At 38.5% G+C, this 72,089-nt stretch overlaps 1 protein-coding gene and 1 non-coding gene across 2 annotated transcripts; one reads left to right on the top strand and one right to left on the bottom strand.

Annotated features, from left to right (window-relative positions):
- Positions 1-438: 438 nt before the first annotated feature.
- Positions 439-35,910, top strand: LOC131908791 (aldehyde dehydrogenase, cytosolic 1). The gene is made up of 13 exons (XM_059259820.1): positions 439-570; positions 4,794-4,898; positions 10,632-10,772; positions 12,640-12,769; positions 15,130-15,191; positions 17,001-17,129; positions 18,239-18,352; positions 19,976-20,078; positions 22,365-22,549; positions 27,362-27,526; positions 29,712-29,869; positions 32,769-32,843; positions 35,170-35,910. The coding sequence occupies exons 1-13, from the start codon at positions 505-507 to the stop codon at positions 35,240-35,242; spliced, it is 1,506 nt and encodes a 501-aa protein (XP_059115803.1). The 5' UTR covers positions 439-504; the 3' UTR covers positions 35,243-35,910.
- On the bottom strand, positions 8,929-9,035 carry LOC131902845 (U6 spliceosomal RNA). Its single transcript, XR_009377130.1, has one exon. It is a non-coding gene; the product is annotated as a U6 spliceosomal RNA (small nuclear RNA).
- Positions 35,911-72,089: the final 36,179 nt, after the last annotated feature.

Raw genomic sequence — 72,089 nt, forward strand, 5'->3', positions numbered from 1 at the left:
TAGATTTGTATTCTGGCAGCTTTAACCTGAAGATTCATGGTCTTCTCCCTCTAGCTCCTATCGAGAACAAGAGCCTTTTCTTTTTCACTTCACTAATTCCCTGATTCCCAGTCTATCAGAGAACAGAAAGTTACATGAGAACATAAAAAGTCATGAAAGACCCAGAAAACAATAACTGGCTTCCAGTGTCAGGAGCAGCTGCACACACACCCTCAGCACAGGGTTGGCTTCCTAAACTAATTCATCTCTAAATAGTGAGCAATCTCCAGATGGAAGTTCAGGGCTGAGGTGCAGGTTCCTTAAGGATTTACATTTAAAGGCAAAGGCTCCCAACCTTAGGTGTTAGAAGAGAGTAGTGTCCTTTCTGCCCTGCTCTGAGACTGCCCATCCAATCATATCCCAATATGCAAATGACCCTTCCTGCGTGCACATAAAAAGGATCAAGTGCTCTATCAGAACCAAATTGCTGAGCCTGTCACCTGTGTTCCAGGAGCCAAACCAGCAATGTCTTCCCCTGCACAACCTCAAGTCCCTGCCCCGCTGGCCAACTTGAAGATCCAATATACCAAGGTAAGACACTTGCAAGTGGGGCTTTCCCTGGGGGCCTGGTTAAAGCATGGGTCGATTGCAGTTTCTGTTAGAGCTGTTTGCTAACATAAAAATATAATGCTTGCTGTTAGTGGCCTGATTCAGTGATGAATTCTAAACCAAAGCAGACAACCTCTCACGAGTTTATATCTTGACACATGTCCAAGGGAAAGAGATTTTCTTCTGTGCAAACAGTTCTTGTGCCAGAGTGCAGTGAACCAGAGTGAGCAGCAGTTCTATTAACCCTGTGCAGTGAGCTCTCATGGTAAGGCAGACAAACAGTGGAACTTACTGGAAGAAGCCAGACATGTGGAAAGGTGTCTCCCTCTCTCAAAATAGCACACTAAAGTAGGATAACATAACTATATGTTTGTTGCCATTGTGGAGGTTGGAGGACCTACACCTGAACATTGAATGGAGCCTGCTGCCCAAACCCCCAAATGGACTTGAATTATTTTTCTTATTTTGAGATAGGCACAGTACTTGTTTATTTCTCCAGGCAAGTTTGCTGTTGTTGGTGAAAACATGCCATTGCTAGCTGCTAAATATTTAGAGGCACAAGAGGAAGAGGCTGACCCAGGCTTTGGAATCTGCAGCCAGGGAGAGCAATTGATCAGGCTGGGCTTGTCCTGAGGGACTCTTGTAATTGTATCTACTAAGAAGTTTCATGCCTGTTTCTTCAGCAGATCTTAAGATTCCAAAATTAAGAAATAAATATAACACACACACACACACACACACACACACACACACACACACACACACCTCCCCCCCAACACACATCCAAGTTATTAGAAAAGTCACTTAAAATTAGCTGAGTTTCAGTATAATGAAAAAAACAAAGTGAGAGATGAACTGTTCAACTCTGGGGAGAATCATGCTGACTTCTAAACTAAACAATGAAATCCAAGAATGTTAAAGTTAATGAGAAGAGCCTGATGCCCTCTCTCATGTATTTCTTTTTCCTTTTGAGCAAATGGATGTGGTGTGGAATCCCTGAAAGCTTTTGCATTTTCCAAAGCACCTGAAGTGGCAAAGCTGCCTGGTTTAGGGGCTCTTTGCTTAGGACAAGTTCTGCAGAGAGAGTGAGCCTTGGCTGTGGCCCACAAGCAGCTAGAAGTGCCCTCAGGCATGATTTCACAAGGTTTTGATGGAGAGAAAATGCTTTCAATTTAGATTTAGATTTTGACAAGTCAGAATATGCAAACTATGATGTGTCCACACTCTCCAACAGTTCACAGATGTCTAAGGTGTGTGCACACCATAGACATCCTCCATACACTTTCTCATTTGCAAGAAATTGCTATCACAATCTACAGACCAGGTAGTTCAAGAAGACGGGAATTGTTGACACTGCTTATATAGTTAGATTTGAATCACGAAAGAGTTTGATTTGCATGATTCCAATTGGAAATGTAATTTGGGCATCAAGATCCCCCTCTTTCTTTTCTTAATTTGTCATTTATGAATTTTGCTAAGACTTTGTGTGTGTGTGTGTGTGTGTGTGTGTGTGTGTGTGTGTGTGAAGGAAGATTTAAAGTGAACTGTCTTTCCTCTGAGTTATTTCATTTAGCACTTATTAATTTAAAATGAGGTGAAAGTACTAGAAAATTGAGGTATTCCTTAAAGTCCCAAGTACAAGCACAGGACCAGTAGTTCCTTAACACAGTTGTTTCCAGATTGAAACTTCCTCACTACAAATACATTACATAAGGACATTTGAGGAAGAATGATGGGCTTAAGTATTTAAGAGCCAAGAATGCATTTGTTTGGTGTTCAAATACTTCTCTAGTTAATAATAAACAATGCCACTCAGTGAATTTTGATTTTTCCGTGCATCTTCTACGTAATTCTGGTATACTCAGTAAGCATTATACCTTTGATGTGCTGGTTACAGCATTTCACACATGGGAGAATACCAGTTATGTATTCAATTAAATCTCAATGGGGAGCTTTCTCTATGCCTGTGAATGTTCCTTTTACTGTGTCCCCTAGAGAATTATATTTGATTTTCACTCTTAAGAGGGGTTGAAACAATGGCTGTTAACTCATCTCCTGGTTACAAAGCATGAAAGGGAGGGGTTAGAAATATTTGTCAAGTGGCTTTGCCTGAGCAGTGTCTCAATTTCTATATTATTTTCCTCACTATTTTAATTTTCTTCTTTATTACTGCAAGAGGCATATGCTATTGATATCAGGGAAATTCCAGGTCATCTCTTGGGGTTCTCAGTCTCATTAGTGGAATAATTTATGAATAGAACCAAATGAAATCTGGAGGACTATTATTGGAACTTAGAAGGAAAACCCCAGGGCAAGTCAGATGTAAAACCTCAGCAGCTGCCCACAGGAGGAGACTGGAAAAGGAAGGGAATATTCCTGTCACTCAAACTGGCCTTGAAGTGGAACTCATGGCTGACTAGGAGCCACGTGGAGGGCAGGGAAGTTTTTAGGAAGAACTAAGGGAAGTCCAAAATTTTGGCAGAAAAGACAAAACTATTAAGAAAACCATTCTCAGAAGAGTGATAGAAAGAGGAAAAGGGAAAGTTATTCTTTTCTGAATAATTCAGAAAAGCGATCAGACATATCGTCTGCAGTAGGAGTGGCCCTTCTATGAAGGGCAAGTACAGTATCTTATCAAAGGACTAATTATTCTACTTATCTCTTTAGTTTGACTTAAGGTAAGCCCTGCTTCCTAGGAGTGGTCCCTTGCCCACAGTGATTGAACCAGTCCAACTGTAATGTAAACTCTCACACCCAGGTCAGAGATTCTGTTCTCTTGACCAGGAGATTTTTTTCTTCTCTAACAGTGTTTGGGACACAAGAAAAGGAACAAACAAGCAGATTAATAACAAAAAGAGAAAGAAAAACAAGTGTAGTCAGAGAGTTGCATAATCTTAACTTTCAAAGTGTTTTGGTTTTTTTCCCTCATTCTCTAGTTCAGTTCTATTTGATGGGGATAGATCAAATGAAGTTTAGCATTTAAGACTTTTTTTTTTTTTTAAAAAAAGGAAATACAAAATCTTTTGTATTGAGAGCCTCTGTAACTTTATAAATCCAAGTGCACCCATCACATTCCTGTCTCTATAACTCCTTAGGAGCTGTGAGTAAATGCCCCTGGTGCCCTTCTTCTCTGCTACTGAGCTTTTGCATGAAGAGCTCCTCTGAAAGTTACAGGGCCACTGCTCAAACTCTATCATCTCTACCAGCCTCTTCTCTCTTACAATTACAGTGGGATTATGAGGAGTCCCATTTCCTGAGGAGGTGTAAGCAGACAGAGCATTTCATTGTTAAGTGGCACTTGAAGCCCGCTCTGGTTCATGGGGAATGATCAACATTAGTTATCTTGCCCGGTGTATTTTTTTCTGAATAGTTTTCAACTTCTAAAATATTTTTACCTGATATTCCCAAGATCTGTTTCCCACCATGTCATTCTCCTCTCATTTTCTCCTAATTTTCTGTCAGTCTTTCCTGTACATTCATGTCCTGTCTGGACTTCACCAGAGAGAAGTTCTGAGGGTTTTCCATGGATCTTGGGGGTGAAGGATTTTGTTTCAAGGGATTTGGGGTCTTACTTCTCCCTTTTCATTTCACATACTTTAAACACTTTTGACTAGGAAGAACTGTCTGTAACTCCAGTTCTAAGGCAGCCAAGGCCCTCTGTCTTCAGGCACCTGCATGTATGTGCTACACAGAAACTTACATAGGCAAACACATATGTGCAAATAAAAATGCTCATATCTTTAAAGAATTTAAGTTAACAAGTGGCAATACTTTCCATGCACAAAAATATTTCATTAGCTAAAAATATTTTTGTGCAGACAGGAAATTAACAGCAATGCTTCTGTTAGCTTTCTCATAATGGTCATGTTACAAGGCTAAGGAGGAAGGAATGGAGTCAAATGCACATAAAAATAGTTTCTTAATGAAACTCGAATTCAGGGTGCCAATATTGAAATTCAGACATTTTCCAGTGATCTAAGGGTGCCTCTTCTAATTACTATGTCCTAATGACACACATCTGAATTCCAAATTGTCTAACCTCTATATTTCTTTAGGAGTTAAATGACACACATGTGAACGTTTTTTAGACAGGGAAAGACACATAATATTCAGGCAACATTTAATACCTCAACTCTAGTTCATCAAGCCCTCTAATTTACTACATTTTAAAATGCATTTTCTTTGCCATTGCTGTATCTCCACAGATCTTCATAAACAATGAATGGCATGACTCAGTGAGTGGCAAGAAATTTCCTGTCCTTAACCCGGCGACGGAGGAGGTCATCTGCCATGTGGAAGAAGGGGACAAGGTAAGTTTTCCCACACCCATAGGTCCAGTTCATGCCAGGAGCCTTTGCTTCTCACTGTTCTGGGCTCAAAGTTTACTGCAAGTTCAATGAAAGACATGGACACATGATAGCTCAGGCAGATGGGGAAAAGTTCTGTTGTCCTTGGCATAAGAAAATTGGCCACATGTACATCTGGTAGACAATAAATGACCATGATACACAAGAACTTAAAAAAGAACATAAAATCAAGAGAACAAGAAACAATAAAAAACACAGGCTATAGATCTGATGTTAGTATTTCCAATGTTACCTGGGAATTTAGAGTAGGGAGGTAGGGTCCAAAACTTCAATGGTCTGAGGCTACTGTAGCATAGTGAAGCACGAACTATTAAATAATTTGTCTCATTTCTTAAGGGTTAGCATTAATATTTAATATGGGGCATGCCATTTTAATATAGTCACATAGTTAGGGAGCATGTCAGCTAGTCATGCCTTCTCCTTGATGACAGGAACAACACTCAAAACGAAGACTATGAATCTATAGATGTCAGTTAACAAAAATCATGTTGTTGCTGCTTTAACACTGAAGCCTTGAACATGTCTCCTAGGAGACATCTTGCTCTGACACTGGGGTTGGTCTCATCAGGAAAACAAAACTCTCTGCCTGCGTTCAGTAGAAACCTTGGCAGGTCAGGCAGGCTGAGGACTTTGCTGGGGGAATCAGTGAGGTTTACCTTCTTCCTCATGCACAGAAGGGAAAGCTGGTGACCATGCCAGCAGCCTTGCCAGGGAGCACTGATTTGCTCTGTCCTTAGTGACAACTGCCGCTCCTTTAGAAAGATCAGGGAGAAGAATTCACACCCAGGCAAGCTGCAAGCCAAGTTGCTGTGCCAACCTGGTTGGCAGGACAAATGAGTCCTCTAAGGCAGTGGTTCTCAACCTATGGATAGTGATGCCTTTGTTGAGGGGGTGGTCAAACACCTCTTTCATAGGGGTCACCTAAGACCATCAGAAAACACAGATATTTACATTATGATTCGTAACAACAATAAAGTGATAGTTGTGAAGTAGCAACAAAAACACTCCTATGGTGGGAGTCACTACAGAGGAGGAACTGTTTTAAAGGGTCACAGCATTAGGAAGGTTGAGAACCTCTGCTGTGAGGAAATTGTTAGTGACATTATCTGTGATAAGCAAGAGCTTATCACAGTCCTGTATAAGCTCTTCACAACCACAGTCCTGTATCTGTATCCTTTTTTGGAGTTATTAAACTCCAAAATTGTCTCTTTAGAATTGTTGATGTTCAAACAATTTGTGAGCAATCTAATGAAGAGTGACTAGTGTTGCTTAGAGAAAAGCTCTAACCTGGTAAAGTTCACAGCAGAATCTGATATGCTGGACTTCCTCATCTGGTCAAAGGCTAAGGGTTTTGAAGATTCCATTCACAAGCACAATGGGGATGCGATTGGGCCATATCTCACCTTTCATGGTATCACAAAGGTGGGGCAGGAACTAGAGCAAGTACATTTTTTTCACTTCAGTGGCTCTGACTTCAAAACTGTAATATTTTATTTTCCCTAGGCCACACGATTTGATGACAGTAAATCACAGTTAACCTAGTCACTGTTTTCTGTTTAACTCCAAATTATCTTGGAAATGCGAGCCCCTGAATAAAAATTGACAATTCAGGAAGCTTGAAGTTTAAAAGAAAATACTATCAAAAACATTTTTGAGACTTGTAATGTTGGATAATGCAAAAATGTTGTCACATAATGGAAAATACTTACTTAAAGTATGATTTTTTTGTATAAATATCAACAAGAATAAGTCATAGGAGGCTTATGTGTCATATCCAAAATGTAGACGAATGTATTTATGTCTTTCCATAATGTCTTACTACATTGAATAGCAATAATTTCCCAAGATTTAGCCATTTAAATGATAGCAATTTGGTAGAAAAGCCACTCACCTTAGTCATCTGCTTGTGGAGAATGCCAATTCTTTATTACAGTATTAATCACTAACATTAATTCTCACACCACACATCACAAAGTAAGTGTATTTGTAACACTGTGTATGCATATATGGGTTACTCAGTGAATACAAGTTAAAGAGTCTGCAGCAGAGTTAAAGAGGTTTCAGAAGAGGGTTAGAAAGAATCTCTAGTGGTAAAGAACCCTTGTTTGGGCAGAGCTGCTAGGGGAGGGCTGGGGTCATTTGGGAGAGAGAAGCTGCCAAGCTCAACTGCAAGATCAAAAGCCAAACTGGGTCTAGAACAGAAAATGACAGTTCAGACAGGTGAACATGTATACAGACTGGCTGTCCAGTAGGCTGCTTCAATAGCAGGGACCCAGCTGAGTCAAAGAGTCCTTGGCACCTGATACACACACACCAGGTATCAGACAATACCTTGTTCAGAGGCCATGCCTTACAGTGTTAGGTGTCCATCACTTTATGGGATCCAGGCAAGGGAGTTGCACCCTTTCCTGGGTGTCTGATAAGTACTTTCTCTGCTTTCCTTGATTTGATTTTAATCTGCTTACTTGTCCACACACTTTCACTTCTCCCTAGTAGACTTACAGGATGGCCCACTTTCTATCCCTGGGAGGAAGTCATTCAATCAGACTGTGCTAGGTAGGTGGTACATGATAGAGTTCCTGGGTCCACCTAGGGGGTACAATCATCTTTCTCCCTCCAAATGGAGTCAAAAGCTACTCATCAAATGGAGTCTCACAGGGTAATGAACAGACTGAAAAATCACTGTTCTATACAATATGGAGTAACTCAACAAATACCAGTGACTATTTAACAAAGTGCTATTGAGCATCCTTGCTGAGAAAATTGAATGTGGAGATCAGATGTAGCATAAAATGTTGGTTCTAATTCTTCTGTGTTTCACTAGCATAAAGTAAGATCTCTTTGTTTATCACTAAAACAGGGTTCATGATTCTTAAGTACAATAGTAACTTGTGGTGATAAAGAACTTGTCTTCCTTTTTGTAACTTAACCAGTCCTTGATTATTATCTGCCATTGAGCTGGGTATCTGGTGACTATTGAGATAGATTATTATATTAAAACAGGCCTTGAAAAATGTGTAAGATTTTGGAAGTAAATGGGCTTGCTGGTAGGACATTCTCTATGCAAAAAGAATTTCAGGAGCAAAAATGAGAAGGGCTGGCTCAGCTGGAGCAGGGAAAATGTCAACAGGAAGTTGGTGGCAAGTGAAGTCTGTCCAGAAAATGTTAGACCTGAAAGCCAAAGATCTTTGATCTTTGCTCTTAGGATTGTAGATGAAGCCAGCAGTTGCAAACATGCAAAGGAATGTGATAAAATAAATTATGTGAAGTTAACCTGGTAGCTTTAAAGAGAAAGTGGGAAATGGAGATAATGAATGGGAGGCTGTTTACAATGTACTACAGTAAAAGCCTATGTAGTAGAGGGTAGAGAAGCTGAAAGGATGTGCTAGAATGGACTAGGATGCTGTGTAATCATTTTCATATTGAGTTGTCTTCTAGGACATTACAGTTCTAGTAACTGTCTACAGTTAACCCCATCTTGTGAGCGTTAGGCATATCTGCCACATAGAGTGTGAGATAGCTGTGAGTTTAAAGATAAAGAAAATGAACTTCAAACAAGTTGTGGCACAACTTCAGTTTAGAATAGAGTGATCCATCCGCACCCTCAGATTCTACACTGGTGAATTCAACCCTGAGATCTGAAATGTGTAGCTGCTAACATAGATGATGTGATGAGGCCTGTCACAGCTGTGTACACACCTAGTGGGCATTTGTACTCAGCATCAGAAGTGCAGTTATTGAAAGGATGTCTGATGGGTAATATGTAAATACTACATCATATGTTTAGCATTCATGACTTTAAATTATCTTTCACTGAATTGGGGAACAGTTCTTCTGGGATACTAAGGGAAACGTGTTTACTTAGATTTTCCATTCCCCAAATTCCCTCAGCTTATGCTTTCTTTATTGCTTCTGTTTCCATTTTCTAGTCTTGAACACTTTCCTTCACCTGTTTGTTTTTTCTTAGCTTTCTAAAAATATGGAATGTTTTATGAATTTGTGTGTCATCCTTGCACAGAAGCCATGCTAGTCTTCTCTGTATCATTCCGATTTTAGTGTATGTGCTGCTGAAGTTAGCACACGGCCTGTGTTTATAATACGATAGTGTGATGTTCAGTTGTATGTTCCTCCTCTAACTAATATTTCAGAACAAACTCTACCCCACTGTCCTATTGTTAGCCAACTGATAGCATGCCATACAGTGGTTGGATATTTGGGTGCTTCAAAACTAAAAAGGAGAACTCAGAATCCATTTTTTTTCCAAATTAAAAATTCACATCTTTAGTCTATTTCTAGTCCTGTAAGATTAAATATCTGGTCTGAGAAAAGGAGAGTCATAACCCAAATGACAAAACCACAAAAACAAATTTACTCATAACAGTTTTCTGTAAGCAGGGTTTTGTTGTTTGATTTTTTTTTTTTTTTTTTTGGCATGCATGGTTACATGATGTCTCAAAGTCATTTCTCTTCATCCCTCGGAGAGATCAGAAAGCTCTTATTAAGCAAAGGCCAATGACAGAACACTGAGTAGAGGGATCCACACAGAGCTGTGTCTCACTAGTTTAAAACGTGTGGTTTAAAAACACAGTATTCTCATTCTCAAGGTTCATTCAACAAGCTGAAGCCCACTGTCCTTTTCATTATCCTGATTTATGGAGTTCCATGAATTAGTGAGTCCTGTAGATGAATAGTTGTGGAATAGTCCCTACATACATACTATTTGCAGTTGATTTGATGAAATTTAAAAAGCACATGGAGTAGAAATGGAAGGAGCAGTGATGCTTTCAGCAGGTGAACTGGAAGAGACTAGAAGTATGAGTAGGGATCTACAGAGGAATGGAGTGACCCTGGCAAAGTTTGGAAGGGAAGTGGCTTAGGAAATTTAAAGGAGTAAATTAAAGGAAAAATGCAGTGGTGATCAAAGTACATGAGCAAAAACAAGAAAGCTAACAATGTGGGTGTGACTTTACTATTCTATTTTGTTTCAATTAATGAGGTTATAAGTAGTATATTATTAATTAAAAAAACTTTCTTCTCTACTTATTTAGGGACTAGGATGCCTATGTATGCTAGGGACTTATCATCCACACAGGGCTTCAGTTTAAATATGAAACATTGAACACTAGCAGATAAATTTACTCAGTTGTCACCCAGGTGGTAGCACTGTTATGATTGGCTATGAAAGATTATGGATATGAGGGTCTAAGTGGCAGATGTAGAGCGATGAGCAGGACACATGACTTACAGCTACTCTATTTGTCCTGAGATAGCCTTTCTCTTTTTGCTTTAATTTCTTCATCTGTAAAGTGAGGAATAGGTTTTTCTTATAGCATTTTCTGAATCAAATGAAATAAAGCGTGTAAATTAACTAGAAACTTATTTCAAATAAAATAAACACTGTGTTCTACAATGAGATAAAGTAACAACTATTAAAACAGCACTTCTGTTCTAGGACTTTAACTATTTGATAAGAATTTGGAGCTTATTTGAAACATTACTCAAGAGAAACAATTCCAGCATATTGTGGTGCCGAGTGTGTGGAATGTTCTGGACTTTGGGCTAATGGAGACCTAGATTCCGTTTGTGAGGACTGTGTCCTAGTTTATAAGGGTGCGATGTTGTTTTTGCTCATCTAGTGTTTTGACCATCCTGAATTGAATGCTGTGTGATTTCCAGGCAGATGTTGACAAGGCAGTCACGGCTGCAAGACAGGCTTTCCAGATTGGCTCCCCATGGCGCACCATGGATGCTTCAGAGAGGGGGCGACTGCTGAACAAGCTGGCTGACTTAATAGAAAGAGATCGCCTGCTGCTGGCTGTGAGTATTAACCCAAACCAATGAGAGACAGTGGGGAAACTCCTGAGAGCACTCACTGCTCCATGTGGCTGGTCGGTTTGGTTTAGAGCCAGATCAACAAACTACCACCCACCTGCCTTTTCTCTAGAACTTCTCAAGAGTCCAGAATCTAGTTTTGCTATTGTCATTAAAGCTCTTTATGCTCTCAGGGCTTATATTTTCTAATTTCAATAGTTAAATAAGTCAGTATAAAACATGGATGGAGGGTACATTTCCTTGTCTTTTCAGTTTTGAATTTTAGTAAAGCCAACTGAAAACAAAGCAGTATATAACTTACAACTGAGAAAAAGTGTTATTAGCTTTAGAATCTTAGGTGAAAATAAGATTCAAACTTTCACTTTATTAAAAAATCTGCAATTCAGCGATTATTGAGAATCATCCATTCCTTAAGGATTCTGCATTGTTCAAAACATGCCAAAATAGAATTCATAGCTCTGAAATAAATGTATACTAACTGAAATGTTCTATTGAAAGTCATCAGCATTTCCCAAAGCTTAGCTCTTTTCATTTGTCTTAATGAAAAGCGCTAACTTCCTCGGTCAGCATGAGAGCCATAGGGAGAGAAGAATAGATATAAAGTCACATGTGAGTTAATTTAAGATAGTGGGCAATATCAAATATCATCTTGCCAGGTGACCACCCAGTGGATTATATGATTCCAAAGCATCCTTTAAAGTCTTCATGAAAAGGGGAGGAGAAGATACTGACTGCTAAGATAGGAAAATGTGGAGTTTCATAATTTTTTATTTTTCCTTTTATGGAAAATAGATTCTTTTTCTCATACAATGTATCCTAATTATATTTCCCTTCCTTCTACTCCTCCCAGTTCCTTGCCCCCCTCCCCTGCATATGGATCTACTCCATTTTGGTCTGTCATTAGAAAAGAACAGGTTTCTAAGAGATAACAACCAAATATGATAAAATAAAATATAATTAGATAAAGTAAAAGCCATCATATTGAAGTTGAACACAGCAAACAATCAGAAGAAAAGTAGCCTCAAGAGTGGGCACAAGAGTGAGAGACCCACTTGTTCTCATGGTTAGGTGGTCTCATAAAAACACTACGCTAAAACCTTTAATATATCTGCAGAGGATCTGGTGCAGACCTGTGGAGGCCCTGTGCTTGCTGCTTCAGTCTCTGTGAGTTCATGTGTACCTTGCTTAGTTGATTCAGAGGACCTTGTTCTCCTGGTGTCCTCCATCTTCTCTGGCTCCTATACTCTTTCTGCCTTCTCTTCCATGGTGTTCACTGAGCTCTGAGAGGAGGGATTATTGAAATTATTATGACAATATTTCCCAAACAGGGGGTTTATAGTTAAAATCTCTACTTTGGCAAATCCCTGTTGAAAGATGCAGTTGTTACAATTATGTGAACATACAATTAGAATTGTATGAGCAGATTGTTTATACATGAGAGGAATATGAGTATTATTGTGACATTGTGAATAGTTGCAAACACTATATTGTTGCTACAGTCGGACGGACGAACTGTGGAAACTTGTTGGAACTCTGATAGGACATGGAAACTAAGAATCATTTTTGTAGCTGTGTGCTTACAAAACCAGCTCTTAGACACTGCTTAGCCAGAGGTACTTAGGGTCTGACAGAAAGATTAGCAAGGTTAGGCAATTAGAATCTCACTGCCTCTCCCACCAGGATCTTGTTATGTGACCACAGACAAGTCATTTGATACTTCCTTAAAAGGAACATTAGATTTAAGAATCCTTATATTTCTCTAGTACATAAGTACTGAAAACATTGACTGTATATTCTTGATCTAATTTTTATTGCTGAAAGTTTAGACTTTGATATTACTATCTTATTTCAGACAATGGAGTCAATGAATGCTGGGAAAGTCTTTCCCCACGCATACATGATGGATTTAGACATCAGCATAAAGTCATTAAAGTACTGTGCAGGCTGGGCTGACAAGATCCATGGCCAAACAATACCAAGTGGTAAGTACATTTGGGAAATTGCCAATGTAATGGTAGAGGTGAGGCCATTAGTGCAGAGCTGCATACTTTCAAATTCTCCCTGATAGATGTGCCCATCAATTAGGTAAATAATTATTTTCCTCCTCACATTGACCCAATACAGTCTGATGCTGGAAGTTCTATTAAGAGTCAACATTGTGGACAGTTTAGACAGAATTAAAGTAAGAATATTCTCACAGACTCAACTACTAATTTGAGTGAGATATCTCAGGGTTCACACTTTTCAAAGCTGGCCACAGAAATTATTTATTTGAGCTCCATTCCCATAATGCCATTCATATCTCTTCTGTGATATTATTACCTAAGACTTTGCATATCCAGAATGAGCCACCTGTGCCAGTCTCTGCCCATTCAAGCCCAGTATGCTTAGCTCAATGTACTTCAACAACCCAATTCACACTAATGCTTTCCAAAAGTATCAAAGCAAGATGAAGCTGATTACCAACCAAGTTAAGAATCTTTGTATGGAAATTTTGTGTGTTACTTAGTGAGGAAATGTGACGGTATTTTATCTGTGTACCCTAATAAAACTTATCTGGGGTCAGAGAACAGAACAACCACTAGATTAGACATAGAGGCCAGACAGTAGTAGAACACACCTTTTAATCCCAGCACTTGAGATCTCATGTCTTGCTTGGGAAAGACACACGCCTTTTATCTCAGGAAGTGATGGCAAGAAGCAGAAAGGTATATAAGGCATGAGGACCAAGAACTAGAGGCTTTTTAGGCTTTTAAAGCTTTTATCAGCAATTAAGCTGAGATCCATTTGGATGAGGACTCAGAGACTTCCAGTTTGAGGAAACAGGATCGGCTGAGAAGTTGGTAAGGTAAGATTAGCTGTGGCTTATTTTGTTTCTCTGATCTTTCAGCATTCACCCCAATACCTGGCTCCTGGGTTTGTTTTTATTAATAAGAACATTTAAGATTCATGCTATAGTGAGGTATGCAAGTAGCATAACAGACACATGACGAGTATTTCATGTGAGAAATGAATCAGTTGGGAAAGAGTAGGAGGCAGTTTCACATCTCTAACTGTAATGACTTTAGTAACTCAAATAATTCACTTCAATTCTGTCTATGATGTGTGCTTTCAATATAACTGGAAGACACAATATAAGAGGTACTAGGCAGGAAGTTAGAAAATGAGAACAAGACAACAAAGGTACTATGAAGGGGGCTATTCTGTGCCTCTTAACTCTACTCTTAGGAAACATAGAGGAATCCATTCAAAGTATCTGTAGATCTTGACAGGAAAATTGGTTGTGTGTTAGTAGTAGGTTCCTGTGGCAGCCGGAACAAAACATACATCAACAAAACTCCAAATGGGACCACATCAAAGTGAGTATTTGCTGTGATAAAACACCATGATCAAAAGCAGAATTTTGCAGAATTCCTTGTAAAGGAAAGGGTCTCTTTCACTTGTATTTCTACACTATATTCCATCTCTGAGGGAAGTAAGGGCAAAAATTTAGTGAAGAACCTTGGAGACAGTAGCTGAAGCAGAGGCCATGAAGAAATATGACTTACTGTAGGCTTACTTTTTATGGCTTGCTCAGCCTGATTTCTTATAAAATCTAGGATCATCTGCCCAGGGATGACACTGTTCACAGTGGGCTGGGCAATCCAGTGTCAATCATTAGTTGAGAAAATGCTGCATAGACTTGTCTACAGAACAATCTGACGGCAGCATTTTCTCTATTAAGATTTCCTTTTCCAAAATACATTTAGGTTTGTGTTGATAGTGAGGCACGAGAGTTAGTCAAATCAAGACAGAAAAGAATCACATTTCACTTCAGATATTTTGTTCATGGAATAAGAGATTGCATTTATTTTTGGAAGGAAAAAGGAAGTCTCAAAGCTAGAATAAGTCTAGAGAAAGACTTCTTATTTGTTGGAGATGTTTTACTATTTAAAATCATTTGCCTTCTTAAAAGTTGTTGCTCCTGGGAGATTTGAGATGCTGGGAACATTCGCACATGGGTCCACCCTTATCCAGAGAAATTCTCACTTCCAGGCTCCTTTCTGCACCACTCTGTAAATGATGGTGATGTGGAAGGGAGCCATCTTGGAATATGAGGAATGGTGTCAACTTCTTGTCAAATCTTTCCCCATCTCATCACTTATTTTCATATACATTGGTCTTTGGATTCAGATTGTTGTTTGAGGCTCCATCATTTATGTTGTTAATTTTATAGATAGGATATTTTGCTTCCCTTTTGCTATTCACTGTGGGGCTCCTCTCATACCAATCTCACATCTCCCTGCCATGCATGCCCACCACATTTTAACTTAATGGATGGTGTGTCTGCTCTGTTTTTCAGATGGAGATATTTTCACTTATACAAGACGTGAACCTATTGGGGTGTGTGGCCAAATCATACCTGTAAGTTCTCCTTCATGATTCCCAAAGGGGGGGAAAAGCTGTAATTCCATTTGATCTGAATCCCATTACCACACGCGTGAAGCTTATGTGGTGGTTATGTGTGAAGTAAATTCAGTAAGCATGTCTTCCTGAAGCACATATTCCTGTAATTGAGCTTCTTGGATATGAGCTAGCTGGTCCAGAACCCCCTCAATACATTGTTGTACCCCTTGAGAGTATTTTAATGTTGCCTAGTGAGCCCTAAGTGTTTATTGCATGGGTTGTTTTGGAAATTGTGCTGTGTTCTTTTTTTTTTTTTTTTAATGAGCTGTGATTTATAAGTATATGACAAAAGTTTGTCATGGCTCATCTGTGTTGGGATCTTTCAGTGGGACACAGCAGGGCTCACTGCTCCCAATACTTCTGTCTCCTTCTTGAGACTCCCCACCATGGACAGTAGCAACAGCAAGATTGATCAAATCCTGGAAAATATCTTTTGATTTAAACGGAAGTAATAATTTCCATGACAAATGGAAAAGTGTGTGGCCTGTATTGTACCTTTAAATAGCAAGTTTGGGTACTCAAAATTCTTCTGCCTAAAAATCATGTTCGAAATGTAACCAGATTTCCTCGAAGGTTAACAGAGGACACTGGCCACATACAGCTGACATAATTTAAAAGGCTAAATGAAAACACAGTGAGGTATCCTGAAGTTTTCAGAATGACAATGACTCTCATTTAGTAAGACTGAACATACCAATGTATGTAATGGAACTCTTCAGTACATCAAAGGCTTAAAAAATACTCAAACACACCTACATCCCTCTAACAGCTAGCACTGTTGGATAAGTATCAACATTAACTTCTCCTGTTTTGTTCTGTTGTTCTGAGGATTAAACCCTGGGTTTTACACATGCTAGACAAGTGTGTGCTATGCCATAGCCATCAGTTGCTTAATTCATCCTGAGGACATTCATCTAAAGTAGAGAGGACTGTTTTCACCACTCATGGGTGGTGAATGCATAAGTAAAGAAATGGTCATACATTTGACTTCTTATAGCTGGCTTGCTGGGATCAGAACTCAAGCACTCATCCTGTGAATGTGACATTTCTTTGCCTCTAACAATGTTGTTTGTCCTTGGCTGAGCCTAGCTCCCTGGTGTGGAGAACACATTCAATGTGTTTAAATCCCTGAGATTACTCTCCAGCACACATGGACACACAATCTCCTGAATATAAATTTTTCCAAATTATAATATTGGATAAAATACAATCAGTGCCTTCCAGGGAGAAAGAGGAAGAGGATTTTACATTTTTTAAATGCAAATAAATTACAATGTGCTTAACTGTATATGAAACCATCCAGTAGCATTTTTCTTGTAAAATAAGAATTCAAGGGCTGGAGAGATAGCTCAGAGGTTAAGAGCACTGCTTGTTCTTCCAAAGGTCCTGAGTTCAATTCCCAGCAACCACATGGTGGTTCACAACCATCTGTAATGAGATCTGGTGCCCTCTTCTGGCCTGCAGGGATATGTGCAGACAGAACACTGTATACATAATAAATAAATTTAAAAAAAAAAAAAAAAAAAAAGAATTCAAAATAGTAGGACTTGATTGAATTTGGTAGCTCTTTCCTTTTCCCTTCTCCTATATAGTTTGTTTTGAGCTTTTTATCATTTACTAGTTTCTTTTGTGAAATTAAGTAAAATAAACTAGATAATTACACACTACTTCTAAAATGTTAGTCAACTCTCATCAGAGTAGCAGGTATCATTAACAAATATGGTTTTGAGTGATGCAAAGAGTCCAGTGTTCAATTTTGCTCTCTAGTGGAATGGTCCGTTGCTTGTGTTCACTTTGAAGATCGGCCCTGCCCTTTGCTGTGGGAACACTGTGATTGTCAAGCCAGCAGAGCAAACTCCTCTCACTGCTCTTCACATGGCGTCTTTAATAAAAGAGGTGAGTCTCCAGAGTCTAAACATGCAGGGTCCCTCGTTTACCTTACAGGCCTCATTCACACTACTGTGAACTTCATTGTTCACACATGGCTCCTGCCCAGTCATGCAGATGAAAGAAGCAGGACTACAGGCTGGGACTTCTGTCAGCCAGCACAATCTTCTCTCCACCTAAATAATGACAGAGGCTTATAGCAAGTTACTTTGTAACTCGTTACTTATTGAGCTATATCTTCACCATCCAGTTTATAACTGGCCTGGTTGCGTCTGTGAACATTTTGCAGTTATTTTAGTTTTATTATCTCTAGAAGTTGGAGGCTTCTATATGCTAATATGCCTGCTGTGCCAATATGTTTTTAGTTTTGCTGGTGGTGACAATGAATTCTACCTTTTGTTTTAGGTAATTTAATATACACTCTTATATCCTATCAATTTGAGTTCCTTTTATAAAATTTGACACAGCTAATTATTGGAGTGATGATCAGTTGTCACAATTTTGTTATCAACTTGACATACCTAAAAAGAGTGTGCCTCATCTGAGAAATTTCCTTCATCAGATTGGCCTGTGCCTATGCCTGTGGGGTATTTTCTTGATTACTGATTGATGTAGTAAAACTCAGCCCACTGTGGGCAGTGCTATCCCTAGGCAGGTGGTCCTCGCTAAAAAAAAATAAATAAATAAAGGTAGATGAGCTAACTAAAGAAATTAAGGGAGTATGTAGCATTTCTCCATGGTCTGTGCTTTAGTTCCTAGCTCCAGGTTCCTCCTTGGCTTCCCTCAACAATAGTTGTAACCTATAAACCAAATAAACTTCTTCCTTCCCAAGTTTGTTTTGGTCAATGTTTTATCATAGCAAATGAGAAGCAACTAATGCACAGTAGAGACAGATTTGTACTTAGAACATAGTGTTCTAAGGGGTTACCACTTTTAGAGAGATTTTCATGTGGATAAGAAATTAAAAACAGCAATGAATAAAGGACAAATACACTTAGATGAGTTTTCCTGATAAAAGAACTTCCAAGTTGAGCACAATGAAACAGCAGCTGTCTCCCACTCGGGTCTTTTATGAATTGAATTCTTGATCTATTAACTGCTTGCTTCTTACCTTGTAGGCAGGATTTCCTCCTGGCGTGGTGAATATTGTCCCTGGTTATGGGCCAACCGCAGGGGCAGCCATCTCCTCACACATGGACATTGACAAAGTATCCTTCACGGGATCAACAGAGGTAGTCCCATTTTCTGAATGTCTCATCTCTAACAAGCAGAAACATGCTCTGTGAAGCTGTCTTGTCAGCCAAAACTTTCTTTAAAAAAGTTGTTTTGGTAGTTTGTTACTTACTCTAGACTCCAAATATGTTTATCAAGCACAAGTGGATGATTTTTGGATAGAAGAAAATACTTTTTACTAATTCAGAAAGAGTATAGTAAACAATTTTTAGTGTCATCATTACCATTTCTTAGGAGAAATAAAGCCTTTGAGACTGTCAGATGATTAGGAATGTGTGTGGTAGGAAATACAAATTAGGCCACAGTGAGAAATGAGGAAGACACTGTGAAAGAATAAGTGGGTATAAGTTAATTTTTAGCCAGGGTTTCCCTAAGCATACCTACTTACTATTTATTTATTTCTGTTGATCTAATTTCAGAGTTAAATTTATTCATAAAATATTTAAAAGATTGGAAGTCTAGGCAACTTAATTCTCTACTGTCTAAATGCACAATAGCAGTTCAGTCTTCACATAGACCTAAACAATTACCTTGTTTTTCTGATTAAGTAGAAAACTTTCATTACATTCCAGCATGTGGAGTAGGAAAAAAAAGCCTGACAATGAGAGAGAGAGAGAGAGAGAGAGAGAGAGAGAGAGAGAGAGAGAGACTCAATAATAATTTAAACAGAATTCAAAAGTCAAAACCAACAATGATCATAGATAATATTCTAGTATTCTAGACAGGAAAGGATCCACAGAGAAATAAAATAAAACAAAAGCAATGTATTTTTCTTCAAAGAAGCAACTAGAATTAGAGAAGAAATGATAATGGTGGGACTCCAGCTAAGTGTGGTAGGAACAAACAGCTCAGAGCCAGTTTCTTTTTTTCTGTGCAAAGTAACATGTGTTTGAAAAGGGGAAGAGTGGTAAGGTAGGTAGATGGAGAGAGAGAGAAAGAAAGAAATAGAGGGAAGTGATTAAGAGTGAGACCACTGTGATAAATCGGCAGGGAAACAGGCAGTGACTGCGTAGTTAGGAGATTTACACAGATATACATGACGCCATTTGAGGCTGACTCAGGAACATCTTTATGAGATTTAGGAGATCAGGGAAAAAGAATCAGACTCATGTCCATCTCATCAGAACTAGCTTCAAGGAAGATGTTTGCTAAGAGCTGATCCCAAATAAAGGACCAACCTGGAGGCAGTCTGGCCTGGGAGGGTATAGAAAGAGAGGAAGAGAGTTGAGATTTAGATGAAGGAGAGAATACTAGTTTGTCTGGACAGAGTTGTCTGAATGTCACCAGAGGGGTGAAAAGTCAATACCTGAGGTGCTTGGGGAGTATTTCTGATCAAATACAAAGAGGAAGTTGTGATGAAAATGAAAAATAACTCTTACCTGTCCACCCATTAAAGTCATCTCTGATATTTGTCCACGAGCATTTTCTGACTTGCCTCACATTTGCAGTCTTGATGGCAGAGACTTTTACACCTGAAGGTGTCAGATCTTGAGCAACACCATTTCATGGTTCTTCTAAATAAAACTAAATGTGGTGCAAATGTCCTATAAGTGGAAAGTATTAAATGAACCTATCTACATGAGAACAAACTCGTCTTCTTCCTCTGTGATGTTTGATTCCAGGTTGGCAAATTAATCAAAGAAGCTGCAGGGAAAAGCAATCTGAAGAGAGTCACCCTGGAGCTTGGGGGAAAGAGTCCTTGCATAGTGTTTGCGGATGCTGACTGTGAGTATAAGTCCCCCGTTAGCATCTCATCTTCTTCCTCCTGATGCCTGATAATGTCACAGTCACCTGGAGTCTCAAAAGTGACTTTGTCTCAAGATGTAAGGAATTAGAGTCCATGGTGATTCTGGAAAGCATTTAAATTGTTCCTATAGCATATAGCCCATAAATTAAACAAAGATAAGATTTTGTCTTGGGTTGGAATAGCTTGCTACTTCCCAGTGTCAATCTGAGGTAGTACAAATGGACTGTGTCGAGGATCTGTGATGTGGTTTTGGTAATTCCATACATTCAATTGTGTTGAGGACATGTGATACTTGAGACATTTGTGACCAAAAGGAGCCTGCTGCCAGCAAGTTCTCCTTCACTCTGGACTATTCATCTGGAGAGGTCCAGAAGAAACTTGGACCTATCAAATATCTCTCTCTCTCTCTCTCTCTCTCTCTCTCTCTCTCTCTCTCTCTCTCTCTCTCTCTCTCTCTCTCTCCCCTCCTCCCCCTCTCTCATATTAAGGGTAGTTAAATTTATTGTTTTATGTGACCTTATCCATAATGATTCAGATCATTCTGATTTTATTGCCAAACGAAATCCTCATGTTACTTCCTAAACAGTAGCAATTTAGCTGAAATTTGTGAAATTTGTGATAAAAATTTCTTTAACTTGTCCTTCAGTGGCTTCATACTTACAACGAGGCTATAAGCAAAAAGTCCATAGAAGTTGCTGTTGTAACTATTGGGATCTTTACTAGAAATATTAGAACTGACCACTTGGTTAGCAAAATTCCTAGTTTGTCACTCTGTAAACTCTTCTCACTACACTTTCAATACCTAGTCTTAGCTCACAGATTCATACCTGAGTTCTACAATCATAAACTGAGCATTCTTCACTTATAAAATTAACACACACACATACACACACGCACACACTCATGTCTTTTTGTTTAGAATCAACAATATTCTAATAAAAAATCTAGGCACATTGGACCATCTAAACTAAGCAAAGAGGTTTTTTTTTTCCCTTTGTGTACATTGGTGTTTTGCCAACATGCATGTCTCTGTGTGAGAGTTCCAGATCCCTTGGGATTAGAGTTACATAGTCAATATCAAGCTGCCATGTGATTGCTGGGAATTGAACCCAGGTCCTCTTGAAAAGCAGTGCTCTTAACCAATGAGCCATCTCACCAGCCCTAAGCAAAGAGTTTGTATGTTTGCATGACTTAGGCTTTAGTTAGATTTTGGAATGTTTTTCCTGGAGTAGAGTGGGAGGGTGAATTGTTCTGATGTAGTGATTTTTAGTTGTTTGGGTCTCATTTTCAGAAAGCTAACATTTTTTTATTGACCAAAGTATACAATAATGTTTTGAAATTATTAAAGGCAATGGGATTTTTTAAAAAAACATTTTTATTTATTTATTTATTTATTTATTTATTTATTTATTTATTTATTTATTTTTCTATTATCAGCTTCATACAGTATAAATTTTTATCCTAATAATGAAATATTTCATTGAGGCTTGCCCAGTAATTGAGTAAACCCAAAACTTATTATAAACCTCAGTCATCCTAGGGTTCCCCCTTCTATATAGCCTCCCTGCTTCTGTGGGTTGCAGTCTAACTGTCCTTTGCTTTATATCTAGTATCCACTTATGAGTGAGTACATACCATGTTTGTCCTTCTGGGTTTGGGTTACCTCACTCAGGATGATATTCTCTAGTTCCATCCATTTGCCTGCAAATTTCATGCTGTCATTGTTTTTCTCTGCTGAGTAGTACTCCATTGTGTATGTGTACCACATTTTCTTAATCCATTCTTTAGTTGAAGGGCATCTAGGTTGTTTCCAGGTTCTGGCTATTACAAATAGTGCTGCTATGAACATAGATGAGCATGTATCTTTGTGGTATGATTGAGGCAATGGGCAATTCAGATTTCTCTTGTCAGCTACTTCAAACCCGACACCTAAAAGAAATACAATTGCCTGAAGAACTATAAAATGGAAGTAGTGATAAAGTTATTTGCAGTGATATTTGATCTTCTAATCAATCTACATACCTCAGAAGTCATAAGAGACACCATCTTTTCAGAGTTCTCTTGTCATTATTATTTCCATGGTAAGTAAAGGATCAACAAGTCTAATTTGTTACCTGGCTTCTAAGCAGTGGAATACATTGAGTCTATGTCTCATCAGATGATCGATCATTTTTCCTGTCACCATATTGCATCTGAGAAATATATGTGTGTTGGTGTATGCTCTACAAAATGTTCCTTCTCCCTTGTGAGTGTTTCCTTTGCAGTGGACAGTGCTGTTGAGTTTGCACACCAAGGAGTGTTCTTCCACCAGGGTCAGATTTGTGTAGCAGCATCCAGGCTTTTCGTTGAGGAGTCCATTTATGATGAGTTTGTGAAAAGGAGTGTTGAGCGGGCTAAGAAATACGTTCTTGGAAATCCTCTGAACTCAGGAATAAATCAAGGTCCTCAGGTGAGTAACATTAGGAAGGCAAGCATTTTGGATGTAAAACTAATCTTTTTAGGCCTAATTTTGGTTAAGCAAGATTAACTTCTTATTCATGCTTGTTGGTAGCTGATATTATCTTGGTCTAGTGATTTAATGAATCTACCTTCAAACAGCAAAGACATCATTTTGTATTATGCTGGCCATTTTTTTCTTTCTAAATATAAACTAGGAGCCATGGTGGGAATGATGCATGGAAAGAAGGGCCAGGGAGATGGATCAACATATAAAACATTTGTCACACAACCCTAAAAACCAGATTTCTGATTCCAGCACCCACATAAAAGCAGATGTGTGTAGGAGCCCATTAGTAATTTCAGTGTTAAGAAGGGTGAGCTATTAGACTGGAGCTATGAGTTTAGTGAGAAAGCCTCCCTCAGTAGAAAAATTGAAAATGAAAAAAAAAAAAGAAAAATTGAAAACCATTGAGGAAGACACACAATATCAACCTTTGGCATCCACACACATGTGCATACATGTACATGTACCTGTATACACTCCCTCATGCAAGTGCACATATAGGTACATGCATTTGTTCTTACCTCAATCCACATGCATGCAAACATACACACCTGCACACTACACTCACGTAGACATTCCCAAAAAAGAAAAAAGAAAAATGCCATCATTTCTTGCATTCTTTAATTGATAAAACTCTTAATTCCTACATATAATTTTTTAGTCTTGAAGTTTGTAACCTATCTGTAAATTCTCCCTCATGATCAATCCTTCATCTCAGCTGCCATTCTATAAGTGGTGAAGCACTCCCCAACCTTCAGCAGGATCCTCAGTTTCTCTAATGTAACAATACCATAAGTGTTCTTGAAGGACCCGGTTTCTGTGCTTCAAAGAAGCTTCTCATTTCAGTTATCTAAAGCCAGGCAATCCCTGGGGGTCTGGGTTTCTTCTGTGTAGTTAGATCCACTGTAAATATGAATGTCTTTGTCTCTCTCACCCGATGGTAATCTTTTGCTCTTGCACAAGTTTTGTTCATGGTCCATTGGTCAAGCTCTTGGACCTTCTGCATTCAATCCTCACTCTGGATCCTTCTTTAAAACAGTGATCCTCAACCTGAGGCAGTTGTGCCCAACCCTCACAATAGAGGACACTAACCTTAGCTGGGCACAGATTAAATTGTCACAACAAGGTGAAGAGGATCTGCTCACATCTGGTGAGCAGAGGAAGGGGCACTGCTGCATATCCAACATAGAACAGGAAAACATCACAACAATGAGCTACCTGTCCCCAAGAGCCAGTAGAGCTGTTCCTGAAAGCTGTGCTCTAGGGACTGGACATTGACCTTGGAGCTGTTATTCTTTCATATTAACTATGATACACTGTTTCTTACTATTGAGTTGGAACCAAACTTCATTCTTGAATTATTTAATAAGTATAGCTTAAAATTCAATTAACAAAAACTTAGAGTACATTGCTACCAGCTATACCCTGAGAAAGAAGTCTGGCAAAGCAATAATCACAAGGGAGACATGGTCACTGGTTTCCCTGGATTTAATTAGCTTGCAAAGAGGTCTTGGAATTATCTACTTATCACAAATATAAAAATAGAAAAACTTTAGGACAAAAACAATGCTGAGTAGTGAAACCCCAAAGCCATAAAGTAACTATGAAGTGAAGGAATTATAGTTTTGCTTCAATATCATTGTACTTTTTAATCATTGAGTTCAGAGATTATGTAGAAGTAGTAGATGACTTTTATCACACTTGGTAATTTTTCAAATTTCTATTTTTGTGTGTCATTGTCCAGAAAAAAATGTATAATTCTGAATGGTTTTGTTGTTACTGTTTCTGATTCTAAGAATCTATTGGTTTGTATGCATAAGCATAAAATATGTTTATTATTAGATATATGAATGAGAACATAGAAGATCGGGAGAGTAGATGAGTGGAAGACAGATAGATGCTAGACTGATGATAGGTAGGTGCATAATAGGAGGACAGTAAGAAAAAAGAGAAGCTATGGGTAGATGTAATACATAATACTGAACAAGGGCCAATATTTTCCTTCACCAGCAGAGAAATCAATATCCACAGAAAACTAAGTTTCAGTATTTTATAAAAACTAAGTTTCAATATTTTATAACTTATAAAAGGAGTACATTAAAATAGACTTAATTATTGAATCATAGAAGTTGAAATCACACAATCCCATTTTCTAGCTGATTAGCACCAGGCTTCACTCTTTGCGTAGTTGCTGTGGCAGGTAGCATGGTGTAAGTAGAACGGAGAGGCATGCTGAGAATTTGACCAATACAAGGAGGAAGTCCCAGGTGTCTTGATACTTCTCTCTGTCTTCCCTTCTCTCTCTGTCTGTCTGTCTATCTATCTGTAGTAAGAAAGAGCTTATGAAAAGAGACATTGACTAAGTACTTGCCTAGTATCTCATCCACTGCTCATTGAATCACCAAATCTTTTAAACAGAGTTTGGGAATTCATTCTGTATCACAACCAAGTAGGTATGGAGAAAACAAAGGTCGTATATATTTGTATAGGAAAAATAATTTTTACAATTTTGAGAGTTCTTTTTTTAAGATTACCAACTTAATGCATTTGAGTTTTAATATAGTTATAATAGGTATGCTACTTATTTTATATTTCATATTTGTGTTCACATAGGGATGGTTCATTTATAAAGTATTTTCTACTTGGCTTCACTCATATATATGCATATATGCATATATATACATATGCATATATACATATATATACATACATATGCTCAGAATGATCAGTATTTTAGTTTGAAAAGAAATTAGACCCTTCCTTTACTCAATTTTCTTGCCAATAATGAGGATATAGTAATATCAATCTCGAGGATTCACTACACACTGAAATGAGACAAACTGTGTGGTACATTTCTGCTTCTCCCTTTTCCATCTAGTCCCTTCTTTCCCTCAAGTCAATGACATCTTCTTTAATTATTGCTGCACATATATCTATAATTATGTATAAATATAGCCTGCTGAGTGCATTTGGTGTGGCTTGTATGTTGATGGTTTACTGCTTGGGATTGGGTAACCTGTCAGGGGGTTTCTCTTTGGCAAAATTGATTCCCTCTGTCATCAGCTATTTATTTCCTGATTCTTCCTCTGGTGAAGAGTCTTGTGAGATTTTCCCCATCCATGTTGGCTTGTTAACTGCTTTCATCATTGTATGCGTCTTCTTAAGGTGAACATATTTTTGAGATATGGGTCATATATATGGCTTCCCTGTTATATGTAGAAGACACTCTCTCACAGCAAACATGCTGGTTCTCTGGCTCTTATAAACTTTCTGGCCCCTATTTCACAATGTTCCCTGAGACATGGTGTAGGGGTTGTGTTGTATGTATGTTTCTTCTCTTAATTGTTATATTGTGCTTATGTAGCTATTTTAAAATTTTATGTACAATTAATAAATACAGGTTAGTAGTTAGTCATCTATAATAATTAAGCTTGTAGTCATATTAGGTATGTTTTCAAGCTTAAACAGATATATTTTAGGTAGATGGATATGTTTCAAATGCTTCAGAGACCTACAGAATATGGCATTTAAGATGTTTAATAGTCTAAGACTTTCATGACAGTGAGACATGTCTGCTCCAGGCAGCATCAATCTACTTCATAAAATGATGATGGGTATCAAAGAACATCCATATGGAATTTGCTTTTATTGTAGCAAAGCTAGCCATTTAGACAAGAAACTGCTTTTGCCTTGATTGCTGAGAGTATGCAGTACAAACTGGACAAACAGGTCACAAGAGGAAAGACTGCCAAACTTTGCCAAAACAAGGTCGGAGAGTTCCTCAAAATTCCTGCTTCTTAGAAAAGCCTGCCAGATATTCTAGGCCTGTAGGCCAAAGATGGATGCCTCAATATTGCAGAGGAAATTTGGGTGACTGTCCAGGAAACCAAATGTCTCTGTTGTTGCTATAGTTTTAGAAGTTGCTTGCTATGCACTGTCTGTTTACTTGGGTAATACTATTTCTTCTGGGGTCTTTGATGGAGTTGAAGAGTAGATAGCTATAGTTACAGTTTTCCTTAGTTATGATAAAAGGTAAATTAGGTATAGAGCTTTGGATTCATCAAGACACAATAGATAACAGAGTGATTTCTCTGAATTTACAAAATGCAAAGGGACCGAATATTGTAAATGTAATTCTTACTTAATAACTGTTTTTATTGTATATAGTCTTACTATGTTAATGTTAAAACACTTCCTTTTTATTTAGGCAGAAAAGGGGAAATGTTGGGGAATATTACATTAACTAGGCAAAGTTGTGTTACATTTGTTCATGCAGTGTTTATTTAATGATGTAAAGTTTTATTGCTGTTTTACCTTGCCTGCCTAAAGCACCTGATTAGTCTAATAAAAAGCTGAATGGCCAATAGTTAGTCAGTAGAGTAACATACCCACTGGAATTGAGTCAAAGTCATGTTTCCCATTTCACTCCTTTTATTCACTCAAAACTATGACTCCAGAAATATGTGTTTAATCATTAACATTTTTTCTTCCAAAGTGAATAAACAGCAGTTGTATGATAACTTCATATATTCCTATGTCACCAATTTCTGTGCTTATCTAACCACACTAAATTTAAATACTTTTAAGGTTTCTTGCCTCAAAATACATGGGAAAGAAATCATACTGAAGAATGAGATGGGCATCTGTCACCTGTTTTGAAACATCAGATTTAATATGAATATCCTGGCATTTTGAAGCCCTCATTTACAATATGTTATCTTTATCGTCACTCTTTTTCTTGTGATTTCTTTCAACTAGATTGACAGGGAACAACATGATAAAATACTTGGTCTCATTGAGAGTGGGAAGAAAGAAGGAGCCAAACTGGAGTGTGGTGGTGGACGCTGGGGGAACAAAGGCTTCTTCGTTCAGCCCACAGTCTTCTCCAATGTTACTGATGAGATGCGCATTGCCAAAGAGGAGGTAATGTTTCCCTGTGGTTCTGTTTCTGGGCTTGCCATGTTCTTCTGTGTTTAACTTTTGTGTCCTCCTAAAACTCTCAGCTCCTTGAACAGCATTCCTCTGAAATGGTTGTTGATAAAATCTTAAGTAATTTTTGATCATGACTAATTAATCAGTGAGGAATCCAATGGGCCTACAAATAGTTTGTATCAAACACAGAACAAAGTCCACAGTGGCTTTAATAGGTGTGCCATTCACAGCCTTAAAGGAATGGGAAAGGACCCTGTCATCTGTAAAAATAAGAATAAATGTGCACATATTGTGTTACATATGCCAGGCACTGAATAACATGCGTTGAATGATCTCAGTTATGAAAAGAACATAAAAAAGTCAGCCTCACAGAGACAGAGTGGACTGTCTGTAAGGGAAGTGAGGATGAGTCCTGGGGAGTGCAATCTAAGTAGCATCAATTGGTACCCAGATATTCAATGTATAATTAAGAGAAACAAGTTTGTGATGCAAGTGGTAGCTAATATACTTCTCGAGTCAGAGGACTTTGAATATGCAGAGATATGAGCACTTGCTTGGACAGTGAAAGTGTCATGTGCTACACTACAATAAGAAGATATAATGACTCAAAGGCACTGAATCATAATTTAAACACTCAATATATCTATACTTATGTCCCTGACAAAGCATCTGAGAGGTTGTTTTCTTTACCTCCATAATATAATCAAATAAAGAAAAAAAGATAATATTCAACTTCATGAGAAGAGGGAATAAATATAAGGAACAGAAATAAAAATCAAATGTATGTGGATCATCCAACATACTTAGGTTGTCTGTATTCACTCCTCAACTGCATTTGAATTTCTATGCTTATTGTTCAGTTCTTCTTTGTCCAGATCTATTGTTCTTGTAGATTTTGATAAACATGTATACAAAGGACAATAGAGCAGAAAGTAATCTCCATTCAAGGAAGCATTTATTGTGTCCTATAATGCCCTCACTGGGATTTTTTATCTGCTACCTCAGAACTGGAACCTGGGAGCCTATTCTGTGTCAGCTAAATTGCTGCAACTCTTAGTGAACCCCCTGCCTTTCTGAGCCACCCGCTTTCTGCTTACACTGTTCACACTGTTATGCCTCCCAGTTACAGGGTCATGACAGAATTTAGAACCCCAGGGTCTGCCTCCAGACTTCAGGGAGTGGACACTAACTGCCCCATGACACTCAAATTGACTTGGAACCAGAAAACCATTTAAAGCTTGAGGGTTTTTGCCAACCCATGTTCACATTTCCCAGGAAATTGTCCTAGCATTCAGAAAAGCCTTTTATTTATTCTTGATACATAACTTACCAAAATATAGTAGTTTAATATCTATGAGAAAATCCAGGTATTTCCTATTACCCAGGGGGCGGGTGACATACAGACTGGGTTCTGTGTAGGTTTTACTGACTAGATTCCAGTAGAAATGAATGGCTGACTCAAACTAAATTAGACAAGTTGTTACTCTTGTTCCCTGTCCTGTGACTCTAGCCACTGCCAGAGGCCTCAGATTTTGGTTAGTATAGGATGGTTCTGGAGTTAGGCTCCCAGTAATAAGTATTTATTTTTTATTTTTTATTTTTTATTTATATGATTGGGTGACTAGTAGAATCTGGATAAAAAATTTGTCCTGTTTTAGCTATTTTTTATAATTATAAAAGTATCCAAATGTAACCAAATGCATGATATTTAAAACAATGATACACTGATGTTTAAAGCATAAACACTGTTCTCAATCATTGTTCGTTTGATACTCTTAGAGCAAAGGACTGCTTTCTTGCTCTTTCTTGCTTTTCAAGTTATGCAGTAACTTGAAAAATGAAAAAAACTAGACTTAGAGTTTAAGATGTTTGCAAGGAAATCATGCACTTAATGATTTGATGTTTGGTCCTTACATTTTGGGTAGTTCTGTTACAAAGTAAGAATAAATGCTGCCATGATGATTGGTGTCTGCATCATAGAGAATGTCACACATGATCACAACATGTTTCCATGTTCATTGGCATTGGCCACCTGTTTCAATCTTTACATGCAGGTCTGAAGCAAGAGATAAGACCTTAGTCCATGGAGAGAGGTTTCTACGGAAGCATTTGTAGTGTATTTAAAGCATATGTAGTTTATGTACTGTTAACCTATTTTTGTGCCATTCTTGTGTAGATATTTGGACCAGTGCAACAAATCATGAAGTTTAAATCTATAGATGATGTGATCAAGAGAGCAAACAATACTACCTATGGCCTAGCAGCAGGAGTCTTCACGAAAGACCTGGATAAGGCCATAACTGTGTCTTCTGCTCTGCAGGCTGGGGTAGTGTGGTAAGTGCATCTGAAGTAAGGGGTGCCCTTCCTGTATCAGCCACATGGGCAGGCTGAGTTGACTTCCTCCAGACTTGAATATTCACTTGAAATTTTCTGATCTGTTTGCAAAATAATTTCTGTATATAACAAAAACAAATTATCCTCTTCCACCTTTTCAAGTTACTTGTGTAGAACATTGAGCATTTTATGGCTGTTTGATTTATACAATATATGTGTTGTTAGATAATTTCAGCACACTTGGGCTCTCTGTTATAAACAAGTGAGATGAAAGAAAAACTCTGTTATAATCAACTATATATTAGATAATGTGTATTGGTGCCTTATATCCATTAGATGCTATTGCTGTTTCTATCATTTGCCATATTTGAAATTGACCCTAAGGTGTTCCATTAGCTGAGCACATGGCCTAGTCATGAGCTCTATCCTATTCTGCTTTATACTTTTTAATATGAGACAGGAACTCGGTTTCTGAATTTGGCCTTGAACTCACTCTGTGGCCCACACTAGCCTTGGACTTCTCATCCTCTTGCAACATGCTCCTGAGTGGCTGGGATCACAGGTCTACATCCTATACATGGTGATATTTAATTATTTTTTAAAAATTAATTTATGCATATGGGTTTGCATGTATGTCAGTCCACCATGTGAGTGCCTGATGCACGAAGAAACCAGAAGAAAGTATCAGCTCTGCTGAAATTAGATTCTAGGCAGTTGTAAGCCACAGGATGTGGGTGCTGGGAAGCAACTCAAGTCCTCTGTAAAAGCAGCAAGGACTATGAACTCTGAGCCACCTCTCTAACCCTTTCCATAACTTTTCACTTAGTCTGTTCTTTGATTTTCGTAATTTAGCTTTAATACAAATTCTCAGGCTATTCCTCTCTAACTGAGGCTCTGCCCAGCCAGCTCCATTCCCTGGACTGTCTCCTCAGCAGCCTTTTTCTCATCAATCCTCCTTTCCCCCAGTCCTGGCAATGGCACAAGCTATTTTCATTCTCTCACCTAGTCCAGTTAAAGAAATTTAGGCACTGAAAAGCACCCTAAGGGACACAACCAGGCAGTTCTTGACCCTCTTGATCATTTGATATACCTTTTCCTCCCATGAAAGTGAGAGTCTTCAGCTAGTTACCATTGGTTCAAAGTTGCAATGTATTTCTTGGACTCATCATTTTACTTTCCCAACAACTACTACTTGATATCCCAAACCTTGTCTTGGATAAAAACCAGGAGCTTGCTGAGATTTAGAAACTTATTGAGACCTTACAGTGTATGCGTTTAGCTAGCTTGACACTAAAATGACAAACTCAAAATGCTTTGAAATATGCCAATGTAATGTTAAACTGTTTGTATTTTGGAGCATTTCAAATTTTGTATTTTCAAATATGGATTTTCTACCAGTAAAACCTATGTGGATAGTCAATAGACTGAAAAACCCCCAAACTGAAAGACTGCTAGTCCCCTGCATTTCACATAAAGAATACATAGATTGTATTATTGAGAGCTTAAATACATATAACACGGGGCTGGGGAAATGACTCAGCAAGGAGAGTGATTGGTGTGCAAACATAAGAGATTGAATTTCATTCTGGCTTCTATGTGAAAGCCAGATATGCTGGCCTGTGCTTGTGGCCAGAGGCAGAACCATCCCTAGATTTTACTGGCTAGGAAATTTAGCTAAATTGGTGAGCCTTAGGCTCTGTGGAGATGTAGTTCCAAAGGGTAAGATGGAGAGCAACTGAAAAATAAGATAAAAAGAAAATAATGTTTATCTCTTCTCTGGCTTCCTTTGTATCTTTCCTATGCATGCACACACACACACATATTAGATGAATGAAAAAATTATATAAGCAACCAAATGAGGGATGAGATTGAGAAAAAATCTCAATCATAATATGTCTCTGAGATTTACTCTGGGCATAGGTCTGTTATTCAATGAAACATTTTAAAACTGCTGTAAAATCTTAATAGCATTAAACACAAGTGCTCAAAGGCCTGATGTTAGTTTTTTATAGTGGCATTTCCCCTCAAGTCTCTTAAAAGAAATTAAAGTCTCATCTAATTAGTATAACTAATGATGAACACAGATTTTTTCTATGATAAAAGTATTAGTAAGTTCAATGTTACTAACTCACAAATGTTCATATTCTACATTTACTAAAGACTTACTGTGTCCATGTATTTTTATAAATCATTTGTCAGAGGTCAACAGCTGCTCTATAAAATATAGAACATTATTCTCTGCATTAGCATTACAATAATTGCGCATGCCCTGCAGAACTGCACTCCAGTCAGCACTCTCCCATTGCCTTGATCTACTACTGGGTTTCTCTTTAGTTCTGCTCATACTCTTTACTGTATTTTTCTGTAGAAACATCTTCCAAATATTTCTGAAAGCTGATTACCAGATTGATAATTGGGCCCAATTCCTGCTACCACTTCTGTTTAAACCATCTATTGACCAATGAGTGAAGCAAGTACTGACACATACAATAATTGCTAAAGAGAGTTGATTTTGGACTGCTACGTGTGCAAACTTCAAGACCACCAAAAGCTTCATGCATATAAGGCATTAAAGAACGCCATTCCAACCCAGCCTCAGCTGCTTCTTTTGATGGCACCTTTATGGCACATTGGTTCTTCCTTCTGTTATGATTCAAGCTAACCATATATATATACATATATATATTCATATTCATATTCATAGTTGTATCATTTATTTCTAGGTAATACATGGATGATTTGCATATTCTAAATTAAAGTGCTGCTTTTTATCTCAGTGATCATATTAGATTGAAACAAAGGAGTTATTTAAAAGATTTCTGAGTTTTTAAATTTCCTGCTTAGAAATGATGGGGTGAGTTAAGTATGATCTATAGTAACCACCTCTTCTTTGTTTTAGGGTGAACTGCTATTTGGCTATGGCCATCCAGTGCCCCTTTGGTGGATTCAAGATGTCTGGAAATGGGAGAGAACTGTAAGTTAAACTTTATATTACAATAAATACATGTTTTGTGATAAGGATTGCCACTCCCAGGAAACTGTTCTATTTTCACTACTTTGGGGGTAAACTCCACCTACTTTTAGCGCCAAATAGTTTTTAAATGTTGGAAGTACTTCCTTAGTACAGAGAAGCAATTGTAGATAGGATGTACTTTATTAAGCTCCTACTACCCAAACAGGGCCATGCTAAGTACCCCACCCTGGTAAACAAATTGTTGCCTATTTATAGGATTGCCTATGGTATATGTGAATAGAAGCTATTTGGGAAATATTTTCAGAAAGCAGGTAAAAGGGTAAACTGGTGACATTGAGATGCATGTAATTAAATATTGAAACATTCTAGATATTTGAATATACTTTTTAAATTATAGTTGTCTTATCTCACTCAAACTGATATGCTTCTGGTGAAGTCTACCTAATAACTATGATGCATCTGTAAAGGAAGGCATTTGCTGGAAAATGTCCACAAAGAATTACTGAGATGATTACCTCTAATGACTCTTTCCAAGAGTTATGAGTTATATATATTCAAAGGCAGAAAAGCAGAATTAACAAATTTGGAATCAGGGTTCCCAAAGAAGCCCAAATAGTGAACTCAGATGAATTTTTATTTCTTGACTGTGTTTGTCAAGTCAGGTTAGCAAACTTTTCCTGAACCTTCATTAAGGCTCATTTCTTGGCACTAAGCAGACATAGCTTAGTCTCATATTGTTTTATGCGTTGTGTAGAATGTCATGGGAAGCAAGAGTGCTATGTGCAGGTTTACTAGAGCTCATCAAGATTCACTGAATCGGAGTCAACATTTGGTGAAGGGCCCAGGGTATTTGTATACAGAATATTTAGAACTGAGAAACAGTAATATATAGATTTTTCTTCGCTAAGAAGAAATGTAAAGGGATAGATGCTCTTGTGGTCTGTGTTAAAATAATATATGTAGTTTTCTTAGGAAGATGATTTAGGTCAGCCTTGATGTGACAATACACATCGAACTCTCCAGAGAGTGTCCAGTTCCGTAGTAACTCTAAATTCAAAGGGGAAGCAACTTGGTTAAAATTATGGGCTAATTTGTCTGACTCTTTGATAGGAACTACTTATTTAAACAGTACATTTTAATGGACTTTAGAGAGCTGGGTCAAGCCCTTTATATATGTTGAAAAACATGCTTTTGAGGTTTTCAAGGGCTAGTTTCAGAAGTTTAAATTATTCACAAAACAATCAATCCTATGGGATTATTGATTGCTCAGGAGAAGAAGACATTGTCTACATTTCTAACTGAATCAGGAGCAGTGCTGGTAGAGAAGTACCAAAATCCAGCTCCTTTGCAAACCTGTGTGTGTATAGGTTTTATGATCCTGGGAATAGTCCTATAATGTGATCTTCTTATCCAAACAATGCAGAACAGAACTGAGTGCAGTCATTCTAAATTAAATCATCCACCAGGTGGAAGGAAATCATAGTTTCCAAAACTGGCCTCAGGTAGAACCCTAATATGTCACCATGGTATCTACAGATGAACTCAGTTCAGCTTCTGGTTACTTGGAGTTGACTTGAAAACTTTTATTGTATTGTAGGATGTTGAATATTAGAGAAGGCCAACATCCACTAAAATCTGAAAAGCCTGAATCAGGCCAATCTTTAGTTTCTTTCCTCCTTAAAAGGAATACAAGCAATCCAAAAATAAAATAAAACAAAACCAAAATAAATAAACAAAGGAACAAAAATACCACCTACAAAGATTAGGTATTTATTTTGTCCAGAGTCAAAAGACCCTGTTAAAACTCCAGCTTCAGAAGAACAGAGCGCCCTGAATGAAAGTGGATCTTGGTCATTCTTTAGCTGCTCACCACTTCTGCGACAATGCAGATGATGAATTCAGGCTCTAGTGCAGATGGTGGATGGTCTGCTGATCTTCAGTGACCGTACAGTACAACATGAGCTATACAAGTCTTACTTATTGATCTTATAAAAATCTGACCAGGTTGAATTATGATTCCAGTAACTAGTCATATGGTCAAGTATAGTAATGTAAACAAAGGATATTGTCTGTGAAAGTAAACAGTGCAGAATTATTTAAAATAAAAGACCTTTTAGAATATTGATCTCCATTGACGAGTTTATATTTGGTCATGAAGATTATGGTCAGGTAGCAACTCTATGAACTACTATGTATTCAGTAAATATTTTCCATTGTCCCTACTCAGATAAGCAAGAAAAAATTTTCACCAAATTTCCAGGGATTATATTTGACTTACACTGCAGTATGCAATCGTGTTTATATGCAATTTTTCTTCCTTCTCTAGGGGTGAGCAAGGTATTTATGAATACACTGAGCTCAAGACAGTTGCAATAAAAATCTCTCAGAAGAACTCATAAAGAAAACAGCAGAGTGAAGAGAACCCCTTCAGCAATGACTACACATCTCCTGTAGTCACCAGTATAGTGGTGTTTTTTTTAACTCTTTTATTGATTTTTTTTTTTTTTTTTGTTTTATGAGACAGGGTTTCTCTGTGTAGTTTTGGTTCTTACCGTGGGTGTCGATCTGTAGACCAGGCTGGCCTCAAACTCACAAAGATCTGCCTGGCTCTGCCTCCCGAGTGCTGGGATTAAAGGCATGCGCCACCACCACCAGGCCTTCTATTAATGTCTTAAACATAAGCGATTCATCAGTACTAATGTCACACATAGAAAATCTGTAGCTTAATCTGAAAGAAACATTAGCCTCCTAATATGTGACCCCAATTCATATCCTAGATTGAAAGGGTAGATTTAGGTACAAGCTCTCTGTGACTGTCTTGATCACGTGCTTTCCATTGTAGCTACTTGTTTAGAATATTTACTTGGTAAAGAGGACCAATCATGATTTAGTCTCTGTCCCTCAGTGACCCCTTGCATTACTCAATGTAATGACTGCAGAGTAAGTTGCTCTGTGGTTATCCCTTCTGAGTGTTGTGATATATTTCCTAGAATGTCATGCCTACTTGTCAAATGAAATGCCTAATGGAAATTAGAAAGTAAAGCTTAAGAAAGGCACTCTCACATGATTTTGTTCAACTTGAATTTTTAAAATATATATTTATTCTTTGAAAATTTCATATATATGTGTGTGTGTGTGTGTGTGTGTGGTCATATTTAAACCCATTCTCCCCTATGACTCCTCCCAGATCTTCATCCATGTACATCCTCCTCCCAATTTCAGACACTTTTAAATTTATTGTGACTCACTGAATCCAGTTACTGCTGCCCACATACACATGAGTGTGGAGCCATTGGTGGCACATGGTCAGTCTATGAGGAGCCATACTTCTGGAGAAAACTGATTTTCCTTCCACCAGCAGCCATCAACTGCTAATAGCTCCTCTTAGGAAGGTGACTTCTGTGCTCCTGCATCATACTGTAATGTTAACTGGCTTTTACTTGTCTAGGTCTTGTGTAGTTAACCACAACCACCATGAGTTCACGAGTACAATAAACCTGTCATGTCCAGGAGGCACTATTTTGTAGCAGTCTTCCCTGATCTCTGGCCCTTAACATTTTTACCCTTCTTCCATGATGTTCCCTAGGCCTTGGAGAGATGAGTGGCAATATGAAAGTCCCGTTTATTCCTGAACATTTCACAGACGTATTTTCTGCATTTTAGCCAGGTGTGAATCTCTGTGTTAATTATCCTCTAAAAAAGCAACTTCTCTAAAGAAGACTGAGACATGCAATAATCTATGTCCAAAGTTTTAAATATGTGGAGGAAATTTGATACACTCTATACTTTTAGTTTGTTCTTGGAGCTCATGTGATTCACACCAATATATATAGCACTTTCCGTTACTTCAAAAGCAAGACAGTAGGAAGAAGCCTTCTTATTTTTTTTTATTGTTTTATGTTGGAATGAAACTCAGATAGCTGCTCAGTTTATTCAGGAATACAGTGGACATCCCCTCCCCCTTTTTAAAAAAGGTCACACAAACGGGTGACCTTAACCATAGAATATAATGTGATTTGATAAATGAAGTGAAAGTGTCTTCCTCTTCTTCCGCAAAACATTCCGACCCCCATATGAGGTGAACAAGTACTTAAAGTAGCCTAGGTATAAAGTCATGTTACACTTAGACTTGGTTTCTAAAAGAGAAGAGAAATGGTTCAGCAGTCATTCATATAGAGCTTCTTGATCTGCTAGCATGACTTTTCAATTACAAATGAGAAATTGGAAAGAAAAGAAACACTGAACTTCAGGGTAACATTGAAAGTAATCTGTTCCTAAGGTCCATAAAACTTATAGAAGGATCTCACTCCCCATTACCATTCTACCCTAATGTTCACCCATGGATAGACTAACATTGTCATAATGTCCTATTTGAAGTTTATAAGAAGGATTTCTCCAATTTGATTTAGCACAACTATATCACACTACAGATGAGTGTTAGTATTGGTTCCACCCTGATACTAATAGGAAGAAAGAAGGAAAATTAAGTTACAATGAGCTTAATATTGATTATAAATTGACTTGGAATTGATTGGATCATGGAAGTACATTCAAAATGACCTTATAGATCAGAACACACCAGCATGTTCTACCTCCTTTTCACTTCTGAAATACAGAAAGCAGGTGCTCAGCCACTAGAAACACAGTGGAACTCTCTCTACCTCCCTGTGCAGGTCCACATCCTTGGTGTAATATTAATCCTGAAATGAGCCAGATTCTTTTCCACTCTTCCCACCATGAGTCTCCTCTTCTTTCATATATTTTAAATGTGGATAATTCCCCAGGAATCATAGAGCTAAGTAGTTGGACAAAAGCTGCTACCTGGCACTGACTTGGCTGATTATATGAATAAGAGATTTGTTCAATAGTCCTGACACTTAGATTAAAAAATTAGTAAAACAAAAATATACTTCCATCCTACAGCAGAACATGAGAGTGTTGTTTTAGCTACTGTCCTCCTTGCAGCAACAAAATAATTAACAATATGTGATATAAAATATGAAAGGTATATTATAGCTTATAGTTCCCAGGGGAAATACGCCAATATGGTGGAAAAGATTTGGGAAGAGTATTGGGAATCTGGCTCTAGAATTGAGTCCATGGTTAGGAGTTGGAGAGCAAATAGGAATTTCCTGTGGGTATAAAACTTGAGTACTCCATGGCAATCCATTTCCCAAAGGAGGCTCCATTTCCTAAAGGTTGCACGAATGCAAAACATCACTGGCAGCTTGGGATCCAGGGTTCAAACCCATGAATGGTGGTGGATATTTCACATTCAAACCATATATGTGAATTCTGGAGCCAAATATTAGTGACAATGATTAAGGAATATAGATTAGATTAACATAAAATCTGTGTTCCAAAATAACAGATTAACTTTAAGAGAACTAAGAACATTAGGAAGAAGGCATCTAAGGAAGTACCAGCTTGGATCTTTAACCTGTGATGAAGAAGATTTGGGGGAAGCTTTGATGAAGACATCCCATTTAGGGCTGGGTGTTCCAAGGTCTCTCACTTTCTGACCTGGCTGTGGATCTCTGTTTGCTATCATCTGTTACAGGAAGAAGCTTCTCTGATGATGGATATCCCCTCAAAAATTTATCAGTCACATAATAATGCTCCTAGCAAAAACAACTTAGATGAAGTGCCAGATAATGAATTCAAAAGAATGATTATAAATATGGTCAAATAATTCTGCTAAACTCATTGCTTGGGTGTTGTTTCTGTGTCTTGGGAAAATCTGCTACATTATCTCCCAGTCCCAGTCCAGGATGGGTTGGGTGCTGGTTTCTGTAAGGGATGTTCTTCTCTTGTCGACTCCAGACTCCTCTTCTGCATCAGTTTTCTGGCAGAGCTACTTGCTGTCTGTGAAACAGGGCAGCTTAGGAAAAGTTTGCTGAGCCACAGTTGATGTGACCCTGTCTGTCTAGCAGCAAGGGGTGGCTGTGTGGTGCCTAAAACAAGGGTTAGAACTCCTGCCTAGTTTCCACAGTCTCAGGATCCATTGTTAGGATGGTGCTACAGCAGTCACTGCAGACCTCTCTGTGAAATCACCACAGGCACAGCCTTTGCAGATTTCATGGTGTACATCTTCCCAGTTAGCTTGCTAGAGTTGGCCAGATTCAGCAGCTTTATTAATTGAAGTCACAGCAATAAATTCAGTAGGATGGGGCTTGATGAGACTTGCTGGAATGGTTTCTGGAGACTAGGGAAGCAGCTGATGCAATTATATATTTCCCTAACTATAATCAGCCACTTCTTTCAGTGTGGCTTCCAGGCCCATCTTATCCAGGAATTCTAAGGGAAAATTGATTCTCCCTTCCTACCATGTAGAATCTCTTCAGGCTTGGTGGCAAGCACCTTTACCTCCTGAGCTGTCCAGCGGGTCACAACATGAATTTTAAAGTGTAAGTCTGAGTTATAGTGATAAAATATCCAATCACTAGAAAGAAGAGCTAAATTGAGTAAATAAAGGTGTTGTCTATTCATCCTCAGTCCAGCAAAGAAACATCCTGCCAGAATGATATCTGAAGTCAGTAGCATGTATTTGAGTCAGATGGGATCAGTACTTGATAAGCACGTATTGAGTTACTGTGCAGTTCTGGTCGTAAGTGTTATACCATTATAGCACTTCAAGATGGTTTAATCTACTGGAGAACGATTACACAATGCTTGCACATAAAAATAAAGGGAGGAAAAACGTAGTAGGAATGAGACATCTACATCCTTGGGTAGAGTAATGTGTAAAGGGCTATACATTTGTGGGAAATGAGAATGAATTATTGCAGAAAATCTGACTGTACAGGAACCCTAACAGTGAGCTAATTTTCAGAGCATAAAGAGAAAAAGAACACTGTCTTTTCTCAGGATGATTCATTGAAATAAATCCAGAGGCATTCTTCACACTGTGTTCTCCAGGAATTTGAAGTTACACAGTGAAAACATTGTAGGGTATGGAAAGTCTCATGACCTGCTTCGTTTTGGTTTATAATGACATTTTCCTAAATTTTGTTTAATAATGAGCTTGCCTTTCTTCTTGCCTCATTTAACACACGTGCACATTTAGGAAGCCATGTTGGAAGGTACTGTTCTTTTAGTGGCAGCTCTTGTGCTTCAGGGAGTGCTCTGAAGATCAGAGGAGCTTCTGAGGTGATGTCCTCTGTGTGACACTCACAGCCCTCGCTCCCATTTTGCCTTGCAACAAGGACCTTCTTGTTCTGACCTGGGCTCCCACGTGGAAAACAAGTTGGGCTCAAGTAAAAACAAGAGAATATTTGTGCATGGGTGTACTTATTCTAAAATATTCTTACTTCAATGACTTAAAATTTATGATTAGAAATCTTCAGATAAGCAGTTGACCAACTCAGATTTTGTAATAAAATAGTTTATCATTTCCAAATAGTAGACACTGGGTGACAGTGATATTGCAGCATTCTAACAGATACCCTAATCAAGTGTAGCAGTGTGAGAATGAAGTCAGCGGCTCCTGAACTCCAACTTCAAGTTTTGTTAAGCTCACATAAACTTAGAAGATTTGTAATATGGCTGCCTTTTTACATTTTGGAACATAATTACTGCCATTTTGAAAGCTGGAGAAATGGAAGTCTGTGGAAAACCTGAAAGGTATTTTATTATTGAGAATAAAAAATACTCATATATAGAGGAGAATTAAATTTTCTTAAACCCAAAGAGTGCCTATATTTTTATGAGATGTGTTTGAACCATGTATAAATATGTCAGCCAGCAGACACGTGAATACTATGGCAATGCACCACATAAGAACATTTCTCAGAAATCACAGGAAAGGCTGAGCACAGAATAAGACAAAAGCCAGAAGTGGTTTAATTATTTGAAAATGAAATCTTCCTTGTATAAACAAGACATTACAGGATTAAACAAAAATTTTCTGCTTTACATTGTCTGGTCCAGAGTCACTAGACAGTATTTTGTATATCATTAATTACATGAGAGCCACACCAACAATAATGATTAAAACTTGGGAATGTTATAGAATTTACTGTTAGCCTATGTGTGGGGAACTTTACAAGTGATTTATTTTTGCAATTATTAAGTATGATTTCATTGTCCACAATGTCTATAGAACAAAAGAATTTTCATTTTCACAAATGGAAAGCTCAGTGATAGAAACTGGAATTTTCTCTTCAAGTAATAGCAGTTTCAGATCTCAAACACAGATCATCAAATGCCTAGTCTAGTGAGATATTTTTGTCTTATTTTCTCTGTTACTTTTTAAAGTCTTGATAATTTAGTTACTAAAAAAATTCATTAAATTTACTGAATGGTCAATGAAGAGTTGAAATGTTGTGGAGGGAATACAGAGACATGTAGAGGACACTCTAGATGTGAATTCCTTGTCCTATGTCAACCGATGGTAGGTGACAGTCAGATGTTATTTGCTTCACATAAAAATGAAAGATCTTGCATGTGCAATGCTTCAATCTATTGGAAAATATGAGAAATACATACAAAATTATATAGTCATAGAATAGAACACATAGTGTCTATGATTAATAGTAACAAATTTTGCATTTTTTAATTGGAAAAAAATGGTTTCATCCTGATCTCATGGAAAGCAACCACAGCTCCCTCGTACAGTGAGTATAAACCAAGCATGTGAAGGTAGCAGACTCTAGCTTGGAAATGAGAAATAAAATTGGAAAGGTGCATTTTATATGGTAAACATCCTATATATTCAGCATTTATTGAGAGGTGGAAAGTTTAAGAAATTATATTATTTGTATTCAAAGTCAACTTATGATATCTTAAGCAATTAGACAAAAAGGAACCTAAAATAGTTTGGTAACGCGTTGACATTGAACTTTACATGTATTTCTCTTGAATAACACAGTGGAAACCATATGACTTTTGCTCAGTTTCTCCCTATTGTAACAGCTTGCAAAACTCTGGCAGAATTTCACAAGTGAAACACTGAAGTCCTTACAGCCCAGGAGCAGAACAGCCCCAGTATCACATGGGTCCTGGTGTTGGCATTCAGGGTTATACCCATGTCTCTCACCTTTGCTTCTAGACTGTGCCTTGAGAAAGGTAAGTAGGTTCTTATGCATTCATGTTCCGTGACAAACCATTAGGATTTTTTTTCTATTTTTGCCCATACTTTTCAGGAGGTCACTCTGTAACCCAGAAGGCCTTTGAATTTGCAATCCTCTTGCTTCATCCTTCCACTGGGCTGGGATGACAGTTCTCACCCAGGGCTGAAATAGGCTCAGCATATAGTTCAGGTTTATAACACATTCTGTTAAGCTTTCATATGGCAGAACTATTACCTTTTTCTCATCTTTTTTTCTTTGAATTGAAGTCTAGATAAGAGTTCTACTTCTCTGGAAATCAATATGGTAGTTTCTTAGAAAATAGAGAATCAATATACCTCAAGACCCAGCTATAACACTCCTGGCATATGCTCCATCCTATTACAAGGACATTTACCCAACTATGTTCATAGCAGCTTTATTCACTTATTGTGAATAAACTGAAAACAACCTAGATATTCCTCAATAGAAGAATGTTTAAACAAAATGTGGTACATTTACACAATGGAGTATTACTAAGCTGTAAAAAAAAAACAAAACAACAACAACAACAAAAATCAGGGCTGGAGAGATGGCTCAGCGGTTAAGAGCACTGGCTTCTCTTCCAGAGGTCCTGAGTTCAATTCCCAGCAACCACATGGTGGCTCACAAACATGTGTAATGAGATCTGGTGCCCTCTTCTGGCCTGCAGGTATATGCTCAGGCAGAACACTGTATACATAAAAAAAAAAATAACCTTTAAAAACAAACAAACAAGCAATGACATCATGAAATCTGAAGGCAAATGGATGGAACTAGAAAAAAAATCATCCTGAGTGAAGTAGTCCAGACCCAGAAAGACAAATGTGGCATGTACTCACTTACAAGTGGATATTAGCTGTAAAGTAAAAGGTAATCATGCTACACAGCCCACAGACCCAGAGAGGCTAAGTGACAAGAAGAGCTTAAGGGGGAACATAAAGATCTCCTTGGGAAGGGCAAATCGAATAGATTTTGCTGATGGACTATAGGTGGGTAGGGTTGGGAACAAGGGAGATCATGTGGGGGTGGGGAGTGAGACAATGCTAGGAGAAACATCTGGATTGGGGGGCATTTGGGGGTGAGGTGGAAACCTAGTGCCGTGGAAACTCCATAGAATCTGTGAGACTAACCCTAGCAAATGCTACTAGTCATGGGGGACATGGAGCCTGAACTGCCTATCTTCTGTGATTAGGCAAGGCTTCAAGTGTAGGGATTGCAAACACCAACCTAGCCACAAAACCTTTGACCTACAGATTGTCCTGCCTGCAGAGTGTTCTGAGACCAGCAACTGATGGGAGCAGATGCAGAGTCCCACAGCAAATGTGAGGCAGAGTTCAGGAAGTCCTGCGGAGGATGGAGAGGAAGGATCGGTGGAACCAGAGGGGTCAGGGACACCATGAGAACACAGCCCACAGAATCAACTGACTGTGACTCATAGGTGCGTGCAGAAATCAGGGAGCTTGTAGGGGTCTGACATAGGTTCTCTGCATGTATGTTATGGCTGAGTAGCTTGGTGTTCTTGTAGGATTCCTAACAGTGGGAATGGGGGCTGTATTTGAATCTTTGGTCTACTTGTGGGACTCTTTCCTCATAGTGGGTTGCCTTGTTTGGCCTTGATGTGATGATATGTGCATGGTCTTATTGTAGCTTGTTATGCCGTGTTTGGTTGATGTCCCTGGGGGGGGTCTGTTCTTTTCTGAGGGGAGATGGAGGGGGATTGATCATAGTAGAGGGGAGATGGAGGAGAGAGAGGAAGGAGAAACTAATGTAAATATGAAATAATGTAATATATATGTATATATATAAGAATAAAAAAGAATTCTTAATGTTTAAGAGATGTAATGATTTGTTCAAGTTCAGAAAGAAATGTAATAACAGTCAAAGGTTATGCTGAAGTCCAATTACATTGTCTCAGGCTGTCATGTAAGGAAATGAACAAGTGTAAAGTGACAGGAAGAAAGTAGACTACAGGAAAGAAAATGGAAGGCAATGCTAAGAGACAGTTGGAAGGTGACATTTCATGGAGGGTTTCATTAGAAAGTAATTTAGCTAATGCCACACTCCACCCTGTATGAAGGCTATAGCCCTTCCTTTCCAAAGGATTGCCTGTTTTCATATACTCTACTTACCATTCACACATTCATGTTTTGACCTTATAATGACTATTCTGACACCCTAATGCCTAGTTCTCTTCCCCTTTTAATACCAAGCACACTGTAGAGCAGGGTGAGAACAGACTGCATAAAATTCAAATGTATATATTGGAGAGAACAACCTGTGTTACTCTGTCTTCCTTCTTTGTGCCTGGGCTGACAATCTAATCCCAGGTACCTTAGCATCTATCAGATGGACAAAGACATCAAAGTATACATGCATGGCGAAGGTGTAGAATACCTCAAGGATTTCTGAATCTCTAGACAAATATTGGAAGTAAAAGAATCATTATTAGAGAGCTTCCAAGTCTCCCTACACACAGTTCTGAACACCCTGGAGGTAAGAGCTACAACAGATGATCAGTGAACCTTTAGTTGAGAGGCATGTCCTATCCTGCTCCCGGTCGAAAGGGCTGGGCAGATGAAAATGTTTAGTTGTAACCTGCCTGTGCAGTGACTGCAAGTTCTGAAAAACACAACAAAACAAAAGCAGCCCTGCTTTATCACTATGATGAGCTACCAGGGTGTCAACATTCTCAGACCTCAGAGTGCCACAACAGACAGACAGTGATGGTGGAATTTGATAAGAGACAACAGGATATTCTCTGCAATGAGGCACTGTCACTTTTTCTTTCTCTTTTCGTTTTTTTTCTTGTCATTTTGACCCATATAGGTCGACGATGAAATTTAAATGAGTGCTTTAATGGGCCTTTGAAACTCCCCTGGAATCTTCTCTGATCTATAAGGCGTTTCCGAAACAACACAGGATGAGCAGCTCTGACATGATGGTGCACAACAGCTCCCAAGGAAGCACCCCATCACGCCTGCCAGTCATTCATTTCAATTCAGTTCCCAGGGCGTGTTGATTGCAGCCGATGGTTTGCCATAGAACTAATTGGGAAGTTAGAGTAAACTGACCACAAACTCAAACTCCTCCCATTAGAAATTCACAAAGCCTTCCCTGTAGGCTTGAGTTTATGAATGGAAACATTCATAAGACATTTCATGGACCTTCAGGCCCAAACTATCAGTCCATAGCTGTTAGAGGTTAATTGTGATGGGTGCGGTTATTTAGTGATTTCAAGGTGAAGTGAATGACTAGCATGCAGGATTATTTGCTGTAAGATCACAGACTAAGACATTTCCTGACTACCTGTCACTTTTGACTGGAAGTGAGCTGAGAGCACTGATGCACACGTGGTTGTTAGTTGCCTTGTTCTGTCAACTTTGAGCTTTGAGTTTGAAGAGCTAGCTTTTCTCCAGTCTTACTCTGTAAGTCCTCCTGTATTATGCTCAGGGTACAACTATATTAAATGGAAGGAATTCTGTTCTAACTATGCATGACAGTTACTATCTACTAATTTCATTCACAGAAACTAAGGGTTCTTTATGCAGGTAATATTTCATATAATATTAAGATGTCAAGGAATATTTATTACACAGGGGTAAATCTTCTTCAAGGCCACTACTTGTCATGATCAAATGGGAGCTTCTGTAATAATAATAATAATAATAATAATAAAAACTGATTAACTGATAGAATCAACACTGATGTTTTCTTCTTTTTCCTTTCTTTGCTAACCCACATCTTTACCACCGACCAGTTGGCTGAGCAGAGTTTTCATTCTTAGTCTGGGGTGGAAGGTTAAAAAGTAGTTTGTGGTTGTAAAACTTCTTGAGGGTTGGTATTGTTGTGGTCTGGCCTTGAGCACTTAGAGTTCTCTTGAGGGTGTTTTTTTCTTTGTTCTTCAGATATTTCCAGTGTCGAGGTTCTTCTACCATCCTATCCACTCTGTCACAGGAACAATTCTTTTATTTCAGGACTTTTGTCCTATTACAGCTATAAAACAAGCTGCTCTTCTTCTTTGATCAAATGGATCTAGGATAACTATGCTAATGAGCACCGTTATATGTATTTTCCACATCCAGTACCTTAATGAACAGAACTGTGTTCCCAAACACTTAAAGAGGGAAAGAACTACAGATATGGATAAGAGATACATGACTTGCTTAATATGTGTTCAGTCCCCATTTAAAATGGATTGAATCAAATTAAAATGTAAAATGAAGCCAAATAAGTAGGTTTTAATGTAGTACAATAGGTGACTATTTAAACAAAAGAAAAATTCATGTACAAAGGAAAAAAGACCTTGCGGCAAGCTTTAAAAATTAATATTCTTGGTCTACAAGCTGATAAGAGAGCTCTATAAACCTGATCGAAATTGTCCATTTACCTCTAACCTCTAGAACTTGGAGAAAATACATTTTCACGTTTAGGGCACAGCAGTCTGCAGGATTTTGCTATGACAGCCTAGACAATAACACATGGCCCATGTCAGGCATCCCTGCCCCTTGCTTACTTATAGCCTTTACAGTGCAACCGTCACATAGCAGCAGGACCCTTTGTTTTTACCTCTAGGGACCCTGGCCAGCATTTCTCCTGTTCTCTTGATGTCTCTCTCAGGGCAGAAGCAGATGCTAGACAACTCAGGGGAAACCTATTGCAGGAAACACTAGTCAAGTTTTCTCAGTGATTCCTTCCAGGACTCCTTCAAACTCTCTCAATAAATACATGTCTCAAAAAATTCCTTCCAATTACTCCAACTTCATACCACCCAAATCGACCTTCTTGGTGGGTGATTTACAGCACTTCATTGTTGCTTCCAATATTTTTTTTTTGCAAGTGCTATATATGATTTAGCATATCTTTTGTATTTCAGCAGCTATTGAATGTCAGAAGCCCAGTTGAAAGTCTTCACCAGTTATACCTGAGTAGACTTTTCCTTTACACTAAAGTGAAGAGTTTTGGATTAATTCCATCGGCAAAAGAAATCTCAAAACAGCCTTGTATAGACTCTGTTGTGTGATTATTAGTGGTAACTCTAATGAAGATTTACAATGAAAAGGAGCAAACTGAGCAGGGTAAATTGAAAAAAAATGTAAATTTTGAGGAGAAAAAGAGCACCAGGAAGTGGAATGGAGCTACATCCTGTATTCAAGGAGATAAAAGGATTAACAAATTGAGTAAAAGGAGTGGTAAACTCAGGTCAAGATCCCACCCAGCTTGTGAAAAGGAATTAAAGAAAAGCCTAGAGCTGGCTGTGGTGGTACACACCTTTAATCACAGCACTCAGAAGGCAGAGGCTTGTGGAACTCTGAGTTTGGGGCATCCATGTCTACAGAGCAAGTTCAAGAACAGCCAAGGTTAAGCAGTGAAGAAAACTATGGAAAACAGAAAGCTGCTGAAGATGTAATTGAATGGGGGAGGGTGATGTTCCAGCCTCAGTAAGCAGCAGAACTTGTCAACTTCAGCCATGTGTTTCTGGCTTTAGAGTTAAGTATAAAAGAAACAGGTTATGGAATTTGCCTCCATGCCTAAGGAAAGCAGCTGAGGCCAGGTGTTAGGGGTGTCCCCAAATTGCTGCCTAGTAGAGAGGCCATTGTGTGAAGCTGTGAAGTTGAAGCCTGGATTGCCGTAGAGAACCCAAGATGTTAGAGATGCCAGAGTACTGGGATACCTGCCAAGGAGAACGCTAACAGGAAGTGGAACCAGCCCAAGAGAAGCAAGTATGTTTCAGTCAACAAAGCCAAAGAGAGCTGGAGATCTGAAGAACATTTTGATATCAGACATGGAGATGCAGAGTTTAGAGTTTGCCCAGGTAGTTTTTGGTGTTGCTTTGGTCCAGTGTTTCTTCCCTATGCTCCCTTCCCTACATTTTGATATGGCAATGTATATCCTGTGCCATTATGTGTTGGAAGACACTTTGACACCTCATGAATTCAGTTATTGTTACCACTTTCTGAGGTACATAATTACCTCAACTACTGGTGAGAGACAGTGTTGGTGGTGTTTATGTAAAGTTACTGCCTTTGGCAAACTTGGATTCAAACTCACATTGCTCCCCTAGAGATGACATCTCACAGCTCTTCTCACACTCTGTTCCCTCACCCCATGTGTTCTGTCTTCTGAGTATCTCATTGACCTTACTGGATTCCTCAGGACAGATGAGATGCATTGCCATCAGTGGTAACTCCAACTTGCAGAGGCTTCACAAATGAAAGCTCAGTTTTCTTTGGTGTAAAATAACACATGAATATTAAAGCCACCCTATCATAGAGGCATATGATTGGGAAGTACCCTCCAAGGTAGGCACTTGAAAGAGAGAAGTACCAGAGAGAGAAGAGATTTTACCCATCCAGAAAAAAAAAAACCATTACCTATACAATATTTTTTAGAGCCTCAAGACACCTTATCAGCTTTATAATCCCACTACCATGACACAAAATTCACTGTATGTCAAAGCCATATACTCAGCTGTTTTTTGAACAATATTTTCTATCCTTGATCACTATAGCAATCATATCCCCAAAGACACAGAAATGGCAATGAAACTGTGAAAACTCTTATTGATTCCAACTGGAGCTTCTGATTCAATTTTTCTGATTGTGAGTACATGGTTTCTTTTTTAATGTATAACTACAATTAGCCTAAGAGATATTTATATGTTTCTGTTGCCTCAATGTCAACATGACACCCTCTTCTATAAATAACCAACCTCATGCCCAGTATCCACATATTAAAATAAGATTCTCTAAATATACCAAAGCAATTTTGAAACACTTAGAATAAAGAACATTCTAAATTCACATTAATCATCAAAGAGACTAATGATGGACCAAAGATAAAAAAATTGAGTGGCTTACTTATTGATTCAATGGATGAAGTCTTCCAGAAAGAAAATGAGAAGAACTGGAATTTGTCCTTCCCATACTTTCGGTGAAAAAGGAACAGGAGATACTGCTCTGAGCTCCGTTTTTTACAGGAACCATGGAAATTCTATTGAAATATACACCCTTGACTTCAAGGTCTTTCTATAGGCAATGACTGTTCTGTTTATTGAACAACAGGTTGAAGAGTGTGGTTCTGTATATCCATCCCAATTTCTAATCATTCTGATCAAATTGCAGTGGAGTGGGAAAAAAATCTTTAACATTGTGAAGGAAACAGAAGTTCAAGGAGGGATCAATATTTCTTCAAGATCATCAGTCTATTAATTATGAAGATATCATCCAAAAGTGTGTGCACATCCTCTCCTGTATCCTTTGAAATAATATATACAAAATATAGGTCCAGAAAAAAGTGTACCTTTAAACTTTTTTTCATGACCCTTTTCTATCTGGCCCAGCCAATATGTGCTCAAAATAAAGAGAATGGGAAAAGCAGCTGTGTCTTTTCTGTCCTTTCTTCAGAGTTCTGAATTAGAACGAAACCAGATATCATATTTTCTCTGCCTTGTGTGCTTTTACCCTTCAGTTCATTCATTCCTTTATCCATTGATGCATTTGCTTATTCATTTATTATCACAATCCTTATTCTTCCTGTTTGTCTTACTTCTGATATTCTGGTTGTCCCCTCATTACCTCCACAGGAACTATAATTCCAAAGTAAATTTCTGTCCAGCCTCCTGAACAGTAATGAACAGAATAGGCCCACTCTGCCACACCCAGAGTCCCAGTAACTCAGAGTTTTAAAATAGGACAATTGCAAGAAAATAACTGTCAATGAGACCTTGTGAAGATGTCTACATTATGGTTTTGGTTTGTGGTACATTATAGCCTGAGAGGACACAGCTCACTCACATCTGTGTGAGAAAATGCATAAAGAAATAGAAGCATTTCATTTTATTTTAGTTGAAAGTTTAAAGATGGGAAAGTAGACTTACATTTTGATGCTGTGTTCACCAATTCTCTCTGTGTGACTTGTAATGTGGCATCCAAAGCACGAGTGAAGAAGGTTTGACAGAATGGTGAAGAAACACCTATATCATGGCAAGTTTGGGCCAGTCCAGGTTTGGGAAAACACTGAGGAATTCTGTGCTTTCAGAGGAGGGATAGATTGTGTAAATGGATGTTTCCTGTCCCAATCCTGGTCCCAAATAATCACACAGAGGCTTATATTAATTGTAATGCCCATCTGGTAGCTCAGGCTTATTACTAACTAGCTCGTGCATTTAAATTAACCCATTTCTATTAATCTATGTTTTGTCACATGGGTTGTAGCTTTAGCTGTCCTCTAGCATGTCTTGTTCCTCCAGCAGCTGGCTGGCATCTCTCCTCACTCTAATCTCCTTCTTTCCATCATTTTCATTTTGGCTTTCCCACCTAACTTCCTGCTCAGCTACTAACCTGTTAGCTTTTTACTCACCAATGAGAGCAATACATATTCACAGTGTACAGAACGATCATCCCAGTAATCACAACAATAGTGCTCTTCTTGACTCTAAGGAAACAAACTAACAAGTCAGCATATGAATTTTTGACTAGGGATAAGAGATAAGAAAAATTCAGAGCAATACAAATATCTAAGAGTATCTCTGAAGGACCACCAGAGTCTTGGGGAATGAAAGTAGAAATGAATACTCCCTTTTCTCCTCCTTAGCTTCACTAACTGGGACCTTGGCAACAAAGGACAGAGTAGCAACTATTTAGAATTTGCAGTCACTTGAATATCATGTGACTGAAGCCTTCTATGGAAATGGAGACTATTATAGAGTTAAATCTCAGTGTTTTTATACTGGAGAAGGGTGAGGGGCAGCTGACACAGATCTGGAAAGTAAGGATGGCTCCATTGAGAGGGCTGCTTCTTGTTCTTGAGGCCTTTGTGACTGCTGAAACTTCTAGAAGAGAAGAACACAATTCTACACCGTACAGTGGGAGACCAATGAGAGAGAAGGGGAAGGAGTCAGAAAATGGAAGCCTAGGGATCCTATGAAACATCTGACCCAGAGAGGCCTGGCTGACTCCCTGTTCTGGGGACCCTCTCATTCCAAAGGAGCTGTTTGTCTGCTCTAAGAAAGTCTACCATTTTTGCATTCCTGGTTCTCTCTCCTTAGCTGCTGCTTCTGAGTTCCCTGGATCTGTGGCTTTCACGGTCTCTATATCAGGTGCTTTCACTTTCTTGGTGCCCACTGTTTCCTTGTCATTGCTGTCTGATCTTGGTCTTTTCCCAGATTTCTAATTCTTTGTTCACACCAGGGAATGAACTTGTTAGGTCCTCCCAACAACCATCCCTTACCCTAAGACCTCTCCCAACCACCAACTTTGATGAAGAATGGAGAGTTGTGGAGCATATTAGAAAAAAAACTGGAATAAAGACTACATGGAGGGAAACCTAAGACCAGCTCCCTTAGATTCTCTTAGTTTTTTTTTTTTTTTTTTGGTCTGGAAGAGAATGTCCCTTTCCCCCATGAGTAAACAAGTTCTAATGTGTTCTGTATAAGGGAAAGCTGGAGGTCAGGAGGTAGCCCTACACATACTCAATTTTTTTTTTAATCTCTTAAGCCTCTTGAGAGAATGATGTGAGGAACATGAAACAGGTGTCAACATACCTGCTGTATGGATGCCTCATTCCAAAATGACTTGCATCTCAGGTCTTCTCAGACATCTGCAAAACTGAATGTTTCATTGTAGAAATAAGAAATCCAGTAAGCTTTCTTCAATTTCTTCTTTTTGTTTTTCCTGTATGAAAACTTAACCAGCATGCCTAAGTCTATTTGGATGACTAGCATGTGTTTTGTGGATTCCTAAGTGAATTTTCACCCCCACTGATCAGTTTTCAAACACAGGATACTTTCCCAAAAGACTTTCAGAACTTCTTCGTGTTCTGAGAGGGCAGACATTACAACCAGTAATATGCCTGAGCTAAAACTTTCTTGGGTCCATCTTTTAATAACATTGAGCAACGTGGGTCTCCCAGGTTTGTTATCAATAGATCATGAAAGTTGTCTTGGGCGTTTGCTCTTAAGTGACTTGACAACATGGGTGTCTAAGGTGAGGGGTAACAAGCAAGTTCTCCATGAGAATACTAGGCCTGTTGTCATTGGAATCTGAACTCTCCTTAGCAGGTTCATGTTTGAGCAAGTGTTCTCTATCTGGTAGTGCTGTTTGAGGAAGTTGCAGGCCCTGACTGACTATGGCTTCTCCTGGAGTGGCCTTTGAGGGCCAGGCTCTGCCATGTTGTGGTCTCACTCTGTACAAAATGTAAGGTCCATTGACTCAACATGTTTCTGTCAACATGGCCTGAGATAATCTTGTTAGTCCTTCCTTGCCATGATGGCTCAAAGTTCCTATTCTCTGAAGTTACTTCTTTCAGATAGTTTTTCAAATGATAAGAAAAGTAACTGACAAGGAAAATGATTTTTCTTTCTTATTTTTTTTAAAGGAGTTGTTGCTGTGATAAATGTGTCGGATGGTTCTAATGCCTTTGGGAAGCTTTTGAGGGGAATATTGAAGAATTTGGAGAAATAGATAGAGAGTAGAGTATCTGGAATGCTATAAGCAGAGATTAATAGACTATTCTGATGAGGATGGGAAAAATCAGAATAATTATAAGAAACTCTACAGTGAAGACTGAGCTCCCATAGTTTCAGATGGAATCAAGCATTCCATAAGAAATTAGTATCCAGGCCAATAATGTGGCATTCTGAAAAAATAAAAATAAAAAACAAAAACCTTGGTACATTCTGCCAGTGTTCTGAAATGAGAGTGAGTGTGAAATCAAAATGATTAGATGTGTGCTTTAGAGGGAATTTTAGGACAAAATGATATTAGCATGTATCATGGCTACTCCTTGCTTTTAGTCAAATGTATAGTGATAGGGTCAAAAGCAGATCATAAATACCTGAAAAGTACATTCTTTCTATTAAAATTTATTTAATTATAAATATTTTTCATTGACTATTTGGCAAGTTTACATAATGCATGCCATTATATTCACTTCCCAGTCTTCCCAGGTCTGTCCCCCATTCTTATGACCCCTCTTCCCAAAAAGAAAAAGAAACAAACAAACAAACAAAAACCAAAATCAATCAAACAAACAAACAAAAATTCACAAGTCCAATTTGTATTGCCCACATAATCACTGGAGCATGGTTAAACTCCCTGTGGCCAACCCCTTAAAGATAACGGAGTTCTTCTCCACCTGATCTTCCACTAAAAGCCATAAATATGAAAAGTTACACTTCAGCATCCTTATCACAAAATTTAAAAGGTCTTCTTAATGGTTTCCTGTCTAGATTGTTCCTTGTTTTAGCGGGGAGCAGTACAGATCATGGACATCAACACAGCCCTAGACTGTAGCATAGGCCACCAACACCATCATAGCCTTTGGTCAAGGACATCATTGTAGCCTCAGGGGCAATACAGCCATGGACATAATATGGTCCCTGGCATCAGCCTGGCCCATGGACTTCAACATGGCTTCAGGCAGCAGCACAGATCATAGACAGTCACATGGCCTTTGGTGGTAACACAGATGATGAACATCAATGTGGCTTTCTGTGGCAACACAGACCATGGACATCCACCTAGCCTCAATAGGCAGCACTCAGACCTCAACACGGTCTCCAACCACAGCTTAGACCACAGATATTAATATGGCCCTTGGTTGAAGCACAGGCCACAGGTTCCAACATGGCCCCTGGTGTCAGCAGGGCCCATAGACATCAACATGGCTTCACACTTTGGCAAAGGTCAAGGACATCTGAATGGCCTTCATTGGTAACATGAGTCACAGACATCAACATGGCCTCCAGCTGCAGCAGGACCATGAACCCCAACATGGCCCTAGGTGGTAGCACAGACCATGGATATCAATTGACAGGTTGTTTCCAGTCAAAGCAACAAAAGTTTAAATTGGTTAGTGCATTTATCACAAATCTCAATATACTAGATAAATAGTAAAGGTAACTTGAAATTGTGACCTTTATCAATAAGACATCATAGAGTGAACAGTCAAATTCACTTGAAAACCTTTCCACTAGAAATGAATGCTTGAAGAGAGCCCTTAAAAACTGTAATAAAGATACTGAAGTGTAGCTCTTCACAGTTAATGGCTTCTGGTAGGGGGAAGGGTGGGGAAGACTCAGATTTCTTTAAGGGACTGGCCACTGGGTGTTTGATCATGTTCCATTGAGTATGGTGGTAACATAAATTGAACTTGGTGTATATTTTTTTCCTTTTTCTTTTTCTTCTTTTTTTTTTCAGAGAGGGCACAAAGGTGTAAAGAGTGGATCTAGGGGGACTGGGAAGTAGGTGTGATCAGGATGCATTGTGTAAAATCCCCAAATACTCAATAAAAATATTATCTTGGGAAGAAAGAAATGAATGCTTGAAAGAGAGAGCTCTATCTCCCACTTCAAAGTCCATTCATGGCCTCAAGGATTATTCATTCTAATAAATCTTATTCCTGAAGGGAACTGTGCTTCACCTTCTTTTCTGAACTGCCATTGAGCTGGGTGTCTGGAGATATTGAAGTAGGCTGACTACTGAGCAAGGTCTTGAAAAATGTGTAAGATTTGGGAAGTAAAGGGACATGGTGGGAGAACATTCTCTATTCAATGAGAATTTCAGGAGCAAAATTAGAAGGGCTGGTTGAAGCAGAGCAAGAGAAGTGTAGAGGGGAATCTGTGTAAGTGAAGTCATGTTATGGGATATTCAACCACTCTGTGAACCCTGTTTACATTTGCATTAATTAAATAAAATAATCCTTGGGTCAAGAGGTGGAGCCAGCAAATAATTGACAGAAAGGAATCATAAAGATTCAGAGTCTTGAAAATGGATAGAGAGACATACAGGAAGTAGTGGGGGGGGGACTTTGAGGTGGCAGTCTTTTTTGGTTTGGTGGAGCTGAAGGATGCTCTCTTTCTAAGATGCCAGTGAAGAAGGAAGGTTATTATTCCTCAACCTTTCTGAACCAGCAGGTTTTCACCCCAGCCTCTGACTCTAGAGTACTATTGATAAATAGAACAATAGAGAGTTGTTAAAAACTACATTTGGGTATCTCATCTATTTCCCCTTCCAGGGTGATCCATGTATCCCTCTGAGAATCTTCCTTGTTAGCTAGTTTCTCTAGAGCTGTGGGTTGTAGTCTGGTTATCTTTTGCTTTACATCTAACATCCATTTATGAGTGAGTACATACCATGTTTGTCCTTCTGAGTCTGGGTTACTTCACTCAGGATGATATTTTCTAGTTCCATCCATTTGTCTGCAGATTTCATGATGTCATTTTTTTTTTTTTACTACTGAGTAATACTCCATTGTGTTATGTACCACATTTTCTTTATCAATTCTTTGGTTGAGGGGCATCAAGGTTGTTTCCAGGTTCTGGCTATTATGAATAATGCTGCTATGAACATAGTTGAGCAAGTGTCCTTGTGGTATGATTGAGCATGTCTTGGGTATATGCCCAAGAGTGGTGTCATTGGGTCTTGAGGTAGATTGATTCTCAATTTTCTGAGAAACTGCTGTCTTGATTTCCAAATTGGCTGTACAAGTTTGTACTCCCACCAACAGTGGAGGAGTGTTTCCATTACTCCACATCCTCTCCAACATAAGCTGTCATCAGTGCTTTTGATCTTAGCCATTTTGCAGGTGTAAGATGGTATCTCAGAGTTGTTTTGATTTGCATTTCCCTGATGACTAAGGATGTTGAGCAATTCCTTTAGGCCATTTGAGAGTCCCCTGAGTAAACTGGGGATGAAGGGAGATGGTCAAGCTGGAACAGGGATAGAGTGGGAGAGCAATAAAAGAGATATCTTGATAGAGGGAGACTTTATGGGGTAAAGGAGAAACCTGGTGCTAGGGAAATTCCCAGGAATCCACAAGGTTGACTCCAAATTAGACTACTAGCAACAGTGGTGAGGGGGCCTGAACTGGTTTACCCCAGTAATCAGATCAGTGAATACCATAACTGTCATTATAGAACCTTCATCCAGTAACTGATGGAAGCAGATGCAGAGATCCACAGCCAAACACTAGACTGAGCTCCAGGAGTCCAGTTGAAGAGAGGGAGGAGGGATTTTATAAGCGAGGGGGCTCAAGATCATGATGGGGAAACCTACAGAGACAACCTAACCAAGCTCATTGGAACTCATGAACTTTAGACCAACAACTGTGGAACATGCATGGAACTGGACTAGGCCCTCTGCATAAGCAAGGCAGTTGTATAGCTTGATCTGCTTAAGAAGCCCCCTGACAGTAGGATCAGGATCCATCCCTGCTGCATGAGCAGACTTTTTGGAGCCTACTACCTATGGTGGTACACCTTGCAAGCCTTGATGCAGGGGGAGGGTCTTGAATCTGCCTCACCTGAATGTACCAGGCTCTGTTGACTCCCCATGGGAGGCCTTACCTTTTCAGAGGAGGGAATGGAGGTGAGCTGGTGGGGGGGGGAGGCTGGTGGTGAGGGGGCAGAGAAAGGGGGATCTGTGGTTGGTATGTAAAATGAATAAAAAAATTCTTAATAAAGATTAAAAAAAACCACCCTACATTTGGTGGCAGTCACAGGAGGAGGATCTGGCAGGACACAAAAGTCCCATCAGGCTACTGCCTGAGAAGCAGGCCAGTAACTGCAGAGCCTCAATTACGGGTTTAAACAGCAGTAGATTCAGGTGCAGCCAGCCGAAAAATAACAAAGTCAGGCCAGAAGTTGTTGTACCTTGGAAACCAGAGAACCTTGCCCTTGGAATTGTGGATGAAACCAGCAAGTGCTAACATGCAAGGGAAGGTGATAAGATGAATTATACAAAGATTAGCCTGGCAGCCTTATATTATGTTATGTTATATTATATTATAATTAGCCTGGCAGCCTTATAGAGACGGGGAAGAGAAGGGAATGAATGTGAGGTACTGATAGCACGCAGCAACAAAGCCTGTGTAGGAGAGGGCAGGAAAGCCTGAAAGATCATACTAGAATTGACTAGGATGCTCTAGTCATTTTCATGTTGGGTTTTCTAGGATCACAGCTGTCTCCACCTAGTAAACACTTAGTATGTCTGTCACATAGAAAATGTGAGACAACTCCTAGATTTGAATATAGGAAAAAATAAGCATCGAATCAGTTTTGGCACAATGCACTTCGCTTTAGAATATAGTGGATCTTTTGTACCCGCAAATGTAATTCCATATGGATTAGAAATGTGTTGCTACTGACTAGATGAGGTAATGAAGCCTATTATGACTGTGTGAATACCAACTAATAGACCCTTTTTAGGTATTTGTACCTTATTCACTACACATTAAGGTGTACTTATTACTTATCTAGCATTTGTATTAGATATCAGAAGTAATCTAGAGATTTACATTGTAGGTGGAATTTTCCTGTCCCATTCATTAGCTGTTCTCAAATAAACACACTGAGGCTAATACTAATTACAAATGTGCAGCCAGTGGCTTTTTTACTAACCTGCTCTTACATTTTAAGTTTACCCATATTCCTTATTTACGCTCTGCCAGTAAATACCTGGCAGTACCTTATTAACATGTTGTGTTCATCTCCTGCTCCTTCTGCATCTGGCTGGCAACTCCAGACTTTCTTCCTCCCAGCATTCGCCTGGGCTGATTCTTCTGCCTAACCTTATTCTGTTCTGCTGTTGGCCAGTCAGCTTCTTTACTAAACCAATCACAGTGACATATATTTACACAGTGTAAAGGAATATTCCACAGCATTATATTGTATGGGAGCATGTGTATGTTACATGCAAATACTTTGCCAATTTAGCATCCTTGGGTTTAGGTCATCTTTGGGGATCTTGGGAATAATTCTTCTTGGAGAGTGAGGGACAACTTTGCTTTCACACAGTGTGTGTTTATCTAGTTTGAATACTGGAGGATATTCTCTTCACTTTTCTGTTCTCTCCGTAGCAAATTGATGCTAAACATAGAGTGTGCATAAAATATTTAGATGAATGGGTTCACAGTGAGATACCTCCACACTTACATAGATAATAAGCAGATACTAGAATTGAATCTGAGCTTTTGATGTATCACTAAAATTAAGCACCACTGCTCTATTTCTGCTCCTGCAAACATTAAATGTAAGTAGTGAGAAAAGAAGAAAACACAATCCATGGGATACAATGAGAAGGTTTTTATTTCCAGCAGCATTGTGTAGGGATGTTTTTCCCACAGTTGAGGTATTTGTTTCAGAGCAAGGTTCTCCACCACCTCTTTGGGAACACAGGAGGCCCAAGATACCTCATATTTGCCAAAACCCACAAAGAAAACATTGAGCAGACAGAGTCACATGAAAGCCATGCTGCACAGATCTGTTTAACACACAGTTATATGTGTACAAAAACTGTGCTGTCCGTAGATTATACTGGCTAACTGAGATTTTTGTGGTTTGCTTTTATTCCCACACTAATCTCTGACTATAATTTGGAAAAAAAAACAGTAAATATGTAACACAAAACAATGCCAAAAATATACATTTTAATATAAGTAACCAAACACTCAAAATATATAGTGCATGTGTATTTTTTTTTAGAAAAATCAGTATACTTGTTTTTCTCCTCACTGCTCAGCATTAGTTATAATACATGAATGTAAAACAATACTTATTTGTAGTTAGTAATACTATCTTTCACTCAGACCAGACAGTACTTCTGAAAAACCCTTCCTGTTCATTAAAACAGGCAGAGGGTCCCAGACTTCTGGTGGTTGGACTTACAGTTTTCCTAATATGAATATGCAAAAGTAACATGCATTTAGCAGAAACTACAATGTCATTTGAAGTTTGACGTATTCACGGGGCAACAATATGTAGTACAGTGTCTTCCTGGGCTGCTGATCCAGTCATAAGATGACACAGGTGAACAACTAGTCCTGAAAGACCTAGTATACAATATTTAACAAATTAAATGAGATATTCTACAGTTACAAAATAGACTTTCTTATGAGGTCAACTAGGCTAATACATGATGTTGGCTGTATCATACATCCTAAATACACTTTTACCTTATGAAATTATGTTTAACTCTATCAAAAATCAGGGACATGTATACTATAAAAAGAGTTACTTGCTCTTTAATTTTTCAACTTGTAAGTTTAGGGCTCATTTTAAAAATTTTATTATTTTCTTGTGTGTGTGTGTACGTGCCCACATGCATGCATGCATGTGTGAGTGTGTGTGTGTGTGTGTGTGTGTGTGTGTGTGTGTGTGAGCTTGTGAATTTAGTTGTGCATGTGAAGGTCAAGGGAAAACTCTTGGAGAGTATGTTGGCTAGTTTTATGTCAATATGTCACAAGCTAGAGTTCTTTGCGAAGAGGGAACGTCAATTGAGAAAATTCCCTCACTTCTTTGGCCTGTGGAGCATTTTCTTAATTAGTGATGGTTGTGGGAGAACCTGTTCCATTGCATGTAGTGTCACCCCATCTGGGTCAGGTGGTTAAGGAGTGTATGAGAAATTAGTTGAACTAGCCTTGGGGAGCAGTCTGGTAAGTAGTACTCTTCCATGACTTCTGCATTAGTTCCTGCCTTGATTTCCCTGGATAATGAACTACAAGCTATAAAATGGCTTCCTGTCTTCCTCAAGCTGATTTTTGTCATAGTGTCTTATTACAGTAATAGAAACCCTAGGTAAGACAGGGAGTCTTTTTTTTTTTTTTCTTTTCATCTTATAGGCTCATGAGGTCCAATTCCAACTCTTACTTACAACTTAAACCTGTGTGTAAGCTCCTCTACTGCTGGCCACGTGGCTGGCCAGGCCATCTTAATTGAATACAATTTAAGGAAGGAAAGGGATTTTAATTAATTTGAAGCCTATGACTCTCCAAGAGGGTAGTGACAAACTGGAATGGGATTCAACAAAATTATTGTAATTTCTTTCTCATGTTCTAATTCCTAAGGGGGAATTATGTCTTCTGCAAATATCTGCAGCCTGCTGGCCTATATGCTAATCTTTGAGTTTCATGCAGTGGTCAGTTACATACAAAAGATAGTGGAATGAACTGTGCCTAAAGGTATTTGAACTTCATAGGGTTTGCAAATTGAGTAGACTGATGTGGATGTAAAGGAGGGGAGGATTATTTTAAAGCTAAACAGTGTTTAGAATATAAAGTTCTGATTGGGATAAAACCGGCTGGGACTCTATCAGTTCACTAGTGGTTAAGGCCACAGATGGTGACCAAACATTAACTGACAGAATGTGCAGAGATACAAAGGACACAACAAGCCTAAGAGACCTGTGGTTGATTCTTGACCTCAAGAACGGCCAGCCATAGGTTGTGGTTCAAGTTGTCTGGTTTATGAGCTGGAAATTTCCTTGAATTTAGAACAGAAATGTCAGCCTTCCCCCTTAGAATGGTTATGGGAGTGAAGCAGCCTATAGAATGTTTAACCTCTGGCTTAACAGCCATCACCAAGTGTGGACTCCAAAGAAAATGGTTTTCTTCTCTTTGATACATCCAGTATTAGAGAAGTCACTGACAGATCTAATTACTTTGTAAAAAGCTGTTACAAAGGTTAGAATATGTTGAAGTGCTGTTAGTTCACTGAACCCTGATGAAATGTTTCCCTGGAGATAACAGAAACTGAAAATACATGATGACTTTGATGAATACAATTTTGCCAGACATTACTATTGAGGCATAAGGGAGTGATATAGGAAAACCGACAACCGTCCTTAATTTCTTTACAATCTTGTGGTAGTTTGAATGAGAATGGACCCCCATAGGCTTATATATTTGAATACTTAATCACCAGAGAATGGAACTGTTTGCAAAAATTATAAGAATTAGGAGGTATGGCCTTGTTGGAGGAATTGTGTCACTGGGGGTGGGCTTTGAGGTTTCAGAAACCCATGCCAGCTTCCCCCAGCCCCCATCTCTCTCTTTTTCTCTGCTTACAAGTCAAGATATAGCTTTCTGCTTCTTTTCCAAACCCATGCCTGTCTTCCATCAAGCTCCCTGCTCTGATGATGATGGACTAAGGCTCTGAAACTGTAAGCAAGCCCCTAAACAGTTTTTTAAAATGAGTTGCCTTGGTCATGGTGTCTTTCACAGCAATAGAACAATGACTAGGACAAATCTAAATGTGTTTATTGGCAACTTTCTGACTTCAAATATTCTAGACGAGAATTCTACTATTAAAACATGCATAAAAAACGGTGTACTAGGTAAGAGACTGACCTGTGTCATAGGCTGGTTATTTGGGGTTGATGTAAGTGTTGATGACACCATACAATGACAGTAAATGCATGACTATCTTCCTTTACCTCACTACTCTATTCCTGGGATATAATAAAGAGCTTTCTACTTCACCTGAAAATTCACCACTCTGGACTCATCTCACATTGCTATCATCACTGAGTCTATCTTATTTATCAAAATAACATATTTAAATCAGCTCTAGGATTGTGTATTAGTTTGGTTTCTATTGCTGTGATAAATGCCATGATCAAAAGTAACATGGGGAGGAGAGGGTTTATTTGGCTTACATCACTGAGGGAAGTAAGAAGAGAATCTAGAAGCAGGAACTGAAGCAGAGGCCATGAAGAGATACTACTTTGTGGCTTGCTTTCCTTGGCTCATGTTCAGCCAAGTATTCTAATGTAACAGCCTCACACACCCAGGGGTGCCACAGCCCAGAGTGGACTGGGCCCACTACATCAGTTAACAAAAATTACCCCACAGAAGTGCCTACAGGCCAATCTGATAGAGGAAGTTACTCAATTGAGATTCCCTTTTGGCAGGTATGCCTAGGTTTGTATCAAGTTGTCAAAACCCAACAATGATGGATTGATAAATTTCAGGTTGAATTGTGTTGTTTTGGGGAAGTTTTGTGGTCAACCAAAATAACGGTAAAGACAGACCATTTCTGTGGAAATTAACAGAGAATATAATGAAAGCTTTGCTAAAGAACTATATCTCTACTTGGGGATTTGTGTGTGACTAGATGACTTATAGTCACCTAAGTACTGCATGAAAGGCTGTATTTAGGCAAATACTTTCTATTATTCCTTACCAATTATGCAAGATATAACATCATTCATTTGCACAGCTGCATGAAGTGGTGCTTATAGATGTTTGTTTCTTAGTCTGTAGGGGAAAATACTGTCTTTGTGCATTTACAAAATTCAGGACAATGATAATGAAGATATCTCAGAACCCACTCACCACAAGAGAGTGACTCTTCTTCAATGGCTAAGAATTCCATGAAATGATTAATATAGTTGACTTAAAGCACAGATGTTTTTCTTGGCTTCTAAAACTTAAACAAATTATTAGCAATAACAATAAACATAGAAAACATTTATCTTATTCCTGAAAATCATATGTGGCCACAGTCCTATGCCTAATTAAAGGAACAGATTTGAATGTCAGGTGATTTCCATTGCAGCCACTTGTCTAGAACATTCATTTGATAGATGGAACCAGTTGCCATTTAGCATCTGTCTCTTAATGACTCCTTGAATTATTCAATGTGCATGTTAATTGCAGAGTAGATTGTTGTGTTTCCAGTGGTTAGGTCTTTGGTGGGTTTCAAGATGTTCATTAGAATGTCATGTCTGTTTATCAAGTGATACACTGTAATCTGAATAAAAATCTTAATAAGCATATGTGTACATGCTTTTCTTAGGCTTGGATATTTTAGGTGCAAGTATAGATTGTGGTGGTGATAAATTATCATGCTACCCAAAAGTAGTGTTCAGTTGAGCATAGGAAAGCATTGCAAATAAAAGTCTAATTGACTCATCTCAAAAGTGTAAAGAACCTTTTCATTTGGTAAAGATATTCCTGGAAAAAGATTGTACAGAAATGATAATTGCTGCATTGGTCCTTTATAAACAGGCATTGAAGTTTTACACATATCTGGGTTGTTGTGTGATATTTTGATTGTGTTTGAAGCTTACTTGGACTCAGAGGGCAGAGCTAGCCACTAGCTGACCAAAATTAACCATAGAAGTTTGGAGGACTTAGATAGATAGAAGATAGGAAGTAGTAAGGCTGGCTGAGAGAGGATCTCTGTCCTTTTGGGGCAAGGAATAGAAAAGGTAGGAAGTCACTGGTGGCTGCTTCCCTGCTTCTCTGATCTTTATAGGTTTTTACCCCAATATTTGACTCCTGATTTTTTTATTGATAAAGAATAATTAGTAAAGGCTTCACCTGGTAGAAGTGTTGCAATGAACAGTCAGTAGCAAGTGGTCCATTCTCTCAAGCTGATTCAGTTTACTAGCGGAGACACACACCCTAGGCATGTAAAAAGAAGGGCATGTGTGATGGACATGAGGCTTCTAGAAACCATGAGCACAGTAACATGCAAAGAGATAGAGATGAAGTCTGAGGGAATTGAGAATTGCTTCATGAAGGAAATTTGACTGGTAATGAACTTTACAGTGAGTTGGTTTTCAGAGAACAAAGGGAATGAGAGCATTGTTATTCCTCAGGACGATTCATAGAACTGTATCTGAGGCAGTCTACACACTTTTCCTGAATTTTCAAGTTACAGTAAGTGAAAAAATATTATAGGTTTTGAGAAGTCTTATAACCTGCTTAGTTTTGTTTCATCATGATATTTTTCAAAAAATGATTTTAGCAAGGAGCTTGTCTTTCTTCTCGCCTCATTTAACACCAAAGCACATTCAGGAAACCATGTTGGAAGTTGCTGTTCTTGCCTGGCAGCTCTGGCGCTGGGCGGAGTGCTCTGAAGATCAAAGGAGCCTCTGGAGTGATGTCCTCACAGCCCACACTCCTTTTTTGCCCTTCATAAAGGACCTTTTCATTTTGGGCTGTGCTCCCACACGAAAAACAAGGTGGGCTCACGTAAAACAAGAGATGTTTGTGTGTTGGTATATGTGTTCTACTATGTTTGTAGTTCAACGAATTAGAATTTAAGGTTAGGAATCTTTTGACTGTCAGTTTCCAGACTGAGATTCTATACTAAAATAGTGTATCATTTCTAAGTTCTCACACTGGTGTTATGACACTCTAATAGCTGCCCTAGTCATGAATAGCAGTGTGAGAATCAATGAAAGTCAGTGGCTCCTGAGACCTGAAACAATTGCAATTTCAGCTTTCTTAAACTGTATAAACTTAAAAGAATGACAATTTTATTTACACTGTAAGGTTTATTAATAATGGCTCTTTTGTAAACTGAATAAGTCATGTAGTGTGGGAGTGAAATATGACCAAATACAGAAGAAAGCTTCATTTTCCTAAAACTGAGCGGTGCCTACATTCTTACATGACGTGTTTAAGCTGTGGGTCCATAAGTGGGAAGGGATCACAGTGTAACTGCACCCAAGCATTTTCATATATCACAGAGAAGGCTGAGCACAGTACAAGATGAGATCCAGAAGCAAGTCTGAACATTCAGAAATTAAATCTTCTTATATAAATAAGACATTATAGGATTAAACAGAAAATACCTGCTTCACACTGCCTCATGCTGTGTCTCTAAAAATTATTTATATTCCACTCTTTGTTCCAAATCCATGCCAGCAATAATTTTTAAAACTTTCTAAAGTTAGAAGATTTCTTCTCAGTCTATGGGTAAGCAATGCTGAGCAAGAACTTAGTTTAGTAGTCATAAATATGATCTCAGTATACACAAATAGTCATGGGACAAAGTAGTTTCCCTCTCCAGGAAGCTCAAACTATTTGAGAGAATTGGAGCATACTATTCAGACCCTAGGTAGAGATTCTAAAATGGTGTGTCTCATGAAATAGTTTTCTCTTCTTTTCCTCTATCATTCTTCCACCATTACTTATTGAGTTATGTATTTCTGGATCTATCTTGAAATAGTCGAACAAAAATTGGACAAGGATCTCCACTTCTTTCTGTCAACATAAAATCCATCCAACTATGGGTACAGCTTATAGTCATTTCTTTCTAAAAGTAAAGAAATGGAAAAATAAAATTTTACACTTCCCTTGATGATGTGTAAAGTTTTTTCAGGGAGGGGGGGCTATGCATACAAGTGTGGTATGCAAGCAGTATGTGTGCATGTTCTTTTATGTGAGTACAAATATGCATGTTTTAGCAAGTGTATACTATGCTTGTGGGGACCCCAGATTGATATTTCATGTTTTCTTCTGTTATTCTCCACATTGTATATCAAGACATGGTCTCTCACTTGAATCAAAGCTTCACAGATTTGTCTAGTCTAGCTAGCTAGATGTCTCCATCCACCCTGTATCTAGGTAGAGGCTGAGGATCTCAATTCCTGTTCAGGTGAAAGTACTCCTGGGGTCAGCATTTTACCCACTGAGCCAGCAGCTGTACCTGTTTTTTTTTTTTTTTTTTAAATTGATCCAGATACATAGCTGTGCACTTACTTGTCCATGTTTAACTACAGCCTCAAACTTGTTACTAGGTTGCTTTCTCAAAGGACACTAAATTAACCAAGCTATGTTTTTATGTGACCCTCAAATATCCTGTTAGTGTTTCAGTGTTTAACTTTTCAATGGAGATGTAATTCTGCTTTCCCACTTTTATGATAAAACACTGTCTAGCAAGGAGAGTTAGAGACGGTGGCTAAATTCCCTAGAAAGCCTCAGGGACTGGAGGAAGGTATGAAAACTTTCTGTTGTAGTACCAGAGCTCTGGAACTATGCAAAATAATATACTGATGAAGACACCAATGAGGAAAAATCAGTTTCACGATCATTGTCTTAGTTCGGGTTTCTATTGCTGTGAAGCGACATCATGTTCACAGCAACTTTTACAAAGGAAAATATGTATACAGTAGCTTACAGTTTAGAGGTTCAGTCCATTATTATCATGGGAATGGCAGCATGCAGGCAGACATAGTACTGGAGAAGGAGCTGAGAGTTCTTACAACTTGATATACAAGCAATAGGAAGTGGTATGCTCACTGATCATGGCTTGAGTATATATTAGACCTCAAAGCTTGCCTACACAGTGACACACTTCCTCCAACAAGACTACACTTACTTGCTGTGGGATGTCCTGTATGTTGTAAATAAATAAAATGCTGATTGGCCAGTAGCCAGGCAGGAAGTATAGGATAGGCTGGACAAACAGAGAAGAGAGGCTAGGAGGTGGAATTCTGAGGAGACGCCAGCCTGCCATCCAGGGAGCAACATGTAAAGGCAACAGGTAAAGCCACGGAACATGTGGCAACATATAGATTAACAGAAATGGGCTGAATTAAGTGTAAGAGCTAGTCAATGGTAGGCCTGAGCTAATGCCCCAGCAGTTTAATTAATATAAGTTTCTGAGTGATTATTTCATAAGTGGTTATGGGCTCTGTGGTGCTGGGCAGGACTAGAGAAAACTCCAGCTACACTTACTCCAACAAGGTCACTCCTAATAGTGCCATTTCCTTTGGGGACCATTTTCTTTCAAACCACCACATTCCACTCTCTGGCCCTCAAAGGCTTGTAACCATATCATAATGTAAAACGGCATTCAGTCCAACTTCAAAAGTCCCCATAGTCTCACATAACAGCCTCAAACTTATTTAAAACTTTAAAGTTCAAAAACTCTCCTGATATTCATGCTATCTCTTAACTGTGATCCCATGTAAAATCAAAATCAAAAAGCATATCACATACTTCCAACATATGAAGTCACAGGGTATATATAACCACCCAAAAACATAGGGAAGAGAGCATAGTGAGGAAATACTGGACCAAAGCAAAATCAAAAACCAGCTAGGCAACTCCAAACTCGCATCTCCATGTCTGATGTTAAAATGTTCTTCAGATCTCCAACTCCTTTCAGCTTTGTTGACTGAAACATACTTCTTTCATTTGGTCTGGTTCCACTCCTTCTTAGCAGCTTTCCTCAGCAGGTATTCCATGGCTCTGGCATCTTCAACATCTTCAGATTTCCATGGCAATCCAGGCTTCACCTTCACAGCTTCATACAATGGCCGCTCTAGGCCTCCATTCAGGGGCACCCCGACACTTGCCTGAGCTCAGCAGCTTTACCTAATCATGGAAGCAAATTCCATAGCCCCTTTCTTCTGTCCTTAGCTCCAGAACCACATGGCGGAAGCTGCTAGATTCCGCTGCTTATTCAATTACATCTTCACCAGCTTTTGGTTTTTGATGGTTACCTTCTCTGCCTAAGCTTGGCTGTTCTAGAACTTGCTCTGTAGACCAGGCTGGCCTCAAACTCAGATATCCACAAGCCTCTGCCTCTAGAGTGCCCAGATTAAAGGCGTGTACCATCACAACTGGCTCTAAGCTTTTCTTTAATTCTTTTTCACAAGTTGGAAACTGGGTGGGATCTTGCCCTGAGGTTACCACTCCCTTTATTCCATTTCTTAATCTGTTTTATGTCCTTGAACACTGGTCTTAGCTCCATACCACTTCCTGGTACTCCTTTTCTCCTCAAATTTTACAATTTGTAATTTACCCTGCTTAGCTTGCTCCTTTTCATTATAAATCTTCGTTGGCATTGCAGGACAAAGTCTATACTAGATGGTTTTGAGATTTCCTCTGCCAACAGAATTAATCCAAAACTCTTCACTTTAGCCTCGGGCAGTCTTTTTGGACAAGGGCATAAAGCGGCCACTTTCTTCACCAAATTATCACAATAATGATCTCTAGCCCACATACTATATTTTTTTCCTCTGAAACATCTTGAGCCAGGCTCCTACACTTAGCACCACTGTCTTTCCTGTCCCTACTAGGTATGACCCATTAATCAGCACTTAAAGCATTCAATTGCTTTTCTAATCCTCTGTTCCAAGGTCCATATTTCTTCAAACAAAATCATGACCAGGCCCATCACAGCAATACCCCACTCCTGGTACCAACTTCCTTCTTAGTTAGCATTTCTATTGCCATGAAGACATACTATGACCATGGCAACTCTTATAAATGAACACTTTTAACAGAGTGGCTTCCTGTTCAGAGGTTCAGTTCACTATTGTCATGGTGGGACATGGCAGCATGCAGACAGGCATGGTGCTGGAGGAGCTGAGAGTTTTATATCTTGATATGCAGGCAATAGAAAGTGGTCTATTCACTGGTCTTAGTTTGAGCATATATGAAATCTCAAAGCCCACCTCCACAGTGACACACTTCCTCCAACAAGACCATACCTACATAACAAGGCATGCTTCTCCTAGTAGTATCACTCCCTTTGGGGACTTGAGGCAACTCCAGATCATGTCTCTAAATTGACCTTAGATTCTTAATATTCCATAAGTGGAAAGTATTCTATAAAATGAAAATTCCTCAGTCACTACAAACTCAAATATGTACTCTGTGAAGGAGCTACAATGAAGAAAAAGCAATGCTTTCAAAACCTACTTTAGCATAATGTGTTAAATTGTTTCAAGAGAATGTAGTGTTTACAGTGCTGGTTATACAGATGTTCTAAAAAGGGTGATGTTGCAACATTCTGAAGTGATTACACCCAAGTTTAGAATTCTCTTTGACCTCTTTTTATCAGGTTGTTTACTTAAGTATTTATCAGCCCTGGGAAAATATAATGAACATTAAAACAGCAAACAGAATTTTAAAGGAATCTGAAGTTTGTAGGGAAGATACCAACACAGTGGAAAGAATATTCTGCATTCTTTATTTACTAACTTTAAATGTTTCTCCCTTGGTACTAACACTCCCATTATCTATGTAGAAATACTTTGTCATCTGCTTTATAGACATCTTGTCTTTTTAGCCTAAAACATTTCTGCATTCTTCAAAATTAGGTTGCTATTTCCTGAGATCTAATAGGATTATCTGATTCAGAAAATTTAGTGTCAGCAACATTATACTATCTAATACACAAACCTTTACAAACTTTGTTTAATTGTCCTGATAAAGTTCCTCTATGACACTTTCTCAAACTAAAAACTGATAGAGTTTAATTCTTATCTACTATAAAAGCTTCTTTTTGTCTAACTCTTCCTCCATACTGGCTTAGCACACTTGAAAACCTTCAGGCTTTTGATACTAGTTGTTGGCTTCCAAAGTGAGGCTAGGAAACATTGCACTGAAATTGCTAAGCTACTAATGACTAGAGCTATTGATGATTTTAAGGGCAAAGCATTGATAACTTATTTCAATGTTACATTATTTGTTACAAACCAGACTAAATATTTATGCACAGCAATAAAAAGTGCCTTCTTCATTGGATAATTGTGGGGAAAAGTTATGTTCCTTTGAGAACATTTGTGACTGCTCTACATGTACTCATGATATCTTCCCTCTCTCATGTAATTCCTCTTCTGGTTTCATTCTGTTGCTGTGACAAACATGATGAGCAAAAACAGCTCAGGGGATGGAAGGGTTTATTATATCTTAACAGGTAACAGCCTATCACTGAGAGAAATCAGGCCAGAAACTCAAGGAGGACCTTGAAGCATAAACCATGGAAGAATACTGCTTGTGGTTTGCTTACAGATTGTGCACACACACACACACACACACACACACACACACACACACACACACACAAAATGGTGGTCCTGGAATGGATATATATGTATCCATCCCAAGACCACCTACCTGCCCAGGGAATGACACCCTCATAGGAACTGCATAGTTCCACATACCAACTTAATAAAGACAATTACTCAATTGAGACTTTCTTTTCTTTTCCTGTGATTCTAGGCTGCATTAAGTTAACATTTGAAGCTAACTAGGACAATTATGTAGTGCATTTATTTGAAACCTGCTTTTTTATAACAGGTCACTGGGTGAGGCTCTTTAAAATCAGCGAGTTGCAAACATTTTAGCCCCATAAGAATTTCACTTCCCTTTCAAAGTAGAGTTATAGTAGAAAGATTCTGACTGTTGGAGTCAAACTCATGCTAAATTTTGGTTCCAACTCTCCCAAGTGCCATGCTTTTGGTTAATAATTAAACCTCCCTCAGATAGTTACCTGTCAGTGTTGATAATCAGGAGGACCTTGGAGCCCAATTATTTGGTTTAGATAGATCTGAACTAATCGAACTTCCATAGTAAGGATAAGGTTTTTCATGCTTCTAAGTTAAGATAGGCTTTTTTTTTTTCTGTTAAAAGGAATTAATAATACCTACTCATCTAGATTATTCTGGTAAATGAAATAGTGATTAATGTGATTATTTAATCCAGTAGACTTTGGTTTATTTGCCTACTGATTATTTTTTTCTTTTTAATTATTTAGGTCAAGATTTACTATAAATAAGAGAACAGGATGGAGTAGAATGTGAGCCCCAAAGTTGGCTTAGAGTGCAAGTGAGAAACAGAAGTACAAATAATAGTAAATAAACACTTCGTTCCACTTAAGTGGACTCCACTTTCTCCAGCAGAGTTCACAGTCATTGTGATTAATGTTTCAGCTCACTGAGGCAGTAGGACTGAACAGCAAACAGAAGAGGGTGGGTTCAAATGTAGATAGTCACCCACTCTGATGTGAGTCATGTGTTGATTAATTCGCAGGCTCAGCCCTACAACCTCAATGGACAGGGTTAAACCACTGATAGACAAATGGCTTGCATTTCTGCCCTTTCACACAGTTACCCCTCACTCATGGGACCCCAAGTGTCAGAGCTGGAAAAATGTCGGGTGCTGTAGTAACTTCAGCCATGAAGTTTGTAGTAACAAAGCCACGGAGAAACCAGGCAATACATGAAGGATTACCAAATGATGAAGGGTAGACTTTGAAGATACCTTTGTTTTTTCAGATCTGAACAGGTCTCTTTGTTCCATAGAACATTATCAACATGCCAGTGATGCTTGGCAAAAATGTTCAATACCTGTGCATGCATTTTATATATTTGTATTTTAGTTTCATATCTTATTCATTTGTCTATGAAAGGAAATCACTATGTAATGTTCAATTTATATTTTACTTCTATGTATTTTATTAGGATTTAGTAATTTTATTGAAAGAAGAAACAACTTAATTTGTAGCTTCTAAAAGCCCTTCATTTTTGCAAGTTTATTTTAGTAATTTTAATAACAGTCTTGATAATTTAGTTACAAAGCTAAAACTTGATTAAGTTTATCAAATGATCAGTGAGAAGTCAAAATGCCACAGAAGGAATACTGAGCATCAAGGAAGAAATGAAGAGTGTGAAGTCCTTGTTCTAGTTGGGCTTGGTAGTGGGTAACATTCAGAGGTTATTCACTTAACATAAAAATGAAAGATTCTGTAGTTATAAAAGAAGAAAGTGCATATAAAACTATTTAATTATGATGTAGAGTGCATGCAGTATGTTGTGATTGCTCATAAGAAAAATCTGCAATTAATTGGATGGACAACACACACACACACACACACACACACACACACACACACACACACAAAACCCCAGATTTTGTATGATTTCATTACATAGGAATCATATTGCCTGGCCTTGGCCTCAAGTATAAATGAATCATCTGTAACAAGGAGAAATCCATCTCTAGCCCAGAAATGTGGAACCAAAAAGGGAAGGTGCATTTTGCATGATAAATGTCATATTTGTTTGCATCTCAAGCAAGATGGAAAATTGGTGAAGAGAACATAACATTGCTATATTCAAAACCAAGCCATAAAAACCTAGTGAGACAACAAAGACCCTAAAAATGAATGATAAATTCATTGAGGTTGAAATAGATTTTGCTTTTGCTCTTAAATAATTTTAGACTCATTATGTATTTATCTTCAATATAGAAAGGAAACCACATATATTGTACCTGTTCTCTCCAATTATAATGACTCACTAAACTCTGGCAGAATTCCAGTAGTGAAACACTGAAACCCTCACAGCCCAGGAACAGAACACTTCCAGCACCATATGGGTCCCTGGTGTTGGCTTTCAGGCAACACGCAAGTCCCTTGCCCTCATCCTTTAAGGCATGGCTAGCAAAATGTAATTTTGTCCTTTTGTATTAATGTTTCCCAAGAAGTCATTGGGGCTTTTCAGATTACGGAAATAGTATCCCTTTCTTCTCTTTATGTTAAAGGCCTGATCTTTCAGGTAAGTCTGTTATATTCTTAATGGTTTCCTCCTGCAACCAGATCTACTGAGAGAAGTCAGGCCTGTAAAGAAGAACTGTGGGAGAAAGCTCTCACTTTCCTCTGAGCACATTTTCATGCAGGAGAATAATGGTGCAACCACCATCTCTCTTATCATTTGCCCTAAAAACTCCAAAGGTCCCTGTGTTCCTCTGTCGTTAGAACAGTGATCTCCTGAGTGTCCTAGTTCATCTGAGGAGACGTGATTATGGAGTCTCAGTGACATTCTGAGATTGTGAGGGTTCAATGATGACT

The sequence above is a fragment of the Peromyscus eremicus genome, chromosome 1 (assembly GCF_949786415.1).
Source record: "Peromyscus eremicus chromosome 1, PerEre_H2_v1, whole genome shotgun sequence".
Lineage (NCBI taxonomy): Eukaryota > Metazoa > Chordata > Mammalia > Rodentia > Cricetidae > Peromyscus > Peromyscus eremicus.

Bases quoted from the DNA above. Each gene is read 5' to 3' on its own strand.
- LOC131908791 (XM_059259820.1), top strand. From the start codon at position 505: ATGTCTTCCCCTGCACAACCTCAAGTCCCTGCCCCGCTGGCCAACTTG. The intron at 27,527-29,711 runs GTAATGTTTCCC...ATTCTTGTGTAG, and splicing joins TGCGCATTGCCAAAGAGGAG to ATATTTGGACCAGTGCAACA. The intron at 32,844-35,169 runs GTAAGTTAAACT...TTCCTTCTCTAG, and splicing joins TCTGGAAATGGGAGAGAACT to GGGTGAGCAAGGTATTTATG.